This window comes from Pygocentrus nattereri, chromosome 1, assembly GCF_015220715.1.
Source record: "Pygocentrus nattereri isolate fPygNat1 chromosome 1, fPygNat1.pri, whole genome shotgun sequence".
Classification (NCBI taxonomy): domain Eukaryota; kingdom Metazoa; phylum Chordata; class Actinopteri; order Characiformes; family Serrasalmidae; genus Pygocentrus; species Pygocentrus nattereri.
The window spans coordinates 25,114,152-25,185,325 of NC_051211.1; the positions used below are offsets into that span (position 1 = coordinate 25,114,152).

At 41.8% G+C, this 71,174-nt stretch overlaps 1 protein-coding gene across 4 annotated transcripts; it reads right to left on the reverse strand.

Annotated features, from left to right (window-relative positions):
- Positions 1–7,626: 7,626 nt before the first annotated feature.
- LOC108433744 (POU domain, class 2, transcription factor 2) lies at positions 7,627–55,076 on the reverse strand. Of its 4 annotated transcripts, none has more exons than XM_037546659.1 (16): positions 53,870–55,076; positions 21,543–21,608; positions 20,836–20,870; positions 20,162–20,218; positions 18,659–18,772; positions 16,796–17,071; positions 16,042–16,147; positions 15,804–15,895; positions 15,131–15,331; positions 14,226–14,367; positions 13,958–14,106; positions 13,404–13,595; positions 12,442–12,490; positions 10,974–11,121; positions 9,980–10,053; positions 7,627–9,257 (listed from the first exon to the last, which is right to left on the reverse strand). In XM_037546659.1, the coding sequence occupies exons 1-16, from the start codon at positions 53,967–53,969 to the stop codon at positions 8,950–8,952; spliced, it is 2,109 nt and encodes a 702-aa protein (XP_037402556.1). In that variant the 5' UTR covers positions 53,970–55,076; the 3' UTR covers positions 7,627–8,949. The 4 variants fall into 4 exon arrangements, with proteins under 4 accessions (XP_037402556.1, XP_037402590.1, XP_017563991.1 ...); XM_037546693.1 differs by having other exon boundaries at positions 15,131–15,298; positions 21,543–21,611; XM_017708502.2 differs by having other exon boundaries at positions 10,974–11,076; positions 21,543–21,611.
- Positions 55,077–71,174: the final 16,098 nt, after the last annotated feature.

Genomic DNA, 71,174 nt, shown 5'->3' on the forward strand with positions numbered 1-71,174 from the left:
CAACACGAATACAGAACGGATTAATTATACCTAAATATCTGGAGGCGAAGGTAAAAAAGTTGACTTAATATAGTTATTCTAGTTATACTGTGGTAATTTATTAAAATGTATTTTAAATGGCTCAATTTACTTAAAAGAACAGAAAGTTGAACTCCACGCAAACAATAATTAACACCTCATTTCTCCACTGAGTATTAGAACTATATGATCTTTTATTAGAAAAGATTCTAAAACAGCTCCCCTTTTCTTCTCAGTGTACGTGACTGTCAGTTCTGGAGTATAGTTGCTTCAGTTGGTTCAGGCCAAGCTTTTCTGCCCTTATATTCCTGCATTGCTACTGACAGTGGTGTTCACAGACTTTTGATGCGATTTCCTTCAAAACCAGAGATCATGCCTTTGGCTTGTGGGTGTTCATGACAATCTAGGACTCATTACATCACAGAAAGCCACAGAGTAATTACTGTGTTTGTAATTATGCTGTACAACCAATAAGCACCTGTGTTTTTTCCACTCAACGTGGACATATCTGGTGTGTCATGCAGCTTCCAAAGACTTCCATAAATCACAGAGTTGAACTGCTCTGTGCATGTTTGAACACGCAGGGCATTAAGAGCATGTAGGGGGAACATCAGGTCATTTTGTATTAAAACAACAAAAAAAAATTTTCATATGAATTTCATATGAAGTGTTTTGTGTGACCAATTTTATCAACATAACCATTACAGGTTTTCACAGAGAGTCACTGTATAAGTATAATTTTAGTGAATGTGTGTCACGGTCCACACCGTGTGTATTCTACCACTTGCCATTTCCACTATGTAGTTCTGAGCAAGTGGTCACTTTGTTTATGTTTGTTATCCTAGTCATTGTTTTCACCGCACTTGCTAGGTTTTTGATCACAGACTCTGTGATCACTGTTGTGATCTTCATGAAACGGGTTTCTATGACAGCAGTTGTACACCAGCCTAAGATCGCCATGAACTCCACCTCTGGACCCTGGGGCAGTGGAAACATGTTCTCTGGAGTAATGAACCACATTTCAATATCTGGCAGTCTGATGGACAAATCTGGGTTTGGTGGGTACTACGAGAACTCTACCCACTGGAATGCACAGGCCAACGGTAAAGTATGGTGGTGGAGCGATAATGATATAAATAAGCGATAATGATACAACCCCAATTCTAATGAAGTTGGGACGTTGTGTAAAACATAAATAAAAACAGAATATGATGATTTGCAAATCCTTTTCAACCTATATTCAATTGAATACACTACAAAGACAAGATATTTAATGTTCAAAGGGATAAAGTTTATTGTTTTTTGCAAATATTCACTCATTTTGAATTTGATGCCTGCTTCCAAAGAAGTTGGGACAGGGGCGTGTTTACCACTGTGTTACATCATCTTTCCTTTTAGCAACACTCAATAAGCGTTTGGGAAGTGAGGACACTAATTGTTGAAGCTTTGTATGTGGAATTCTTTCCCATTCTTGCTTGATGTATAACTTCAGTTGCTCAACAGTCCGGGGTCTCCGTTGTCGTATTTTGCGCTTCATAATGCGCCACACATTTTCAATGGGAGACAGGTCTGGACTGCAGGCAGGCCAGTCTAGTACCCACACTCTTTTACTACGAAGCCACGCTGTTGTAACACGTGCAGAATGTGGCTTGGCGTTGTCTTGCTGAAATAAGCAAGGACGTCTCTGAAAAAGACGTTGCTTGGATGGCAGCATATGTTGCTCTAAAACCTGTATGTACCTTTCAGCATTAATGGTGCCTTCACAGATGTGCAAGTTACCCATGCCATGGGCACTAACACACCCCCACACCATCAGAGATGCTGGCTTTTGAACTTTGCGCTGAAAACAATCCGGACAGTCCTTTTCCTCTTTGGCCCGGAGGACACAACGTCCATGATTTCCAAAAACAGTTTGAAATGTGGACTCGTCAGATCACAGGACACTTTTGCACTTTGCGTCAGTCCGTCTCAGATGAGCTCGGGCCCAGAGAAGCCGGTGGTGTTTCTGGGTGTTATTGATATATGGCTTTCACTTTGCATGGCGGCCACGGGACGAAGGTCCTGTGAAGTGTAATGTTACTGGTACAGCATGCAAAAACATTTTTGATAATTATATGCTTTCAACTTTGGGGCAGCAGTTTGAGAAAGGCTTTCTCCTGTTTTAACATGACTGTGCACAAAGCAAGGTCAATGAAGACATGGTTTAATGCGTTTGCTGTGGATGAACTTAAGTGGCCTGCACAGAGCCCTGACCTCAACCCCACTGAACATCTTTGCAGAGAATTGGAATGTTGATTGTGAGCCTTCCTGTCCAACATCAGCGCCTGACCTCACAAATGCTCGTTTGACCTAATGGGTTCAAATTCCCACAGACACATTCCAGAATCTTGTGGAAAGCCTTCCTCGAAGAGTGAAAATTGTTATAGCTGCAAAGGGGGGTGCAGGAGGGGGGAACACCATATTAATGTCGGTGTTTTTGGAATGGTCCAACAAACCTATGTGTGTGATGTGTCCACATACTTTTGTCCATATAGTATATATTATAAACACATTGAGTCTTTACAAATGACATACATCAACACAGAGAACATCAGAGAACAAACGAATGAGACAAAAAATGACCTTAATAAATCTTGTGGTTGCTATAACAAAACTTCACCCATAAAAATACCCAGCTGCAATATTAGGGACATTTTTACCTAGCAATAATTTATACAAGCTGGAGCTGTGATGCACATCCCTGAAAGAGGCTGCAAGGATATTGCATGAATTGCAGTGTTGAAAGTTCTCTTGGATCATTTTATAAATTAAAAAATCATATTTTAGAAAGGAATGGACAGAAAAAGGTCTCCTGTCAGCAAACAAAGATTTTTGAGTAGACTGTGTTTTAAGGTCTTCCACACTGTTTAATCCATGTTCCACACCTCTCTGCTTTCATCTCTAGTTTAGGAAATATAGGTTGTTAGGGGTTCTTGTTAAGGACTTTGTTACTAATTAATAGTGTAGAGGATGGTTTTAGTGGCAAACCTTCTTGAAGGATCACGGCTGGACAACTGCAGGAGTTGTTTGTATCCTGATGTCACCAAGTCTCCAAAACTACATATCGACCTCCATGCCAAAAATCTATTTGGATTGCTTTCCAGAAGACTCTGCTTTCATCAAACCACAGTTGTGTACTCTCTGCGTTACCACCACTGGAACTTTGACTGTAAACAGGTTCTAAGATCAGACAAGACAAAAGATAATTCTGGCTCCAAACACCAGAGTTGCGTGCGGCATTAAAACAGTTAGAAGTCAAGCAGGCAAGAACCTCATCCCCACTGTGAACCGTGGTGGTGTATATGTGATGTGAGGCTGGGAATGGCCCTGAGAATCACAAAAGGATACATGGCAACATGAACTGCAAGAAACAACAGAAGAGATATTTCTCCTTTTAATGTGGCTTCTTTTGACAGGAGGTTAAAATGAGATGTGATGGGATGTGGTAGATATTCCTGAGGGACAATGGTTAAGCGCCACCAAATCCACACTAAAAAAAACGGTTAACTGAGGAAATTAGTATTAGGATTTTGTATGGATGTGCGGGCCAGCATTGTGAGAGAAAACTCACAAATATTATTATGTACAAAATGGTATGATTTGGTGACAGATACTACAGAGGAGCAACTGAGACTCAGGAGTCAGAAGCTAGCAACATTGTGACCTGCATTGTTACCAACATTGATTCTGCAATACACGTATGAGACCTGTGATTCATGCAGAATGTAAATTGAACCTTGTTGTATTGTTTCTTCCTTAATATTTATATTTAACTTTATATCCTGACAAGTATTTCTTTAGAAAACTGAAGTCTGGCTTCCACTTTGAAGAAACCGGTTTCAGGTTATGCACCAGCACTCATTCCCTCGAGCTTTTGTATATTCTTTGGTCTAGCTTTACACGCACAAGCACACAAGCACATATAGCTTTTAAGTAGACAGGTTTTCCCCAGACGAGCTGTTACAAAGGCGAAAGAGAAAGAGAAAACAAATCAGACTTGGACACTTCTTGGTCTAAAGTCGCACTTTAATCCTAACACATATTGGTTGGTTTGCCCACACCCTCCCCTCTCCATTCCCACCCCAAACAACAGGCACACAGAGAGCAATGAGTAAGGGACAGTTCAACAGTTTCTGAACAAAATCCAAAACGAGTTACAAACTCCATGGAGAGCTTCTGAGGTAAGAGCAGGAGAACACACAGACAAAGAGAGGGAAAAAGGATCCTAGCATATACAGAAATACAGAGTCAAAAAGTGACCATCATAAGAGTCGTTATCATCTACCAACGTCAGCATATTTCATGAGGACATTTTCTGAGATATGAGGAAAAAACGAAAGCTTCTGCATGTTTCATAAAAACGTGTCAAGAGAAAAAGTTACGGTGGAACTCTTTGGTTTTCACTGTTGAGGTTCTTCTTTTTTAATCATAAGTAAAATCTTCCTTTGCTGCCCTCATCAAATTACCTTTGGATTAAAGCTGTATTGTTAAAACAAACAAAAAAGTAAAGAAAAAGAAAGGCAAATAACTAAAATGGCATCTACTTTTTCACAAGGAAAAAGGGGGGAAAGGGTGTGCTGTTCTCTTTGTTGCAAATTTTCCATTCTGATATGCGGCATGTCACTTAAATTTGGCTTTCAACCACTGTAAGGTTAAGTCTATTCTAGGTTATTAACAGTATAACTATTGAATTAAATATTTCCATAGGCCTAAAGATCCCAAAGATATTCAACTAATACATGTAACTGTAACACTGGAACTGGGCCAAATAACAAATCTGGCAGCATAGTGCTTTTCTGAGGGATGTAAGAATCCAAAAATACAGAATGTGGCCTTATGACATCTCCAGCTGCACGTAAGTATGTCAGTGTCAGTTATATTTGACCTACATTATGAAAAAAGCTAATATAACAAACAAGGCAAATGAAGTCATTTTAGTTGCAGTGGCTGCTCCTGATCTGTTAGAGCTGCTAACGTCTGTATAAAAGGTCTGTATGTTTTCTGAGTGTCTGTGTGTCTATAACCTGTGGCAGTAGCCCTCAGGCATTAACTTTGGTATCACTCTAGGTTATCCTTTGAGGACACACATAGCTGCACAAAGGAACAAATACGCAAGTAAATGGAAAGAAACGGAACAGCCACCATTAACATATTAAAGCATTTCTTAAAATGTGTAGATTTCATTTGAGTCTGTGGGCCAGAAAGAATAGGAAGCTGTGTAATTGGGGGGAAGTTTGTGAACCCTTTTACTCACGCAAATGAAGCTAATCAAACCCTCTCCTGAGCAACATCTCCTCTGTTCACCTTTTTCAAAAAAGTTAAAGCTTTTGTATTCGTCTATTTGGCATTTCTAATCAAACATGAGGTATATGCAGTAAATCTCTCTTTCTCTCGTAGCTAACTCATCCCAAAAAAAAGAAAAAGAAAAAAGAGGACAGAGGAAAAAGGAATAAGTTAGATCCAGGGTATGGACGTTTGGACCACGCTTATCGCTAACCAATCACCACAGGCAACAGGCTAACTATAGGCTGAGCAAGTGAAGCTTCCTTGAGCCACTTTTCTCCTTTGGATAATTGTTCTTAACTTCTATTTTTCTTCTATGACCCTTTGGTTCAATTGGTTTATAAGCAGTGGACAAATCAGGCAACAGGCATCATCTTGCAACCCCCCCCAACAAAGAAACAGTTAATTTCTGTAGCTAATTTTGGTTTTAAAGAGATTGGAGATTAAGAAGAGATCATACTTTGCATTAATCTCAATTTGTTTCCCCCACATCTTTCCAGTTTGTTTACAAACATTAAAAAAGACCAAATCGATAAATTAAAAAACTGCATAAATACATAAATAAGCCAATAAATAAAGATGAGAGTTGCTAACATACAAATTATCAAACAAACCATCGCAAAAACACCCCCCCACTCCCATTAACAATAAATACAAATCTCTGAATGAAAAGGAAAATCCAAAGAGAGACAGTTTAAAGCTTTTGGTCTAAAGTCATCATTATCGTCATCAACATTTCATAAGGACTTTTTTTAATCACAGCCTTTTTTTACATTAGCAATAAGTAAGCAGTAGAACATAGATCTTTTTTTCCCTACAAAATCTATCGAAGCACTAACAGGTACATTCCCTCTAGAAGTGTATGACAACTGGTTTTACAGTTGATTTGAAACCCATTCCCTCCCCCCTCCCGCTAGTTTTCTCATTGGTTTCTATGCGTCCGTGTTCTTATACATCTTTGAGCAAGATCACGTCGTTAAACATTGTTTTTGGTGACACACTGGACAGAAGGTGTGTAGGCTAACTGGTTATTTTCAGTTTGGTTTACATGCTGGAGAATAGCTTCCTTGACACACACACACACACACACACACACACACACACTCTCACAAACTCGCCCACACACACACGCGCACACACACACACACACACACACACACACACACACACACACACACACACACACACACACACACACAGTCAGCTCACTTGCATTCTTACTATCTCTCCTTCTCTCTCTCTCTCTCTCTCTCTAGAGCACCAATACAGTTAATTAACTGTCTCCCTTCACCCATTGTGCATTGGTTTGGTTGCTATTTGGTTTGTTTGTGTGTCAAAAAAAGGTTTTGGTTTATCAGTTTTGGCTTATTTTTTCACAACATTCTTGATCAAAGAAAAACTTGGAAGCTACATTTTCACAGTATTATTTCAAACCACCTGATGAGAAACTCCCCCACGACAAGATCAAAACAATAAAACAGACAAAATATGAAAATAGGCAATACATTACCCCATCCCAAAAATAGAAACAATGAGACAAGGTCATACAGCATCAACGGACAGACCAAGAAAAGAAAGCAATAAAACAAAACAAAACAAAAAAAAATATATATATATATATTTATATATATATATATATATATATATATATATATATATATATATATTTCGAAGTTCAGTTCAGTGAGGTCAATAAATATTCCTCCGCCCAGGAAAAGAGAGTGAACGAATCGAGGCCATACATAATGGACAGGAGGAAAGAAGGAGAGGGCACGAAGCTCACCGGTCAGTCAACACTTTGAACTGTCGGACTGCCAATCATTACTTGGTCACAACAGACAGGCGCTGCCCCACCTCCATTCTCTAAAAAAGCATCCTCCTTGTCCACCTCCTATTCGTCCACTCCTCGTATTTGGTTTTTGGGTTCCTTTGTTTTGTCATTCAGTCCTTCATTGGTTTTGCTTATATTCATTTTTGGTTTGATCCTTGTGTTGGAAAAGGAAAACAAAAAAGAAATGGAAAAGGAAATCAACAACAGCGACGTTCTGCTTCCTGGTTTGGAGGCTCCCCATCCAGCTTGCACTCGTTGAGCTTCCCCTGCACATCCCATGTGTCCTCTTCAGCCGCTGCTCCACGTGCTGTCATTTTGTTTCCTCTTCTCCTCCTCCGTTTCGGCCCTTTTGATCTGATATCTTCCAAGGCGCAGGAGAGGGGTAGAGAGAGGATGGAGGGCAGGGGGTTGGGGGCTAGGCATGGGGGAACAGCATCGCTTTTCTAAAATGATAATTTCCTTTTCATTTCTTCACCTATTTGTGTGTCTGTTTTTTTTTTCTTTTTTTGACATGTCTGAGGTCTTGTCTGAACACTTGTTAGCCGATGCTAAAAGGTCAGACAAATGCTTTGGTATCCAAGATAATGAGGCTGAGTTATGGGTGTGTACATGATGACAGTATGAATAATAAAAAGGCAGATGATGATATGAAGATGGCAAAGATTTGGGGAGAATTTTTCCCGTGTTTCTGTAAAAGCGCATTATCTCTTAATACTCTTTTGTTTAAGCTACCATATTAAGAAGTAATGTCATTTGAACTTCACAGAGACATTTCAGAATCTCTCCAAACGCAACCTTTTTCATGCCATGGACGGATATGATGATGACAAACAGAAAGACAAAGCTGTCACTGGTTGTGACTGGTGACTGGTATCCAGAATAATTGTGATCTTAAATGCAATAAATCTAACAGACTGACAGCAGAGGTAGAATGAAAAAGATCCGAATGTAGAGAATTTTTAAGAAAAAGTCTTAAGAAAGCAAAAATGATGCTCAGCAAAGTACAAAATTAGAAAGTGAATCTGAAGAAGGATACAAAATAAGTGAAGTACTACAGAAAATGAAATGAAAAGAAACTTGAACAATGATGGATATTTTTGGTGCTGTTTTGTGGAGTTGATGATCTGATCCTGGACGGGTCAGGTTTAAAAAGTCTTTCAGGTAAAGCTTTTCTCTCCGATTTTTTGGTTTCGGTTTTTGGTATTTTGGTTTTGGCAATTTTGGCATGTTTGTCATTGTTTGTCTTTATGTGTCTTTTCTTTCCACTTTCATCGTTTTTGTTGTTTTTTTTTTTTTGGTTTAAACTCTTCCCTTCCATCCACTGACACATGTCAAATGTCCTTTCTTTCCTTTTTTTTCTTTGCCACCCGTTTTTTTTTCAAAACAGTCATTTTATTGGCTCTCATCCCTGCCCTCAGTTTCATCCATTCCAAGAAGTCTCTTTTTCGATTAGAAAGGAGTTCATGTACATTATCATTAATGGCCAAGAAGGAAACTCTGTGATGCCACCTCTCCAAATTAATACAGATCAATTTTTTTTTGGTTTAAACATCCCCCCGTTCTCCTGTTCTCTCCGCCTCCCCCGTTCTCTCACACTCATCCTTCCCTCTTTCAGTCTGTGTATTTTTGGCATTAAAAGACTCAGTGAGAGAGGGAGTGAAGGAGAGTAATGGAGGGAGTGAGAGATGGCTTTGGTTGAAAAGGCGAGGTTTTTTTCCACGGTCCAACTGCTCCACTATCTCCTCCCCCACAAGCGAGCCGACAGGTCACCGTGGGTGTCACTCGGCCATTGCCCCGCCCAGAGGCGGGGGCGAGGCTTCGCTGAAAGAGCAGAATGAAGCGGGACTTGAGCATGGAGAAGCAGAGCATGAATCTGGGCTCATACGGCTGGCACTAGGAGGAGGAGTCGCCCTGGCAGCGCTGATCAATCCCATGCTGGCACCTGCTGCCATGGGCAACAGGGTGGGGCGGTTAAGGAAGAGGGAAGGGCGCAGTCCGGCCCCCGGACCTCCAGCTCCGCCAAGGAACATCTGACCACTGCCCTCAAGAGCTGTAATGGGCATCTGGCCACCACTGGCAGCCAGGGCTGTTAGATGTGGAAAGGACAAGAAAGGAACAACAAATAAGCAAAAACCAAATAAATAGACCAATTAAACTTAGTGGGTGATTATGTCAACACAAGAAAATGGAAATGAGAGCATTCAACAGCATTGTAATGACATACAACAATGTGCTCAGATGACAGTGAAAAGCTTGTTCACTCACACACAAATACATGCATTCAGTGGGAACATGGTAGTGACAATGATCTGAGGGGATGTGAAACACAGTGAAATCCTGCTGTTCTCCAGCTTGTAATAAACTCTTAAAAATAAAGCTGCCAAAAGGGCCTCTTTCAAGAAATGCCACTAAAGAACCCTCTACCTAAAGATCGAGATTAAAACTGCAGTAAAATTAATACAGTGCAGCTATTTTAGTGTGGCAGCCCAGCATTGTCTAAACATTTTGTTCTTCCAGAGTAGAATAAATATTCAAATATCAGCTTCAAATATTGGTCAAATCTAAACATCTCTCCATTGCTGATACTGATATAACTGTAACATCATTGTGTCCCTGATATACAGAAATACATTGATAATTGTGTCTAAAAGCTGAAGTGGTTCTCTTGCTCCTCTACCTTTAACCAACACAGCACACTTGTTCTCTTTTAACAAGTTGTTCTTCTTGCTCTCTTTCACTTCTTAACTAAATATGTATGTTCTGTATTTCTTTCTCCCTGTCTTGCCTCCTGCTCCTTCAATCACAAACCTTGCATGGTAGCCAGGGGGTTGCTGCTGATGAGAGCCTGGTTCATGCCTGTGCTTACACCCATCATTGTGTTCCTGCAATGTGTATGGTTCCATTTATACACAACCACACACACCCACCGACCCACACAAACAAACATACATGTGCACACACATTCACACATGCGGGGAGAAGCAAGGATTTTTAAAGGCATCTCAAAAGTCTACAAAACAGTGAATACAAGTACAAGCCTGTGTGTAAAAGTGCATTTGTCTGCAAGAAAAAGACAGAAATCAAAAGAGCAAGAAAGCCGGTATGTGCATGTCTGCTGGCACATTCCAGAAAGATGAATTCTTTTCATCGCTCTGTCATCAATTCAGTGTTACTCAACGCTTCACAGGGTCTAAGCTGAATTAAGAGATCCACATTCCTTGATTGCCGGAGCACACTGCTAATAGACTGACAGATGTTTCTTCTGTACTTAGGGCAGAGTGAGCCTTGATAATGACTAGTGTATGCCTATGTGGCTGTGTTGCCTTGGAAGCAAAGTTTTATAAAATGCCTCCAGTAATAATAAAGTCAAACAAAAAAAATAATAAATGAACTGCTCCATGAGAAATAGATGTGGCATGGATGAACTCGGTGGAATTTAGGAGATGCCGACCCCTGACTGCTCAAGAATTAAACTGGCCTTTGGATATAATTAATGATTCATGTTGTCACATTTTTCTAACTAGTACAGTGACAATTCTGACTGGGTCCCATCATCTTGTGAACACTTTAGAGCTGACTTGCATGCTCTTTTTGATGAATATGTTTTCTTACACTTTTTAATTAACACCAAGCAGTTATCTACACTACTCAGCCGTGCTTGTCGGCTGAAGGACCTGTTTCAATTTGAATGGTAATTTGATTGTAAATTTAATCCAATGAAGCTGAGACCATGCCATTAATCTTCTGTGTGAAAAATGAACTAGACAGTGTGCAACAGAGTGAGAGACAGTAATGTGCTTACCCTGTGTTGAGACCAGGGTTGCTCAAATTGGGTGGGACAGGGCTTGCTGTGCTGAGAGGAGGCGGAGTCACTGAAGGTTGGGCAGAACTCATCGCTGCATGGCCTGTAGGGTTAGGAGGGCAAGCCACAGAGGAGGTGGGACTGACTGCTACAGAGAGATGAAACACAGAAGCAAAGATCGCAAAGATGCTAAGCAGGCCCAGCTGACCTTGATTTTGGATCAAGATGGCAAGAGGAAAAGATCTAAGTGACTTTGAAAAAGGGCTCATTATTGAGTCATGGAGGGCAAGAGCTTAATCATAAAGGCAACTCACATATACACTATTATCCCAAAAGTATTCACTCACCCCTCCAAATCATTGAATACAGGTGTTCCAATCACTTTCATGGCCACAGGTGTATAAAACCAAGCACACAGGCCTGCAGACTGCTTCTACAGACATTAGTGAAAGAATGGGTCGCTCTCAGGAGCTCAGTGAATTCCAGCGCTGTACCATGATAGGATTACACCTGTGCAACCGTCCAAGTCCAGACATGAAATGACAGAGCGGGGTCAGCAGATGCTGAGGGGCATAGTGCGCAGAGGTCGCCAACTTTCTGCAGAGTCAATCGCTACAGACCTCCAAACTTCATGTGGCCTTCAGATTAGCTCACAAACAGAGTAGAGAGCTTCATGGAATGGGTTTCAGCTACATCCAGGCCTTACATCACCAAGCGCAATGCAAAGTGTTGAATGCAGTGATGTAAAGCACCACCACTGGACTCTAGAGCAGTGGAGACGTGTTCTCTGGAGTGATGAATCACGCTTCTCCATCTGGCAATCCAATGGAGGAGTCTGGGTTTGGCAGTTGCCAGGAGAACGGTACTTGTCTCACTGCATTGTGCCAAGTGTAAAGTTTAGTGGAGGGGGGATTATGGTGTGGGGTTGTTTTTCAGGAGTTGGGCTCAGCCCCTTAGTTCCAGTGAAAGGAACTCTTAATGCTTCAGCAGACCAAGAGATTTTGGGCAATTTCATGCTCCCAACTATGTGGGAATAGTTTTGGATGGCCCCTTCTTGTTCCAACATGACTGCACACAAAGCAAGATCCATTAAGACATGGATGAGCGGTGTTATAGAACTTGACTGGCCTGCACAGAGTCCTGACCTCAACCCAATAGAAGACCTTTGGGCTGAATTAGAGCAGGCCTTCTCGTCCAACATCAGGGCCTGACCTCATGAATGCGCTTCTGGAAGAATGGTCAAAACCTCCCATAAACATAATCCTAAACCTTGCGGAAAGCCTTCCCAGAAGAGTCGAACCTGTTATAGCTGCAAAAGGTGGGCCGATATCATATTAAACCCTATGGATTAAGAATGGGATGCCACTCAAGTTCATATGCATGTGAAGGCAGACGAGCAAATACTTTTGGAAATATAGTGTATGAAAATAAAACCTGTCAGATAAAAAGCAGCAGGTTAGGCTCTTACCTGTAGCACTAAGGCTGGTGGCAGCCTGAGCTAGTCCCTGACTGGACATCTGGCGAGGGAGAAAGAGAGAGATGTGCAGCATGTTAGTCTTCATTATTCACAGCTAAGACATGCTATGTAATATATCAGTGGTTCTTAATCTTTATGGAGTCTCAAACATTTATTTTAACTGAAGAGTAACCAAAAGTTATTTTCTGGGTGTTATGCCACAGTGCTCTAATCCAAATATATGTTATTTAAAAATGTATATGCCATTTATTCTCAACTCAGCCTACCTTAGATAGAAGCTGAGAAGCTAGCTGGTTTTCAAACAGCTTGTACTGGCAAAAAAAGTTGATAGAAATCATGGTAAACTATTATAGCACTATTTGTGAGTGCATTTTATTAGAAAATCCTAGAAAAACCTAGAAAATCACAGAAGAAAATAACCCCATAAAGGGGAGCCTGTCCATATGATTAAACTTTGCAAAATGAACATTTATTTGTGGAAGACAAGGCTGTTTTAAGTATACCTGGTTTAGAACCACTGGTGTATTTGCATAGCAGCGTAATAAACCAGGTGCAAGCTGAGATGGTAAATTCAATAGGGAAAGTATCAATGAATGTCAATTATGAACTGAATTTTAATAACCAAATTGATCATCTGAAAAATTAAATGAATTTAATTGATCTGAAATGTAATTAAATGGTCACAGGCTTGATTCCCTGTCAAGGCAAGCACAATACACTACACCAACAAGAGTCTTTGTGCAAGCCACCTATAACATTATCCTGTAAGTTGCCTTGGATAAGAGGATCTGCCGAATGTGAATGAATAATTTGACCTTTTTACAACACACCTAGCACCAGAGAGACACATATTCCTCCAAAGATCTTGTCAAGCAAGGGGTTCAGGAAGGGAAGAATCAGAGGGTGCAAAGAAGTGAGGAAGAGGGTGGGAGAGGGGTGTGGGTGGGTCGTACCATCTGTGGGCTGTAGCAGGGGGGTTTGTGCGTCGCAGGGGGGGGCTGGCTGGGCAGGGGAGGGGTGGCGCTGGAGGGGTTGATGCGTTTCTCTTTCTGCCGGCGGTTGCAGAACCACACGCGGATCACCTCCTTCTCCATGTTGAGCTGCTCAGCCATCAGAAGGATCTCCTCTGAGGTAGGCTTCTGGTTCTGTATGGATTACCACACAAGTACCACATAGAATGTTCAGTTTAACTATACATAGTATGCAGATATGAATCTTGCTAGAACGTCTGGTTATACAATAAATAATGTACTGTAGTTAAAGTGTTTTTTTTTTTTCAAACTATAGAAAAGTGAAGAAATGTATATACTGAGTTTTATGAGCTTGCATTTCTCTTGGAAAATGATGTGATTGTTCTAAAAATCAAACCAACACATGATTTTTTCAATATACTTATGATTATAGTTAGCAGCCTCAAAATCATGCAGTATGTGTTTTTCTCTGTTTGACACAGACCCCGCAATGTTGTGTGGTGGCACTCTTAACAAATTCTGAGTGTGTGTCTCACCGTCATAAAGTTGCGCTCCAGGGCCACTCTGACATTTGTTTCAATGCTGGTGCGTTTCTTCCTGCGTCTTCCAGGCAACCCCTCAAAGCCCAGCATTGGAGAAGACAAGGAGCTGGGACTGGGCAGCATGTTATCTATCGCCATGGTTTCTGTGGATACACACGCATGTCAAAAGCCAATTTATTAATAAGCATTTAAAATGCACTTATGCTACCTTACATATTTGGTCTGTGCAGCTTACACCCACTACCTCTCAAACCACACTCACCTGCATCACTCAACCATTTCTCCAGCAGTGGTTTAAGCTTGCACATGTTCTTGAAGCTGAGGTTGAGTGCCTCAAAACGAGAGATGGTGGTTTGACTAAAGTCATTGCCATACAGCTTTCCCATAGCCATCCCCACATCACCCTGCAAGAGAAGTGTGAATAACACACACAAACACGATTTGTCATCAGTAAAATTAGTGTCAATCAATGCCACAGCATGGTCAGTCTCCTTGGTTAAAGCACACACACACAATGTTAATCAGTTAGCTTTTAATTACTTCAGTAATTTGTTTAATTAGTTTAAACTAACACACTGATAAAGAAAAGACAGTACAAACATTCTTGTACCTGCTAGATGGTTGTATATTAATTTACAACAAAGAAATAAGTAGGGATCTGAGGTATATTTATCTAAAAGTAAATACCAGTGTGACTATGTTCCATTATATTAATTTCATTACCATGCCATGATAAACTCAAAAACAACAATATATAAATTGTCCTGCCTTCAAGACAATTCAAACATGAATTACTTTAACGATTCTTATATGCCTGGCAAAAAGCAGGCACAATACACTTACATAACAATGAACATTCTTCTCCTTTTTTGCCTTAGTATTAATTATTTTTTGTTATAGCAAAATACCGTCATAGTGGGGATGTTGAGCTTTCAATCTTGAGTTCATGCCACACAAGGGGCAAAAAACAAGAACCTACTACAAAATGCATAGTAGTGGTGCACTCACAACCTCTGGTTTCAAATTACTAAGGTGTTTGTCTTGGGCACAGGGCTGTTTGTTTTTGGTCTAATGGTATGAACAAAACAGTGAAATGTAGTATACTGGCATATTTCACATTAGATGCCATTTTTTATTTTTTGTCTAGACACACACAAACACACACACCTGCGTGAAGCCCAGCTTAATCCTCCTTTGTTTGAAGGTGCGAGCGAACTGCTCCAGCTCCTCCAGGTCATTGGGCTCTTCGGCATGTGGGGTCACTGCAGCAACTGAGCTCATGGGCGAAGCTGCCGAGGGGGTTGAGCTAACGGCACTCTCAACGCTCTTCTCCCTCTGTAACGACCACAGCCTGTCGTCATGACGGCGCTACAGCACACATGGGAATAACAAACTGTGATCTTGAACACTCTTGTAGTTTGAGACCACAGTCCCATCTGCAATAACACATTTCTCTATCTAATCATCCACCCTTCCACCACACAGTAAGGTTACTAGATTATAGCATTAAGCAAATCTCCCAAATACAGCAGAAGGAAAAAAACACTGTTCACTTTTAATGTTGAATGTTAAATGTAAAGATAATTCCAAGCAATTTTGGAACATTTCTATTGGACAATTCATCATGAAAGGAAAAAAAATGGAGAATTCTTTTTTTTTGGATAGTGACACAATCCATGTACTCCTCTTACATGCTGTAAGTGATAGTTTAAAGCAAACTGAAACTCTAATTAGTTTAAATCTAATAACCCCTTTTCAGTCCACTTGGGTTAGCAAAAAACAGACCTAAAGAAAGGAACATAGTGGCTATTTCAGAGTGAAGCCTAAAGGAGTACTCTACCTGTGTCTGCATGCTCAGTCTGGGTGGGGTGGTCAGAAGGGCCCCTGGACTTTGCTGAGGTAGTGGAATCAGATTTGGCGTTGAAAGCAGACCTGAGTGAAAGGGAGAAAGACAGAATAAATACACACAAAAATGAAATGAATATGCAGGATATTTGAATGGCAGTCATTAAAAATGAAACTTGAAAATAAAAATAATACATTTGCATCGAGTCTTTATATGCATGTGCGTGACTCACCCTGCTGACTCTGTTGGGCCTGGGGTAAAAGGAACTGGGCGGGAGACTGCAGAGGGTGCCCTGGCATCAGAACCAACTGCTGCAGCTGTAATAATTGTTGAATGTCCTACAGGGAAGTTAAATATTAATTTTCATTATTTTTCACTTTAATTTCAGTCTTCCTTCCCTAAAAGGCACAAACATGTCGCATTTATCCTATCAAAATCTTCTTTTGATATTTTTTCTGTAATTTAAAACCAGTAGTCACCAATGGCACTGTATGAATCTGTTGAATGAGATAACAGAAGTGGGCTAACTGACTTCAGTTAAGAAAACATTTCTCCTTCTTGTTAAAAAGTTAAGATTTTCAAAAGATATATGAGATTACAAAATTGAAAACATCTGTTTGAAAGTTCTAGCTTTATTGCATTATTGATTGCTGCCCTGTAATTTTCTGATATTTGGCATTGCAACAGGGGAGACAGGAACCTGGGCATCCTTCCATTGCAAAATGCTGCCAATTGACTTCTTGGGGTTACCCTACCATGGATGCCTCCTAGAACTGCTGGGATCCAAACCTGAATCTAAGTTGTTAGGTGCACCTCTGCAAAGCTAAGCATAAGCTTCAAATGCTTCTATGCAATTAAAAGCACAATCACAGTGTCAGCATTTCTCGTTCCTGCTGCAACATTTGCAATGAAAAATCAATATAAAAAGCACATAGCACATTCTCCTATACAAAGAGGAACAATCCAAATTGAAGCATCAGTCATACCTGGGCAGTGAGCTGGATTGGCTGTGAGAGGGCAAGCGGGGGTGGGGCTTGAGTGGGACTTTGTTCAGGTTTGGTTTGCTGCTGGATCTGTGCTGGGGTCTGGCTGGCTTGCTGCTGCTGGGCCTGCTGCTGCTGATTAGCAGCAGCGGCTGCTTGGGCAGCATGGGCAGCATGGGCAGCGTGTGCAGCGCTGGACTGCTGGACAGCAGCAGCCAGGAGCTGTGCCTGGGCTTGCTGGAGCAAAAGCTGTTGCTGTGCTGGGAGGAGAGCTGCCAGCTGGAAGCAGGAGCAAGGAATGGAGAGAAAGACCCAAAAGAGGGGAGAACAAAGGAGACAACAGTGTCACAGAAGCAGCAGCAGCTGAAGCAGCATTAGTGAAAAGGCTTCATATATGTTAAAGTAGCCTCTGTGTGGAATTGCAGGGTTGTCGAAGGGTAAGTTTAAGTGTTAGAGCAGCATGAAACATTTTTAGAAAATGAGAGGGAAAAAGAGGGAAGGAATGTACAGCTCAATTCAAGTATGGTCTTAGCAAATTACTTAAGTTGTGTGTTATAAGATGTAACATGTTAAATACAGTGTGGCCAGACACTAAATGGACAACAACCTTTTTGGCTCTTTTCCTGCATAATGACAGTGGTAATGCAAGGATGTGTATTAATTTATTCACATATCACTGTCGGAACAAACCCTCATATCTCCAAACAGGAAAATGAAAAAAAAAATTCCTTAATATTCGATGTACATTAATGGAGAAATGATTTATTATTTAATTATTAAATTATAGCAACTTTGGAGCATTTCTGTTGGTCCATTCATCATGAAATTTTGACACAATGTAAAAGACATATAGGGATTGTAACCGTATATGCCTGTCTACCAATTTCAGGGCTGTAAGACAATTAGCTGCTAAGTTGTTTCTTGTCTATCGCTCTGGGGTTGTAATCAGTTCACGCACAACAGATGATGATTCTACATGTGGTGATTGCATCTGGAGACTATTGCTGTGTCTTCTCAACATGAAGGTCAAAGAAGTGCAGATGGCAGTAAAGTAGGCCATTATGAGGCTGAAGGAATCTATAACACTCACACACAGACACTGCAAAAAGATCAGCTGTGTCAAAATCAACTGATGGATGCATTGCTAAAAAGGAAGAACATACCGGTGGTCTTAACATAAGCAAATAACCTATCTGACCATGGAAAACCCCACTAGTGGATGAAAGAACTCTTTCAATCATGTAGAAAAATATGTATTCACAAACAGATGCAAAACTCTCTCCAGGATGTGGGCAGATATGCTACCAAAAATGAAAGAGTACACCAGCATGACCTCAGAGAGTTTACCACAATATGCAACCAAATACAAAACATCATAATTTCATTTTAAAACTGATTACATGAGATCCCCCTCAAATGGGAGAACTATGAAGCCCAAAACGTGAGAACTTCCTGAAGCACAAATCAGTCTAAATGACACAAATTCTGTCAATGACTAAGTAATTACACACTGTACTATATTACACATTTACAACAGTATCATCTCTGCCATTTCTCTTCACAAAAAAAGCATTGTTTAGTATTGAGCTAATAAGGTGTTACAAGTCATTTAATGAAAAGAAAATGTCAGAAGTAATATTTAATTGCTCATCAACCCCTTTTGAATTTGAGTTTAGGAGGTCTGATGTTCTACATTTTAAAAATGTTCATGTATTGGCCTTTGTATGGCCATTACCAGATATATATGTGTTAAATATTGGATCTCAGCATCAGCCCACAATTCCCATTTCGGTTCATCCCTACTACATAGCCACAGTGTTGCCATTATGTGTGTGTGTTTGAGTGTTTTTGTGTGCATATGCGTACCCCAGCAAGCTGACTACCAGCCAGCATGAGCTGCGTGTGTGGTAGGGTGGGCTGAGCAGGGGGAGGTGGTGGAGCATGAGAACTGGGCATCTCGGGTGGTTCTTCTGTTTTAACCTGTAACACACATAGAGGGTAATTAAAATGAGTCTTCTTTAAAATGAAACATATTCATTCTACATACAGGTGCATCAAAATGAAGTATGATTTAAAAAAAAAAGTGAAATAAAGAACAAAAGAACTGCACACACAATCTGCAAATTAATCTGGTGTGCGCCATGGGTGGACTCTAAAACAGGAGGTTATATGGTAAAAACATTTTATGATACGCATCACAATATTTTGACACAGACACAATGTATTAGCAGTGCCGCAAAAGAGCCAGCAAAAACTCTGGCTACAATGATTTGTATTTGACTCCTTAACGTCGCAGGTGTGTTACCTACTAAAGCTTATTATTCAGTAACTATAGGGACTTAAGTGCAAATGGGTTGGACTATTATTAGGTTATAGAAGTGTGTAATAAAACATTGGGCCCGTCAGTGGGCCCTGGCTTTTTTAGGGGTTAATGTTTGACATAGCACGCTAAACTTTAAATTAAACAGGACTAATTATGCTCATTTTGTAATAAAACATGTAATCGTTCTGTGTTAAGTATGGATGTTATCCACAATGTGCTCAGAAAAGCAAACAAAATGTATCATGATAACAATAAAATATCATCTTAGCGCCCCTTTTATGCTAAAATGTGACTGAAATATGACAAGATATATTGTCAAATTAACCAAAATTTAAATAAACCTTTCCAATTCAGCCACTTAGTTGTCTACAGTACGAAGTTCACAGTTCTTATTGACACATCACTCACAAATTCACTCATTCAATCACATACTCACGGATGTTTACAAAGAGGTAGCAGCAGGGCCTGTCCAAGCAGTTAATGCTATGCAAATAGGCACTCCAGCGGCTGTGACTGTACATCCACCAGCTTCAACCGTCTCACTCTCCTCTATGCTTTACCACTTCTTACTCTTTGCCTTACACTCACTTACTCATTCTCTCTCTCTCTCTCTCTCTCTCTCTCTCTCTCTCTCTCTCTCTCTCTCTCTCTCTCTCTCTCTCTCTCTCTCTCTGTCTCTCTCTCTCTCTCTCTCTCGCTCTCTGTCTCTCTCTCTCTCTCTCTCTCTCTCTCTCTCGCTCTCTCTCTCGCTCGCTCTCTGTCTCTCTCTCTCTCTCTCTCTCTCGCTCTCTGTCTCTCTCTCTCTCTCTCTCTCTCTCTCTATCTTGTCAGACATCTGGGTGGGGAACAGTCATGATGAGACAGTCATTCAGTCTTATTTGCATATTACTGACTCTTTAAACAGACTCACCTGAGGGTTCCCACACGTCAAAAGAAAAACATTCCCACACTGGCCAACGCACATGTTCCAAAACAAATTCACAAACCTCCACGCAAACGGCCCATCTACCTACCTACACCCCACACTAACACACTAACACACTCACCTTTATGTGGCTTGGGGTCAGAGAGAGGCAGAATGGACTCGTTTTCATCGGCTGGGTCTGAGTGGAAAGGAGGAAAAAAAAGACCAACACACAGCAGGCGTTAGATTTCGCATGATACCACAGACGTAACCGTGCCTAAATACGACCACAAAAACCTTCCAACTGCATCTGCGGAACACTGGTGGAACGCTTGCAAAATCAAATATTTCTGATAGATAAGTGGATATCATAGACTGTCAGTAGAAATCCCCAGACCTTCTGCCCCAATTCACTGCATTCCATTTACAATTATGATTTAACCGCTAAAAGAACAAGAACAAATCACAACATAAGTTGTGAAATCACCATAACATACAATTACGACAGAGTAAATTCTGATTTATTCTTCCTGTTTTGGTGAACAAAGAAATGTATATGCAAATATTTTGCTATCTATTTAATATTAATCTTGCCCATAAATCAGCATAATTATATGTAAATAAATTACAACCCAAACTGATTACTTTGTAAAATACATTACTGATAACTTAGTCATCTCATCTGCCCATGCATGCTTCTTTCAATAATATCACTTTGTTACTAAGACATGGCTTCTTATTTATTGACAGTACAAAGTCAGGATAAAATGAAAAATGAAACATGCGGTATCTAGGAGAGGGAAAAAAATGACACACCTGATCACTAGCCTCAGGACTGTTCCTCTCGGAGTCTGTAAGAGAGCACGCGCACAAACACACACACACACACACACACACACATGCACACACACACACGCACACACATGAGGTCAGAGCAGTGCCTCAGGCTTCGGCCCTCACATCAACAAAGAGTCAGCTGGTTAGCCAGAGGCATCACATTACTGGAATACCACAGAGCGTTTAACCTGGGTTGACTGAGTGTTTAGGTGTGTGTGTGTGTTTGGGTGTGTGTGAGAGTGAGTGAATGCATGTGCTGTGTGTGTGTGTGTGTGTGTGTGTGTGTGTGTGTGTGTGTGTACACACGTGCGTTGGCCTTTATTGTGGCAAAATCAGAGACTCCAGCTGACTAAAGTGTTCTGAGGATCTGATTCATGCTTAGTGGAAAATTTGAGAAATGTCACAAAACTGGATCCCATCAGCAATTCACAAACACACACACACACACACACACACACACACACACACACACACACACACACACACACACACCTACAAGTACACTGCATGAAGAAATTAATCACCATCAGTAAACGTGCACAGTATGCCTTACTTCTCCCCCACACATGCTCATGTTATAATGAATCACAGAATTCACACAAATTCACTGTCATACACGTTTTCAACGAAGCAAACACACACACACACACACACACACACACACACACTACACACACTAATTTTACCTGTGCTGTCTGCAGGAAAGTCAGCCCCAGTCTTCTCATCCTCAACTGCTTTAGACATCTTGATATCTACTGTGAAAAGAGCAAAAGCGAGAAAGAAAATATCTGATGTGAAATCTTTGGCCGTGTCATTGTACTGTTGCAGGAAATGGCAGCGAGGCTCAATGTCCACTCATCAAGCACGACTGCGCTACACAGTACCAGCATCATGCTGAGACCCTGCATGAGGAAGAGACACAGTAGCAAGGACAGTGGGCAGTATTTTTCCTTTCACACTTGGCTAGAAAAACAGTATGTAATCACGGTTTTAACAAAGCCGAGTATTTCCAGAATGCTTGTTTACATTGCTAACCTCAATGCTAAAGTAAAGATTTTAATGTTTGAAATTCTACATTAAATGTTCATATAATTTAAAGGACTGATTTTTTTTAAGTGTTAAAAAATAAAAACTGAAAAAAGTTACAAGGTTTTGACAATGCAAAATGGCTCGCTGGACTGCTCATGTTAAAATAAAAGAAACACACACCCACACCAGAACAAATCGGTGCCAAACAAACATGGAACAAATGTAATGCTGTGCTGATGAAAAGGGCAAACCAAATCGTCTCTGTACTATTAAGAGATGGTTACCAAATAGTAGCAGGAGAGAGGAGATTTGTTAATAGATGAACTTTCTCCTTAGCTGTGACAAATATATGAGATTTTAAAATAATCATAGAATTTGGGACACCCCCAGTGTCCTAAATGTTTCTTAATTGCCAGACACTGACCAGCTGCTGTTCATTTGAGGTGACTTAGTGAATTAGCTCACCCTTGTATTTCAGTTTAGTTAGGGACTGATTTAAAGAACTAGTAGACAGACAAAATGAGAAAGTAAAGGAAAGAGAACTCAAATTTCAAAATTCAGGAGTCATTAAAGGAACGTTAACATATGTTTTCACATAAATTTTCAGCTGACAGTAAGTGCTACAAATCAACACTGTAACAGGTAAAAAGCTGGCATTGTTCAATTTATAGTAGGAAAAAGCACTAAGCACTGAGTTTTGTTCCAAAAGCAACACACACACGCATCTGAGGGAGATTTATGTGAGGGGGGGGCACAAACAAAAAATAACTGAGCTTCTATATTATACAAATTATATATATATATATATATACATAGTTCTTCCCTGTGAAATGGAGAGGTTTAATGCACAAACAATTACAGATTACTTGTAATATAAGAGACTGTTCATTCTCTCCCCTCCAATTTCCCTTGTTCAACATCCTTCTGAGGCACCTGTATTTCCTACACCTTTTCTGATGGAGAGACATGCCTCATCCTGCATTTTATACACACACACACACACACACACACACACACACACACACACACACACACACACACGCACACACACACACACACACACACACACACACACACGCACACACACACCTCAAGCTACTGAGAGAAAATGAGAAAAGGGGTCTCATCTAGCAGAGAAGTGCACCTTGTTTTCCACAGAGGGACTCCAAGCCTCTTTTGTTCCATCAAAGCCTGAAATCTGCACTTACCTCAAATAACCCCAAATCAACTAGAGACCATTTTGCCATAAACAGGCTTAGATTAAATTTCCCTATATTTCACAGATATGGACTAGCACTGGAGCACATTACTGAAACAACTTGTGGATGTGTTACACCAATAAATCGTTTGATATGTCTAAGCAAAAAGGGATCTAGAATTTATAACGATGTCAAACCCACTTTAAAAGGTTATTTAAAGAATCATATACAACACATTTTCCGTTTCGGAGAAGAATATTGTAATCATGCAAACAACCGTGTAGGCATTCAAATGTTTCTGAGTTGTCATGGCTCTGTATTTATCCCTCGCCTTTACTAAAGAGCTGCTAAAGGCCTACATGATTTTTAATGCTTAGGTTGGACAAATAGAAATTAACTTTCTTTCTGGGTGGACAAAAACGCAGTCTGACTCTCCAGACGTAAAAAGGCATTCGAGTGGAAAGCAGCGGAAACGCCCTGAAATAGGTCGCTGAAGAAGTCACGGAATCTTCGTTATCACGACAGAAAGGGACAGACACGTGGATCTGGTCGCTGTTCTCGTAAAATGTAATGTAGATGTAATGTCACCACGTTCTGCCTACATCTCCTCCGCACACTCCTCCATCAGTGACCTCCGCGTAACGAGGCGAGCTGCTGTCTTTTCTCTTCACCCCGTGCGCGCGACTGACGCTCGGGCTCCGTTACTGTTACTGCCCCTGTCCAGCATCGTCGCGCTGCGCTCTCCTTCTCCAAAACGGAGGGAATGCGCTAAAGCAAACGCTAACCCTAACGCCTCTGCCCCTCTCAGCGGTTCACTGACTACTCCTTTAGTCACGCAGGCCGCCGAAGCTGAGCGGACAGATTCACTTTCCGACCGAGGTTTTTGTCGTAGGCTGACTGAAACTCGCAGCCTCCGCCACCCACCGACTTCACGTTACTAATTTCGTCTGGCTTACTCACTGATATTAAAAAAAGCAAGCTCGCAAAATTCAACCAGGCTTTCCAGCAGATTTCGGCTTTGTGTGTTTAAGCATTTCAAGACAGCAAAGACATTCACGGATGCGCGGAAAATCCCGTCGACGCCGAAAGGCCCCACATTTCATGAAGACAGAGGTAGTTAGGCCGCGTGAGGATGAATAGAAATGATCTGGGCGTAAAATGAGTGTTTTGGTCGATGCGATTGAGGCAATGAGCTGCTCTGAGTCTTAAGGCTTCTTTTAAAAACATGATATTTAAAACACCGTCTGTGAAAATGAACAGGGACGTTTCAGGCAGCGAAATACTGTTTTCATGATATCCACAGTGCAGGTTTATCCAAACGTGCAAACATGCCAAGGCGGATTTAATGACTAAAGACATGCAGGCTGAACGACAAACACATCACATCCATATAATACTCCTTTTATTTCTGGACACTCCTTAGACAGTCCTGCTCCGTGTATGGTGGATTTCAGAGAATGGGTTTTCTTTCTGTAGGTTAAAGATTAGACACCGATGAGATAGTGGAAGGTAATACGACCGTATGGCGAAGACGAATGAGTGTCACTTTCTTACCCACAAATATCTCTGCAGTGACTCACAGTAACGTTACGTACAAACTTCCTGCTTCTTGTGGTCTTCCACACACCAGCACATGTATGTGGGTTCGTGTGTGTGTGTGTGTGTGTGTGTGTGAGAGAGAGAGAGAGAGAGAGAACCGTTGATTCACCCCATACGTTTTGTCAGCCATATAGCAATCCAACGACTTGTTCATGCTTACTTTAATTTCTAAGACTCAAAACAAGAGGTTCTTTATTTGCAGGTTGACAAACGTTTTGGGTGAACCCTGCATGTGCTGCTGGTGGGGAAGAGAGACAGAGAGGTCAACCAGACTGCAACTTAACCTAAATTGTACGACTCACACACACGAAATGCATTAAAATATCCTATATAAAATATTCCTAAATATACATCATTAACTACACACTGCTTTAGGGAAGCATGACTAAGATTAAGCTGAGTTTAGTTAAATATTAGGGCTGGACCTAAACTTTGTTACAGGCGTCAAGGTCGTAAAACAGCTTAGCAGATCTCATCATGTTTTCCATCTACAATTGAATCATAACTAAATACAAATAAAATACTAAAATATTACTAAGCAAGATTAAAAACTACTAGCAAATAAAATGTCTAGAATAAATGCAAGTCAACATGAACACAGTAAACATGTTATTTTTTGCTTTCAAAAAAGCAGGTGATGTGATGTAAATGAGTTAGAAGAACAAAGGCTGGTTCTAGACTTTACCAGTCACAGCACAGATTTGGTTAAATCCAGCGCCTGATTTAACTTAACATAGGCTTGATTAGCCAAACCAGGTACTGGAAGATAACTACACTGGTAGTATATATCAGTGAGTGTAAAACGTGGCCAAAATAAGTCAAGTGAACATACTGACACACATATATTCACTACTTACTGAATTAATATTATTTGTATTTATTCTAATATTTTCTGAGCAAACAAATGCATGATGCCCATCCAGATAATCAGCAGTACATTTTTTTTCAGTGCCTATAACGTTTGCACCACATTGCGATAGATTTCCTAAAATAACTAAAATACACAGTCTTCTTAAAAAGAGATAACTATGACAGAAAAAATGCACTTAAAATGATTAAATAAACAAACGTTTCTTCTTAAAAAGTAAATCTTAATGAGTATAAGTATTGTGCATCCAGAAGAATACGCTCATATGGCCTGATTCCAAGGTCGATGTGTTAGCATGTCATAGCAGTGGAGGAAATTGGCAGCAGGAGTTTGCTCCACTCAGAGCAGAAGTTCCAAGAACTTCTCACATATGGAGTAAATGATGTCAACCCTATGTGCCTCTGAAAGCAGACATGCACAAATGCACTGACCACATTCAATCATTAATTCATAGCAGCTACACCACTGTATGAGCCCTAGAACACAAATTTTGTGGACAGATAGATGGATGGACACACACACACACACACAAACACACACACACACAGTAAACTATGTGGTGTCCCACATTCCTCTGGAGAGTTGGCCTTGACATTTCATTACTATTGCTCTTACTCCAGCTGGTTTTGATGTTCTCTCATTAGCAGAGTACGTTACCAACGGCAAAGCTAATTAACCCCTAAACCCTACCTCAGGAGAGATCATTAGAGAGAAAGGGAGAGAGGAGGGGAGAGAGAGAGAGAGAGAGAGAGAGAGAGAGAGGGCAACACACTCACCTGGAATCCAGACATTTTGCCATGGCCGCCATTTTATAAATAAACTGCAGTTCTTTGTCTTCTGCTTCAAAGTTGTGAATTTGTCAGCGTGGAGAGAAGGACTCACTCTTACAATCGTTCCAAACAATGTTGTACGGAGCAGTGGAGCAATGTCTTGCCATCCGTTGTTCTAATTAACCAAATGAATGCAAAATCCAACATGAATATTTGTTTGATGTAGTTCAGCTTTGAATGGTGAGAACTTTTTAGCCTAAATCAATAGACCTGAATACATAATCTGAATCTGTGTGAGGCCAGCAGGTCAGAAAGATGAGAGTGATTGATGATAAACAAGACACACACACATACACACACACACACAGTCACTCTCTCCTAACCTCCTCCCAGCCACCTCCTCCCTCCACACTCAAAAGCAGTTCTGTCCTTCGCTCCACCACCTCCACCTCACTCACACTGGCCGTGTGAGAAGAGAACAAGTGAGAAAAGAGAAAAGTCGAGACTAAGGGGGAGAAGGGGTCTTGCGGTCTGCTGGTATGGGGGCTAGAAATGTGGTTTAATGTGTTGAAGAGTGCGAAAAGGACAGACAGAGAGAACAACCTAGCCACCAAGAAAAAGAGACAGAGAGAGAGAGAGAGAGTCATCACTGGAAAGTGCTGGGGTGGCTGGAAAGTGCTCATCACTCGAATGAAAAACAAGTCTCTGTCACTCTCGTGCTTCCTTTACTTCACCCTCCTCCCTTTTCCACAGCTCTCGCATAGCGTGCCATTACAACTCATGAAAAGGAAACTGCAACAGCGTGCCCTGGCCACATGGTGGCAGCCTCACCATGCAAGACTGATAGAAAATCAATCAGTCAGTTCATGAATGAGGCCAAAAGTGCACTGCTAGTGTTGGCCAGAGTCTGTAACTAATTATGAGTTAATACTGATATTTATCTAAAAAGTGCAATAGAACCAACAGAAAAAAAGGAAAAAAAGACCACCGTGTATACACTCACAAACAAGCCCAGCCAACAGCTTAAGCCCTGCACCCACTCAACTTCATGATAGATCTGTCTTTGGGGTGCTTGCAAAGTGACAAAGACCTAGGATTTGTGTGTGTGTGTGTGACACTGGGTCACAGTCAGGAGTTTAGCAGATTTTGGGAGACCCTCCTCCCTTTTGTACCCTCATAACCTCCTCAGCAACGCCTGTCATGTCTGTGACAGACGGCGCGTGGGTGTGTATGAGTGTGTGTGTTAGGGACAAGAAAAGAGGGGTGCAGGGCGACGTGTGCTGGGATCAGAGGTCAGTCCAACGCTAGCCCACTGAAACCATCCTGCATCAACCCCCACCCCCCCAAAAAAACGGCCCAGCCCTCTGACCTCCGGAGAGGCCAGCCAAGGGATTCTTCGTCTACTCTTAAGCTGAAGGAGGGGGGGGATGCAGAAGGCAAGACAAGAGCGTCTTATGTTAAGTTACACTGCAGATATACATAGGGTGTAACTGGAAAAAAATATTCTATGTAGAATTTTTTCCCGATAGTTAAAGTGATGGATAACAGGTTCATGCTAAAGCTCTGGAATTTAAAAATTGTGCATATATCCATGAATAATTCTAAGATGTTTCTCTCTCTTTATATATATATTTTTTTCAAAAAGCATTAAACAACAATTTTTGCTTTTCATTACTTCATGATATAGATTGCTGGGAGTGGTTTTACATAAACAAGAACCATCAGTGCAGTGTTCTGATTAATGCCATCTTCATTAATGAAACAGAAATGTATTAAAAGTGTGTTATAAACCAGCTGCTATTCTTTTCAAGCCTCATCTTGTTACAAACGGATATACAGAATTGTGGAACAAAACTCTTTGTATATAAAAATCTCCTTGCTGTCACATACCTTCAAAGTGGTAACTTCACAGGAGGAAAAAGTTATTAGTGTTAGTGTCTAATGATAATATAGCAGGAGTTTATTCAAAGTTATTTTGGATTTTTGGATAGTCCATCTGTTGGCCCATTCGTTATAAAATGTTCACACAGTGTAAATGGCAGCTGCTATTTTCCCATGTTAAGAATAAAAATGAAAAAAGAGATTTTGCTATGTCAGTGATAATGTTTATTTTTAATGATCTGTATTAAGGTATTATTGATTTATAATGATGTATATATTTTTATGCATTCATTTTTACAAAAAAATATCTTTAGCTCTAAACACTGATTTAAAAATGAGGTTTTTGCGAATAAAAAAAAAAAAATCTGAACTCATGTATAAGTGGACCATCAACAGTGGTTAACACCCCCAAATAGGCTAAGATTTGCAACTGCCGCAAAGGTGTTTTAAACACGGTTCATAAGGTTCATGCGCATCTACTTCGACTGCGCTCTCCCTCTCTCTCTCTTCCCAAAGGTGAAGTTCACGCTTCGCTCCCCCTCTCTAAGAAGGGAGGTGAAGGCAGGCGGGTTGGGCTGTTAAATCTTATTGGCTGTTGACCTGATTTAAAGACAATGGAGCGGAACAATGGAGGAGTACAGGTTTAAAATTAGACCCCCCGAGTTCCTCCCTCTCTCTTTTGCTTCCTCTCTTGTTCCCTCCCTCTTACCAAATGTCCCAGCGAATGTGGCCGAGTCATGGTCAAGTTCAATATTCACCATCTTGTTCTGTCACAGAACATAGAGTAAATAACATTTATATAGTACACTTTTTCCCCCAGAAAAGTGGCTGACAGACTTCATTGCTGATTTCTTGAACATTTTGTGCAAATGACGCCAATTTTTGGAATTTGACACCTGAACAAAACTTTACAGGAAACACTGGTCTGTTTCTCTCTTTTTCATTATCTCTTTGCCTCCTTTTCTTTTTTCTCTTCTTTTCTTTTCTTTTTGGTTGTTTTTCACTCTTTCACCCCATCTCTCTTCATTCAACCCCCCCCCCCCCCCCCCTTCTCTCTCTCCCCTCACTGCAGCAGTGCTGGTCAGCAGCGGTCATGACATCACCGGACAGCACTGTTCGCTGATAGGGCACCAAGCCGCGTTGCTAAGCAACAGCAGTGAAAGAGGAGTGTGTGTGTGTATGTGTATGTGTGTGTGTATTATATATATATATATATATATATATATATATATATATATATATATATACACACACACACGTGTGTGTGTATGGGCATACATGTGATAGTCCAATCAACCTAAGGGCAGGTGTTTCCTATAATTAATAAGTTGTTTTGTGTACTTTGACCCACAAACAGTTTTCGTCCTTTCAACATGTGACTAAAAACACAGCAAAACAAAAATATATCAATTTAACAATGGGGGAGTGTATCAGTAAAGGACACAGTGCTTATTTTTGTATTTACTTGGTAAAATTGGGGAATAAACAAGTGAACAAGGCATACATATATGTATACTAATGGATGGGTTTGTATGTAATCGTAAAGGCCTAAAAATAGTTCTTCATTTATTTCATTGTTTTATATCATTCTTTTGCCTGTGTGGAAACTTCACTTAAGCTGTGTATGCGTATTTATCTGTTTTGCAGATGTGTGTACATTGATGCTTTAGTGTGTGTGTGTGTGTGTGTGTGTGTGTTCAGTGCCTTTAGCTGGTTACACGTGCACATGTTTGTACATGTATGTCTCTGGATGCGCTTGCTTCTCGAAGAGAGTATTTGTAAGTACATATTTGTGTGTTTATGTCTCAGTGGGCATTCTGTATTTGTACATAAGTGTATGGGTGTGTGTGTGTGTGTGTGTGAGTGAGAGAGAGAGAGAGAGAGAGAGAGAGAGAGAGAGTGCAAGCCCCACGTCTCAGGAGTGTATATTATATCCGATACAGTAGCTCTTTCTCGCACCACATATTTCTGGGCCGATCGATACTTCTGACTCCCTACAAGACAATAATCGCTCCCCCCAACACACATACACACACACACACACACACACACACACACACACCCCTCCACCCCCTCCCCACATGGCTACCATTATTACAACCCTCCCCAGGGACCAACACAAAACAGGCAGAGAGGGCAATGCTAGCTGCCTTCCTCCTTCCATCAATCCATTTGTCCAGCCACCATCTCTCCATCCTTCCTTCATAAGGCCCCAATAAGATTCAGAGGACAGAGAGAGAAGAGGGAAAAAAGAGATGAGAAGAGGTAAGGGTAAGGGATGAGGGGAACAAGAAGAACACAGGGTTAAAGTGTTCAAGAGAAAAGGGAAGAAGAATAAGAGAGAGAGAGAGAAAAGAGGGAACAAGGGAGAAGAGTGACGGTGCATTGTGATCTTATAATAAAAGGAGGGAACGACAGGGAGGGCAACAAAGACTTACACAGCTGCCTCCTAATAAAGGAGAAGGGGGGAGAGGGAGGAGGGAGTGGGCTGAGAGAGAGAAAGAGACCAAAGAGAGAGACAGCCTCTATCTAATACATAGTGAATAATTATGGCCACTACCTGCTAGCAGTTTGGCCCTTGTTCGTTGGCAAACAGGGAATCCTGAGCCGGCCGCACATCAAAGTACGGTGAGAACAAGTTCAATGGCCAAAGGCGTCGGGCGAAACCAATACGTCTCCAAATCCCATCAAGGGCCAGAGACAGTGTCTGTCCATGACAGTGTCTACTAAGCAACTAAGCGCTGTGATGTATGTGTTATGGGAGCTGCTAGATTGCTCGCTATATGGCTCTATCGATTGGACCAGACTTAAATTGGCTCTCAATTAAAGAGAACGCTTATTTGACCTCCCCCCATACCCCCCACCCCCCACCCCCAACACACACACACACACACACACACAGACACACACACACACACACACTTGTCTTTCTTTTCCTGTCCTTAAATATTCCCCTCTTCCAGCACCCCTTCTTCTCTCAGTCACTGGGACATCCATCTCTCATCTCTCTCTCTCTCTCTCTCTCTCTCTCTCTCTCTCTCTCTCACTAATACCTTTCCTCCCTCCCCCCATCCTCTAAGGCCATCACCTCAACCCCACTCCTGCTTCTCCTCATCCCCTTGTCTTCAACCCTCACATCCCTGGCTCTTGTCCACTATCTCTCCATCCAACTACTTCCACAGAAAAAAAATGCTGCAATGAAATATTAAGTTTATTTATTCAAACACTATCAATAATATACTTACATGCACGACACCTCGGCTCATGCCAAATTGTAAGGAGGCTGAGAGAGAGACAGAGAGGGAGGGAGAGAAAAGGCCAAGGAAAGAAAGAGAAAAGGTGGTAGTGAACGTTGTAAGATTTGGAGGGTAGAAAAGGTGGTGGTGGTGGGGGGGGAGGTTAGGAAATTGGTCTGGCTAGCGGAACAGCTTTTCACCCCTTTCTCGCCCCCCCCCACCCCTCTATCCCTCCCTCCCTCCCTCTTCCCCATTCTGCTTTGTATTCTGTGGAGATGACAGGGAGAAAGCTTTATTGCTCCGAGTTGGTATCGATCGGGGCCCCTCACACGGGCAACTCAGACCCATGCATGTTGGAGGCACTTTTGCAGCGCCGACTCTCCTTTCCTGTTATCCACACTGAGATTCAATTCTATCTTTTTTTCAAGTCAAGAGGCAACAAGCAAGTGCTGCGCTTTATTTACCTAACGGCCTTTACTTGTTTTCGAGCATGAATGAATTAAATACACACATAACAGCTCCTTCACTCAGAACCCTGTCCGTCTTCTCCCTTTTGTCCACCTTTCTCTCTTCAAATTTTGTCCCTCTCTTTCATTGCACTGTAGTCAATGAATATTCGGCAACTGGTGGAACATAAATTTGCAGAGAAGCATTAGTGTTTCCATTCAGTCACAATAAAAAAAGGGAGAGGTCAAATGTTCTTTTCCACTTCTTCCTCTGGTTTGTTAGCCAGGACAGGGGCTTTTGGTGGGCATTTTTATCAAAGGTTAGTGGAGGACCAGCTCGCGTATAACGGAGAGGATGAGCTCGATGCTGAATTTGGGGATAAGAAGGGGGGTCAGCTTGATAGTTTCCCTGAGGGAAACAGCAAGGGTGAGATGGAGGGAAGGACGGATAGATAGATGGAGGGATGAAATGCCCCCCTGCCCTCTGCTTGTGCCCCTGGGCGAGGTTTTTCACCCTTGCTCAACCATCCTGTCCTGCTCTAATTCTGTTGTTTAATAAAACCTCGCTCTGTGCCGCCATTCACTCAACATGGAGCTCAGGGCCGCTTGCACTCTGATGCTGACTGCAACTCTGCCAGTACAAAAAATTAAAAAAAAAAAAAGAAGAAAGAAAAGGCAGACACTTTTCTGTCTATTTTTACCTCTGTCCAACAGCTGCCCCTCTGACTGCCTCAGAGCCACTTATGTTCACTCACCAAATGACACATATAAACCCCCCTCTCTCCTTTATCCATCCATCCATCTATCCGTACATCGCTCACACTCGCTCTTCGTTGCTACATTGTCGGCTATAAGGTCGTCAAGCACAGTAATTTCACAGAGGACAGAAAAATGGAGGTGTGTATTTGTGTGTGCTGCACTGCTACTGTGTGCAATACTGAGGGCTGCAAGTTGTCTTTGAACACTTCACTGAGTAAATATGTAAAAGAAATGAACCAAACTTTATTCCTTTCAGAAAGCTTGAAAGTTAGAATAATTTATATTTTGTGTGGTGAAATCCTTGTGAAATACCATGAAAAAATCTGAAAATACAAATGTGAAAATAAAACTGTATATTATTTCTTCACTTTCAGAAAAGAAAAGTGACGTGTCAGTGTGTGTGTATATATATATATATATATATATATATATATATATATATATATATATATATAATTTAGTCTCAGAGAACAGGTGTAAACTCATGATAAATGTGTCCTATCAATTATTTATTTACACCAAGAAAGGGAGACCTCTATTAACTGCAAAGAAAGGCCTATACCCATTTGACAAATTTGAGAGCACAAATCTAATACAGACCTGACCGTTATAACAGTTCATACAAAAATAATGAATTTCACCCAAATTCTGTTATGGAACAGAGATTTATGCACCTACAATATAGCAAAGCCTTAATCAAGGCTGCAGCATAGCGCTAAGAGCACTGGAAACTGAAAAATGAATTAGGCCTTTTTCCACTCAAACGAGCAGAGTTTAGTTTGAAAACTCAAACTAAATGTCTGAGCTCATGCTATGTGGCTGCTTGACTGTACCTACATTCATTTTCATGTGATGCATAACACAGATGATGTAAAATTTGAATTTTTTTATTTTTTATAAATATAGCAAAATCTTTATTAGCACACCTGCCAGACATGCTATAACCTGCGTGGAAGAGTCATAGCTTTTCAAGTTTTAAATATCAAAAGGTCAAGGGATGCGTGAGTATGGGAGTATGTACCTGTTTGTGTTTGTGTGTGTGTGTGTGTATAAAACCACATAAGTGTTGTCTCTTGATTGCAAGGCTGTGGTCATGCTGGGTGCATGCCGCTGCCAGGATAGTGAGGTGTTTGCTGAGTGGCATATAGAGAGAGTGAGAGAAAAAGAGAGAGACAGACAGAGAGAGAGAGTGAGAGGGACTGAGAGGCTTTGGAGAGCTCCCGTCCCCCGGCCGACCGCCATTTCACACTGGTGACCAACACAAATTGGATCAGGCCGTGTTCTCATTGCACCAGCAAAAAAATAAGACACACAAAATGGCCGAATCTCCAGCACTGCGGTGCTGAGTGCCAAACCGCCGAGGAGGAGCATATACCAACCAGAAGCGGTCATCAAATAGTACATAAAAAAAGCTTAATTTCACATAACCCTACATTAAGTTGTTGAAAAGCATACTGTGGCCTTTGTAATGCCTGCCTAAGGAATGCTGTACGATGAAACTTTCTCTTTCACTAAATTTTCTAAATTAAGGCAAATTAACAAATCACTAATACAGATAACCAGCACTGTGTGAAGCTGTTTCTCTATGCAATTACATACTAAAAATGTACAATGGTGAAAGGATCCACTTATAGTTCACCTAAACATGTATTACATCTACAGTGTTAAATCCAGTACAAACTAAGTCTGATAATGCTAAATGTTCAGGTTTGCTATCAAGACATCTGGTCTTCCATTCGTCAGCAACTGTCACTCACTTGACATGGGTCACATGTTCATGGGCAATAGGATTCACAGCAAAAAAACAAATCATCCTTGCCTTCTCACTGACTTAACAATCAGGCCAGCATTTTGAGCTTTGCCATCATGTGAGAGCATGGCACTACTTCCTTATGGGATTCAACAAAGCCTGTGAAACCTGGCGCCACATTTCACACCTTTGCAAGGTCCGAGGTCATCATTGTATACTACTTCATCGATAGCTGAATAGGGTGCTGTGAAATGTATTAAGCCAATGAGGATGATGCTTAGGTATGTTAGCACTATAAATTGTATTATATCTGCCTAAGATCATTGTTATGTAACTGCCTATTATTTAAAAGAATGATTATGAAGGACGCTTCTTGAGATGTACTAAGTGTAAGATATGACTACATTAAGGGGCACAAGGCCATCACTTATTCAGAACTGAGTGACTATTTAATGGCCTAAAGCATTCAGTTGAAATCTTTATTTTTTAAATGCTTTAACACTAAACTGTGGTAAAAGGTACTATGCTGAATTCTGAAAAATGTACAGTGTTGGTTTCCATCACACAAAAAAAATTCTGAAATTCTGAATGTACTGTACAACACTTAAATATCAGTCTATGAACAGTTCATAAAGCTTTAATGAAGTGTCTTGAAGGTCCCCTCAGCATCTCATAAGGCCTCAGGTAAATTTTACCAGAAAGTCCACCTCAGTTATAACTGTTTAACTACTGAGGCACACAAACAGTGCAGCGTCACCACTTGAGCCGCACAGGGGCCGAGCGAGTGTGTTTGCCTATTTGTTTATGCGTGAGTGTGTGTGCAGTCTTGGCGCCACGTGTGCGCTGTGTTTACACTGGGAGAGAGGGGCATGCGGGCCGATATCTCACGGCAATCGATGAGGATGGGGGGGGGCAGAGGAGTTGGAGAGAGGAGGGGAAAAATCGGTAAGGAAAGCAGGTTATCTCCTGTCATTAATGGGGGGAATCCCAGGCGGGTGGGGTTTGTGTGCGTGTGTGGGTATGTGTGTGGTGGGGGAAGACCTGGATTCATTCAGAAAAAACACAGACTGTTTGGCATCGGGAGAAAGCAGACAATTATCTGTATTGATTAAAGCCAGCCAGCCAGCACACTGAAGACAGAAAACTATGACTAGATCAATAGAGAGAGAGAGAGAGAGAGAGAGAGAGAGAGAGAGAGAGAGAGAGAGAGAGAGAGGAGGAAGGGTGCTGAAAATAGGGCAGGTTGTGAGTTTGCAGAGGAAAAATAAGAGTGGAGCAACAGTTGGGTGAAAGGAAAGGGACAATGTGATAAGAGAGAAGTGGGGGAAAAGTTTTGGGCTGTTGAAAAGAAAGCATATAATGAAGTTCAGAAAAGACTGACAGCTAACACAAGTCATACTCTGTTCAGTGCAAATAAATCATGGTCACAATCCATCATGATTGGCCGCACTGTTCATGCAACAATACTGCTGAAGCTTTCAGTTTAGGCAGTAAAGTTCATACTGCTGAGGAGAGTGTACATAAAACAGGGGCAAGTGCATGCATGAAAAGAAACACCAGCTCTTAGTATAGGGATCATATTTCTGGAGGATGAGTTACAAAATCAGTAGAAATGACAGTGTGACACAAATCTAAATGCCAGTTATGCAAAGCACCGAAACTGCTGTCATGTTTGCTGAATTGTGATCTTTAATGTGAGAGTGGAGACAGAAGGTATGTTTCATCAAGCCTGAAAGTTTAGGCATGGGCAATTTTAAGTTATTTATCATTACAAATTAGGCCACAATAAGCTTTTCTGAGCCTATCGTGAATATTGTCAGTACTTAAGCCATTATGTAGACAGGTCCCATCAGCACCCCAAAGTTTTATTACAGATTTCTATATACTAAGAACAGCTCAACCAGTTTGCATTGAATTCTCTGTAGTTGCTAAATAATCATACTTAACATACAACTGAATGTTTCATTAGAGAGCATATTAATGTGCCACTACTTAGCAAACCTTTGACAAACTGAGAAAATACCCAGAAAATATAAAATAATAAAAGTAATGTAATGTTATATATTTGCAATATCATAGATGCCTACTTGAAATTTCAAAAATTTGGAAGGTCCGAATTTGAAAGGTGTGAGGCTCAGTTGTTAACATTATGACATCTGGCTGTTGTTGGACATCACAAAGAAAATACTGTAACAGCGTCTAAGTTCTGAGTTGGCATTTAAACCTCAATGAGACTGCGTCAGTATATACACTGTGAGTCAAAAGTCACAGGACACTGTTTTATTTTATTTCACCCTGTCCTGTGACTTTTGACTCACCCTATATATACCCTACATATACATATATACACACATAGTATTGTCAAATCATTCAATGTTGGTGTTCCAATCACTTTCAATCACTTCACAGGTGTATAAAACCAAGCACATAGTGTAGTGCAGACTGCTTCTACAAACATTTGTGAAAGAATGGGTCACTCTCAGGAGCTCAGTGAATTTCAGCATGGTACCGTGATAAGATGGCACCTGTGCAACAAGTTCAGTCATGAAATTTCCTCACTACTAAATATTCCACAGTCAACTATCAGTAGTATTGTAACAAAGTGGAAGTGAGTGTGAAAGAAAGCAACTCAGCCACAAAGTGGTAGGCCATGTAAAACAACAGAGTGGGGTCGGAGGATGCTGAGGCACATAGTGCGCAGAGGTTACTCGCTACAGACCTCCAAACTTCATGTGGTCTTCAGATTAGCTCAAGAACAGTGTAGAGAGCTTCATGGAATGAGTTTCCATGTCCGAGCAGCTGCATCCAAGCCTTACATCACCAAGCACAGAGCAAAGTATCAAATGCAGTGATGTAAAGCGCCACCACTGGATTCTAGAGCAGTGGAGACGTGTTCTCTGGAGTGATGAATCACGCTTCTCTGTCTGGCAATCAGATGGATGAGTCTGGGTATGGCAGTTGCCAGGAGAACAGTACTTGTCTGACTGCATTGTGCCAGGTGTAAAGTTTTGGTGGAGGGGGGATTATGGTGTGGGGTTGTATTTCTGGAGTTGGGCTCGGCCCCTTAGTTCCAGTGAAAGGAACTCTTAATGCTTCAACAGACCAAGAGATTTTGGACAATTTCATGCTTCCAACTTTGTGGGAACAGTTTGGGGATGGCCCCTTCCTGTTCCAACATGACTGTGCACCAGTGCACAAAGCAGGTCCATAAAGACATGTATGAGCAAGTTTGGCGTGGAAGAACTTGACTGGCCTGCACAGAGTCCTGACCTCAACATGATAGAACACCTTTGGGATGAATTAGAGTAGAGACTGTGAGCCAGGCCTATTCATCCAACATCAGTTCCTGACCTCAAAAATGGTCAAAAATTCTCATAAACACACTCCTAAGTGGAAAGTGTGGAAAGTCTTCCCAGAAGAGTTGAAGCTGTCATAGCTGCAAAGGGTGGGCATCATATTAAACCCTATGGATTAACAATGGGATGTCATTCAAGTTCATATGAATGTAAAGGCAGACAATCAAATACTTTTGGTAATACAGTGTGTGTGTGTATTGTATATATATATATATATATATATATATATATATATATATATACATATACGGGGTGAGTCAAAAGTCACAGGACAGGTTTTATTTTATTTTATTTTTTTTTATTATTGACTGTTATTATCTCTGTTGTTTTATGTGGCCTACCACTCTGTAGCTGAGTTGCTGTCGTTCCCAATCACTGTTTGTTATAATTTGTTATAATGCCACCGACAGTTGACTGTGGAATATTTAGTAGGGAGGAAATCTCACAACTGGACTTCTGCAGGTGGCATCCTATCATGGTACCACACTGGAATTCACTGAGCTCCTGAGAGTGACCCGTTCTTTCACTAATGTATGTAGAAGCAGTCTGCAGTAGACTATGTGCTTGGTTTTATACACCTGTGTGTGTATACATACAGGGTGAGTCAAAAGTCACAGGACAGGTTTTATTTTATTGTTTTTTTTATTTTGTTATCTTAATCTCTGGGGTCATCTCAAACAAATTGTGTATGCTGAGAAAATCTACAACAATGTGTGTGTGTGTGTGTATATATATATATATAAAAGAGAGAGAAAAAGAGGTAGTACACAGTACAGGTGTATGCTTATGCATGGTTGACATCACAAGTCCCCGCCTCCAGCCCGGGAGAATATGGGCGCCTTGGAAACGGTCGCTAAGGGAACAGACGGCTAAAGAGCGATGTGTGTATGTGTGTGTATGTATGTGTACGTATGTGTGTGTGTGTGTGTGTGTGTGTGTGTGTGAATATTATCGAGGATGTGAAGAAAGATTAGCAAAGATGGAGAAAAAGGAGTACTGAGAAAAGAAAGAGAGTTGTGTGTATGTCCACAATAGTGTGTGTATGTAGGGTTTCTGTGTTGTAAATTTGTAGATTACGAAAAAAAAACCCACCTTACTGCAATTAAACTTGAAAGACAACCCCACTGTGCTAGCTCCTGTAAAAGGCCACTTCAGAATCAACAAACAATCATGGACACACACACAATTACACACCAACCTGTTAGAGAGCCTGAAACCTTAGCAACATGGTAACACACAAATCTTGTCTGATTACTGTGTGTTTGTGTGCATGCTGTGTGTGTATGAGAGAGAGAGAGAGAGAGAGAGAGAGAGAGAGACAGAGAGAGAGAGAGAGACAGAGAGAGAGAGGGAGAGAGGGAGAGAAAGTGTGCACACAGGTCTTTCCTAGGCTGTGAAGCCTGGGAGAAATGGAGCTTAAATGGCTCTCACTGGCTCTCAAACTCCAGTTGGCTTTATTGATGCACTGGCCTACTGCCAACCAGGGCCCATTTCCACTTCAAAGGGTCCTCATTCTCACACACACACACACACACACACACACACACACACACACACACACACACACACACACACACACACACACACACGCACACGCACGCACACGCACACACACACACACACCCTCACCTGTGAGCATGCAATGCACTTCAACCTCTATCTGTAGTCCAGGCCTCAATCCATGAGCTGTGCCTCCATGTGTAATCATATATAGAAAAAAGTCTGATTCATTGTGCAATTCAGGCCTCGGCTCTCTTTTACTCTCTGACCGGCACACAGACATATAGGATACTTCGAGCGCAAAGAACACTTAAGGTTTACATGCCAGCTAGACAAGCTTTTACGCTTTTATTATTGCCCCTACTTTCACTAGTGTAATGCGCTGTGGCTACAGACTGCTCGAATTTCAACTCATCCCAAAGAACATGTGCTTAGACTACGCAGTAACTGACACACACGCACAAGCTTGCATACCACCACATGAAAAACTCATGCTTCATTGCTTTTAAATTAAGATACTGTTCTATGCTATTCTACGCTCTATGCTTCTGTATCCACAGCAAAAACATGTCAAAACAAACAAACAAACAAAAGGAGAAAACAATATCCAAATCTTCCAATCTGACATTAGTTTGATATGCCATTTTGTATCAGGGTATTGCAAAAATAACAACATTTACAAAGCTAGTGCTTCATGAACATTTTTTACAGTACAAGACGCTGAGATTCACAGCAAACTGAAGTCAAATAAAGCCTCAGAGACAATAACAAATATTTATTTTAAAAATAGGCTTGTAATGATTTCTAAAATACACCATGCAGGATTCAGTTCTGTTCAGTCCTTTGAAGTCACAGTTATGCAAAACATGGTGTAATCTGATTTATTCATATCTTGTTGCTTCCTAAAACAAGCAGAGACTTTCTGTTGAAAGTATGGATTCTAAATTTTCAATTATTACCACATTTGTGTTCATACACTAGTAGATATTTTACTACATTTTGAATTTGCTCTTGTGTTCTTGTTTTGCTCTTGTTTTGTTGAAATAAATACTTTTGTCTTTTTCTTTTTTAAATGTCAAAACAAAGGCTGGCACCAAATGCAGATCCAAAATGAATGTTAGGTAACTGATGATGTTTCTACATTTAAATAATGATGCAATGTAAATGGAAGGTTCAGCTAATTAGACTAGATAAAATTACTAATTAGATATCTTGTAAAAGTCATGAGAAGAAAAAGTAAAACCATGTAAGCACAGAGTACCAGAATAATCTTACTCCAGAAGTTCTATGAGCTTTTGGTAGTACTAAAGAGGAATTCCACTGATTTTTGTAAACTTCTGCATAATTCCATGGTTGAGATGTAATGAAGTAATTTAGGGTGGTTTGATGTAAAATGGTCTATTGTAAAGAAACTTACCAGCTCTGATTTCTCTACAGAGATGATGAAAGGGGAACTAGGGGTCACTATGTCTACAACTCATTTTATTTAGCATCCAAAATGATGGTTGAACCTGAATATGCCTTCGCTTCATATGTAATGTTGATAAAGTCACCTCTGGTAAAAATATTTCCTTTGCAGACTTTGAGCTATGCCATTTCACATTAAACTACTCTAAGAAAAAGAAAAAGTCATGGGTCAAATCTTACAAAGCCACAACGAATAAAATAGTTATAAACATGCACTTGAAAAATAGGCTGCAGTTTAGCATAAGCTATTGACTCATATGCAATTTCTCATAACATAAGCCTAAGTGTGTGCAATACAATTGAACTTCACCCAAAATGTACATATAAACAAATAATGCGAGCTCAGATTAAATTGAAATAAAATTGAGAGACCTATAGATATTATATGTAGATATATGCTAATAATCAGTAACATTTTGGCTCCACAGGTAGAGGTGGAAACACCACACTCAGTAGATGATGAAATTCACAAACATCAATACAGTCCACATATCTACACCTCAGCCTTTGCATTTCAATGCTGTCTCCTTAAATTATTTATGATGCTTTACTCACGTCAAAAAAGCACCGGCCTAGCCCCTTTCACACCTATCCCCATAGTAACCAATTGCCAGAGCCCTATAGGTGCACACAGACACCCCCTCCCTATGGAATATGTAGTACACACACACACACCCATGCCAGAGTGTGTGTTTATGTTTGATGTATATGTATGTACATGTATAATGGTCAGTTGTTGTGTGTCTGCTGGAAAGGTGAGAGTGTGGCTGATGTTCTAGTGAAAAGGGGTGTGCGAGTATATATCCTTGAGGTTTTTTTCACAGACTGAGTGTAAACATAAACCTGCATGCATGTATATGCTTTTCTGCACAGAACAAATGTGGTCATGTAGTCAAACAGTATCCATGAACATGACAAGGCACATTTGAGCCACAAACACATTTATTTATTGATGATATGGTTTTACGTTAAAAGTACATTGGCTTGTGTTTTGGGGTCGAGCAAGTGTGGGCATGCACGTTTGTGTGTGTTTTGTGTGCAGGATTACTGTGACCACATCCTCATGGTGGCTCTTTCAGACTGTCCAGCTTTTTCCAGCATCTCCTCCCTCGAGTGCGGCTGGACAATAGCCCCTGCTCCTGCAGCCCTGCTGAGGGGTCCTCTTTGCTGCTGCTTACACTTAATGAACAACCCCCCCCATCCTACCACCCCCCACTCTGCCTATTTTTACCTCCTCAATCTCTCTCTCTTTCTCTCCCCTTCAGTCCCTCTACCCCTCGATTGCCCCCCCACCCCGACCCGCAACCACTGTTGTCCACTGTTCACCTCATCCATAGTAGACAGTATTGATTTTCAGTGAGCAAAATAAAAAAGGCCATGAATTTTAATGCCTTCTGTCTGCCCACCCTTTTCCACCCCCTTCTCTTCCTGACCCATCCCTCTGCTTACTCTCTCTCTCTCTCTCTCTCTCTCTCTCTCTCTCTCTGTCTCTCTCTCTCTCACTCTATCTCTTCCCTCGTTCTTTCCTGGGGGAAGGATAAAGGAGAGGGGGATGGGGCCAGGGTGGTGGAGGAGGAGGAGGAGGAGGAGGAGGAGGAGGAGAGAGGGAACAGTGTAGGGGGTTTGGTGTGTGTTGGTCATTTCTCATTTCCGAGCCTTGGTCTATAACACACACATCCACTCACCCAAACACACACATACACACCCCCTTCTCTCTTAACTAGGCTGATCATTGTGAGACAGTGAGAATAACAGGGAGAGATGGACAGTGTTTGAGTTTTGAAATTTAGCCTTTTGGGGTGCGTTTTCATTTCACTGGCCAAACTGTGCATGAATGGCCATCTGTGAAAGCACACCACATCTCATTCACTTCGTATATCATTGCTGTCAAAACTTCCAAACTCTCAGTTTTTACCACATCAGAAAACAGAAGCTGTCCTTTACATTTTGTGAATATTTCACAATGAATGGACTAATAGAAATGGTCCAATATTACTTTAAAGCACCATATATTACATTTCCTTGTATTTTTATATTTCCATTTTTCTCCTTATAAGTCTATAATCGTTTGTTGTTTTAGGCACTGAAAATGTTCAGAATGTTTTTATATATGACCTTTTCCTAAACCTTTCTTTATGCCTAAGTACTAAATTTGTTGTTTTTATTACTGTGGCTTTAAGACCATATATATATATATATATATATATCCATGTCTATGAGCAGGGCTAAACTGCTGTGGGCTGACTAAGCAGATGTATGCAAACGTGTATGCAAAAAAATGTAACATAGAGCTGTTTTTTGTAGCTCTGTTTTCCATACAGGCCTTTCAAAATGAAATCAGTTTGCTTGAATTCAAATGAAACTTTTTTTCTTTCTCCTTTATCAATTCCAGGTCAGAGATCTGAAGTTTTGTTATGCATTACAGACTTAAGAGATAAACCGTTTTCTCTGTTGCTCTTTATAATGCCGCTTCTTTTTGATCCACTTGTGTTCAAGTGCACTTGTCATGTAGCTGACAATGAACACAAAAAAATCCCTTGGAACATGCTTCTAAGGAATATTTATTCATGGCCTCTTTATTTATAGCTGGAATCTGAATGCCTGCGCTCATTTCGTCATGTATACAGTAGGAATAATATAGGCACAACATAGACAGATTGCCCCTGCTTAGAGCACTCCATCGGCTTGACAAGTGTTTTAATAATTCTAGCAGTGAAAAATGACAGTGCTGATGCATCACTGCTGCTCTCCTCAGCAGGAGGACTGCAGATGGTCACCCATAGCTATAATTTCACTTCAGCATAAATAATCCAATATTCGTACTTGTTATGTGGCAAATTTGGTTAGATTAAAGCGGAACACTATGACTTCTCTTTAGGTAAAGGCATATGAGGTTTGAGATCTCAAAAGCACATTTTTTATGTGTTATTATCTGTATAGTGTTTTTCAAGGCCATCTGATATAAAAGCGGAGAGAGAGAAGCATGGAGAGAGGGAGAAATGGACAAAATTGCAGGAGCAAAAAGAGGGCTTTTAGGACAGAAAGCAAAGACTCTGTATGTGTGTACGTGTGTGTGCGTACACACATGTATGTTCGTGAAAAATTGAGAGAGATCTTAAAAACTCCATCTGCAGATGGCACAGACATAAAATAACGGATTTCTGTTGTTTTAAGGGCTGTATGGAAAACTATAATTGCACTACACTCCACAGCAGTTGTCATTTTTTAAGTGATTTTTTCGTAAGTAATTTTTAGAATAGTACAGTTATTCTTAGAATAGTAAGAATAAGCACAATAGCAATTCACTTTTAGGTTAATTAAATCTGTAAATTAAGAGGTTTTTTAAAAACTTTGTTAAAAACTGATAATAATAATTTTTAAAAATATTAGAACACATCGTTATTTTCTCATAGACGTCTCTGATAGTTACTCTCTAAATGGTACAACTAGTTTGTGGAAATGTAGTTTTTCAGTTTTCTACACATCTAAGAAGGTTTAAAAAGCTTGAATATTGCAGCACAGTTGAATGTATTCTCAAAGTGTGTCTATAATACATCAACATATTTGACGTAGTCACTCTCCAACTGGCTTAAATGCATTTCGTCCAGAGGGGACCTACTGATCCTGAATCAATGGTGGTCAATTCTCATCATGACCCTTTGCACTCTGTATTATGAAACATTGCAGAATCCCTCCTTTACAGTCTGGTATGTTCCTATTTTAGCTTTTATTTGTATTGAGGAATTTTTCAAGCATTAACGCCACAACATCACAACTCCAGCCTCGAGGTCACTTTAGTAATCATTCAATTATGTGGCCTAAAGACGAAGTGGATGTATCCTCGATTTGTGCTAGATAGATAGATAGAGAGGTAGATGGATGACACACAAACACACACATATATATTATATATTTATATATATAACACACACACACACACACACACACACACACATACATATATATATATATATATATATATACACACACATACATACATGCATACATTCATACATATACATATATATATATATATATATATATATATATATATATATATATATATATATATATATATATGTGTGTGTGTGTGTGTGTGTGTGTGTGTGTGTGTGTGTGTGTGTGTGTGTGTGTTCATAAAAACCATAGTAATCAGTCAACTTTCTTCAGCTGCATCCTTGAGAATTGCGCTTTAGTTTATTCTCTCTTTTTGTGCTTTCACAATTTGCTCTCTATTCTTCCTCCTCTCTGACTGGATGTGCTGAGGCACAAAAGAAATGCTGTATGTGAATAAAGACTTATGGACATGTTTACTTGCACTATGGGGTTCCTCCTTCAAAAGCCACAAATGACGACAAGTATGTAATTGAGGTGTTTCAGTCCATTCAATAAGCTGAATGTGTTGGTATTGCATTTGTGCTTTGTTGTTCCATGCTACATGAGGAGGTTTAAAAAATTGCTTTTATTTTATTTTACAGAATGTGACATACTATAGATAAGGTTTTCATCAAAGAATTCCTGTTTCTTTTTTTGAGAGCTGTACAGCTGAGGTGAATGTAGTACACAAAATAAGTTAAAATTGCATTCACTTTGTAACAGACATTACAATCAACCTTAGGTAATAGTATAGTGAAAAAAGCATTGAGTGTTTTTTTTTCCTTTAAGGCAAAAAAGGCCTGTTTCTGGGGAAAAATGAGAATATTCTCTCTGTGACATTACCGCAGGATAAAGAACTGAGCGTCTGAGACTTTCACTGTGAATTTGTACCAAGTACTAAGTAAAAATTCTTTCTCGCAATGTTCGCTCGGCACAGAGGATTCAAGATTAGCTTTAGAATATGGAACAGATGCTCATCCTGCATATGGAACAGGCAATATATAAATGCATTTATATACTATCAAAATACTATCAAAACCTTGCTCTGGGTTTTGACACTATAGTAATATCATCTCTGAGAAATGGATTCTAGAATGAATTCATATGCGAGTGATTAATGGGTGGGTCTCCAAACTGACCAATAAACAGATGTGTTTTTGCATGTTACGGTGCTGGTGAGGTCTTGTTTTAGCTGTGGCAGCCAGGCTAGGGCCTTGAACTTGAGACGGACATGGGTCAATACGAGACGGATGGAGGGGCAGATGAAAAAGTGGAGAGGGGTGATGGGCGTCTGCATATGAATGGAGGGGGCACAAGAGAGGGGAGGCAGAGTGGAGAGGCAAAGGTCAGGGGTCAACCTGTCGACCCCCACCACACAGACAAAAGGAGGTGAGAGGGGTTGGGCAACTGAATGAACAACTGGTGAACGCACTCCAATCAAAAGCACCTCTTTAACCACACACAATCTAACATCTCCTTCTAAAGATCTTTTTACCACTATGCTCAGATTCTTTTCAAGGCCTTTAAAAAGATACTATCAAATGCATACTTGGTCTTGACTTGCGCACAAAAGGCTTTTTCTGCTATTTGATCTTATTAATAGAAAACTCTAATAATCTTGCATAACCCACACATCCTGTGAAATGCTGAAGATATAAGTAGATAGGGTAGTGTAAGTAGATAAGCTAGGGTTAAACAACAGCCTCTGTTCATTGTCTCATTTAACTCTTCAACAGAGTGGAGAAACACATCCTGATGACAATACCCATAAGCCTTCACCTTTTTTTTTTCTTCTTTTTTTTTTACAAATGCAAATATTGCATACCACAATTAAACTTACTGCTTGCTGATTTTCCTTCCCAAAAAAACTGTCACTCATATAGAACCCCCTAAAGATTTTTTTAAAATATATTCATGTGAAATGTATATGTATGTGTGTGATGTCCTCCTCATTATATAAACGTATGTAGCCTTGCAGAGCAGGAGGAGGGCACGTCCACTTTCGCTACACAGTGTGAATGGCTATTTATCTTATCTGTGGTATTAGCTAGCTGGCCTGTCAGGTAAACTCCACCCAGCTCCAACCAGCCGCTTCCGCGTCTACCCCCTGGGTAATCAGCACGGCTTTCTTTAGAGAATTATGCAGCTGACCTCTCCGCATATTCACCATATTCATCCTGCATATGGAACAGAGGAAGAGGAACAAGAGTAGGAGGATGGGAGGCGGGGGGTGTCACCTGGCCTACTTATAGTTACACACACAGGAAAAAGAAAACACAGCCACTATTATAAACACACACACACACACACACACACACACACACACACACACACACACACACAAATAGACAAAAGTCCATTAGAGATCTTTCTCGTCTTTTCTTACTGACAAATATCATAAAATGATATGTTATACTAAGAGGGATGGTAGATGTCATGGCACTGATACACAAAATAGTGGAATAAAAGAGTCCAGTTAATGTATTAGGTTGAACAGTGGGCCGATAGCGTTCCCCTCACACACAAACACACACACACACAGGTTTGGATGAGAAGCTGGATGCTTTTAGCTGAGCGGCCTGCTGGGCAACTGATGTGTATCAGAGTGTGTGTGTGTGTGAGAGAACGAGAGACAGAGAGAGAGAGAGAGAGAGAGAGAGAGAGAGAGAGAGAGAGAGACAGACAGACAGACAGACAGACAGACAGAGAAACTGAATCCCCTAAAGAAACCATCAGAGGATGGTTTGTCAGGTTGTCGAGAACATTTGAGTGTGTGCATGTGTAGGTGTGTATTTGCCTGCGTGGATTTATTTGTGTGCTGGCTCAGGTGTGTTTTATATGCTTAGCATTCATTTGAGTGTATATAAATATCATATCCAATATGAAGACATTATAGAGAAGACTCCAAACCCTTCTTTATGAGAGTTGGAGGGAGGATGAGAAATGGTGTAGTACAACAGATTCATTTCATTTCATGGATAGAGGGAAAACACGGAAGAATGAAGAGAGAGGGGAGAAGGAAGAAGCAGGAGAGGAAAATGGAAAATTACCGTTGTCTTCCAGCTGGCAGTATGCTTGTATAAAATGACTTTGACATTGCACTCAGACTGTGCATGCCACATACCATAGCTTTAGATACACCTTCATGTTTTTGCCATCTGCTAAATGTTTTAAAAATATTTTCAATTTATTTTCATTAAAACATTCAAGTGCAGATTTCAATTTTTACCTGACATCATGAAGGTAACAGGACAGTATGTGTATTCATTTTTTTTAATATACACATGAATTATGTGTATTTTAAGATACATTCAATGGTCTGTATTCATCTCCATAAGTGTGGAGGAGCACATGCATGTATTCCGTGCGTGTATGTGTTTGGGGGAGGTTAAGGATGGGGTTACTTTGGAGAGATTGAAGTGCAAAAGCACTCAGATTTATTAAAAGCTGGCCCTCACGCCTCTGTCTCTCTCACTCTCTCTCTGCAGCATTGTTGCCTCACTCACTCGTTCAGTGTGCATACATTGTGGGGGATATTAAATTTCCCCATTGGACTCTGACAGTAACCCCAACACTACAAATGGTGGCCACTGGAAGGGCAGTATGTCCCTGAGGTCTCACACACACATGCTCATTATCATAAGGCTTATCCACTAAATTAAATTGGGTGCTTAAATCCCTCCCAAAATTTGTAGTGTTTCAGCGAAGGGCAGGATATGAAATGAAGGGCAGAATTCAATTAGGCTTTTGTTATGTTGTGCTGTGGTTGAACTATATGGCCCGTACAATGAAACCAGTATAGCATATTGTCGCACTCCAATGAAAATAAGTATCTCCAAAATAGTAACTTTACAGGAAAGGGCAAAAACACTCTTAACTTTCAATGTAAGTCAAGGTAAAAAGATTTTGTTTCAAGTGATTTTAGAGCATTTCTATTGGTCCATGCATCAAGAAATGTATTGCCATTGTAAAGTTCAAATGGTGTGTTGACATGATGTAGAAAACAAAAAAAACGACAAAAATGGAGATCCCAGCTTTTCTTTGGACAGCGATGATATATTCATATGAAACACACTATGAACGTTCAAAGTCTTATACTAATTTCAGCAGCTGTAAATTTCCCCAAGAAAGTTTGGGACAGTGCTGGTTTATCACTGTCCACGCTATGTGTGTGTTTGTATTTATTTCACCGTCTTCCATCCCTACAGTCTTCCCTTTATCTCCTTCCTCCATCTTCCTCCCTCTTCTCCTCTCAATATTGAGGCCCAGGAGGAACCACAGTCTGCTCCTACTCTACCACATATTCCCCCCTCAGCCAAGCCAGTGAGTGAAACGTTACGATTTTTCATCTGCCAATAAAGAAACGCGTGAATGCCGGCATTCTTTCTTTCTCAAGGCCCAAAGAGCAGGATTTCCTCCTGATAAGAGGAAAGGTCTCATAAAGAAAGAGAGGTAGAGATGGAGAGAGAGAGAGAGAGAGAGAGAGAGAGAGAGAGAGAGAGGGCATCATAATGTGAATGGGCCATACAATGAGTAAGTATATGTGTGTGCATGGTTTTATCAGTAAAGTGTGAAATTTAATTCTTCACCTTAATTAACAAGCAGAAAAAGCCTGACCCTGATGAGGAGGCTAATCAGCTACAAGCCCTGCAGCTTGCTTTTCACACACACTACTCTCTTACAGGAGAGAGAGAGAGAGAGAGAGAGAGAGAGAGAGAGAGAGAGAGAGAGAGAGAGAGGAGAAAACGAGGCAAACTGTCTCTAAAGAAAGTGAAGTTTGAAGCCACAAAGGCATACAGAAAGAAAGAAGAATTTTTAGCTCATACTTAATTTACATAAATTTAAATTGCAATTAACAAATGCATTTGTTTGTGTTCATTATGCGCAACAATTAAATTACAAGCCAAAAGGTACAGCTCCAATAGACAATCATTACTCACCGCTGCACTAAATGTGTTATAGCACCAGCCAGAAGTTTTGTGTTTTCTACTTTCTTTTATTCACATGTTTTTATCTCAACCCAACAGATGAAAACACACTCAAATCAAATCCTGTTTGTTGTGACGTATGATTGAACAACTGTGGAAAATAACTGCAGCCTGCTTTAATAACTGTGATCAGGTGATTGTGTTATAATTGTGAAAAGCCTTGCACAATGCAAATGTGATTGACAAAGAGAATAAGTGATTAGAGCAAACTACAGAAAAAAAGAAATAACGACACAAGAGAGGAAAAGGGTCGGAGTTAGTTGACCAGTGAGTGTATTAACATGGCTGCAGTATGTTATTTGGTTTATTAGTCTGGTAACAGGCCAAATCAGGAGACTGAGAGAGAGATAGAGAAGGAGAGAGAGATAGAAATTTCTTCACCCCTCTCTCTAGCACAATATGAAGATTGGATTCCATTTCTGACACTTGGCTGGTCGAACTGTTCAGTGTGTTAAAGGCTATCAGAATCAGACAACACACTATGCCCTTAGCTATCATTAGGCATATGTGCCCCCCCTCTCTTTCTCTTTCTCTCACTCTCTCTCTCTCTCTCTCTCTCACACACATACACACACACACACACACAAATGCACACTCTCTTTGCCCTGTCAGATATAAGAGTATAAGGGACCAAATGAGGTCCATTTCGTGGCTGATGGCCATGGCGGCATTTTCCACTGGAGAGGTGAGGCTTCCGTGGGAGAGAATGTGTTTACCTACATATTTTTATTGCTATCTGCTTAATGGCCTATGAATGTCTCCATGGATACATGAAAGGGAGAGAGGAATACAGGGATAGGGACGGGTCACATCGAAGAGCCAGGTGCTCAGCAGGGGGCTTATGTGTGTGTATACAGACAAGTGTGTGTGTGTGTGTGTGTGCGTGTGTGTGCATGTGTGTGTGTGTGTGAGAGGGGAAGAAGAAGTGCACAGTGCGCAGATGAACTATGAGAAGGTAGTGATAGAAGATGAGAGAAAGAAAAAAGAAAGAAAAATATTGCATTGGCTGAGCACCTGCATGATCAAGATTGACAAAAGAAGGAAGTAACTGATGCATGAGTGAGTGAGAGTATGTATGTAAGCGAAAAGCAGAGAGAGAGGGAGAGAGAGAGAGAGAGAGAGAGAGAGAGAGAGAGATTGTAGGTGTTGGGACAGGGATGAGAGAGGTAGCTTAATGCAATAAAGCATGTTGTATTGACATCTCTGTTGTGTCTATTGATTCCCCATTATGTCCCTAACAAACCCTGGTGGACATTTTGTCATTCGCAATCACGTTAGCACTGGGACTTGCCGACGCTACCGCTCAAATCCGATCTATACACGCGCGCGAGCGCACACACAGCGTGCATGTGGACGCCTAACTCAGTGTTGCTTAATCAATACCAGTTGGAGGTTAAAACACCTCATGCAGCATCTGACTGCAAATTTGTATTGATATGAACTTGGCACACAGGCACACACACACAGTCTTGTACACTTTAATTGACCACTAAGTACACTATTCACATTCCCACCCACTCATAGCATTAACCTCATGCAGCCCCACAGCAAAAAGGGGCAATATCCATCACCCCATGCCAAAGAAGGGCAGTAGCGTGAGGACTGCTGGACGTAATGGTGGAAGAGGTTTTTGTGGACACACAGTGATGTGCATCTGCGTATAGAGCGGAAAAGTGAAGATCATGGGTTGGGAGCAGAGGGTTGAAGCCTGGAAGATACATGTTTGAACCCTGAGTGAAGGGTCTTAACCCAAAGTCCATCAGTACAGTTCTATAACCAAGCATGCCTCAAGACGGCTTTCACCCACCACAGTCTACTTCAAACGCCTCCATGATGACTGAAAAACAGTATATACGCTGTCATTATATAGCAATTTTAAGAAGAGACCAAATGGTAATGCCACCAAAATCAAGACTATTTGACTGAATCACAAGAACTGATAGGGAGCACAATTTTACTATCCGACTTTAAAGGGGAATTTTATGAATAATTCAATAGCTGGGATGTAAATAAAGTCAGTTTTTTATATGAAATGATTTACTGTGGAGAAACTTTTCTTTAGTTACATTTTGCCTTTGGCCAAAACTTTATCAAAATTATCATAGGAGAATGTTTAAGGCATCAGGAAGCATATTCATAATCACTGTATGCAATGATATTCTGTGAGCTAACTTTGAGTGCTATTAAACTTCTCAGATGTCTAGTTCCTACCATCACCACTGAGAACAGTTCTGACTCAGTAAGTCTGACGTGGAGTATTTCAAATCAAACCACTTTGAATGACTTTGTTTACATCTTAACCATTTAATTATGCAGACATTTGAACCTCTTTGTTTAAACTAAGGAAAACATTTTTAAAATTTACCATTTCAAGCTGCAGAATACAAAGTAGTCTATATGCTGCTACACTGAGTATCTTGATGCAAAAATGAAATACAGAATTTACTGAGGCACCAAATTCTTCACAACCAAATCTGCAAAACAACAAAACAAATATATCAAAACAATACAAGAATTAGAGTAACAAGAAAATTAAACCATGAACAAGAACCATCTTCAGCAGTTCACTGAAATGTTCACCCTAAAAAACATTTCGAGCTTTTAGCCGAGTGCATTTGTAATGTGCTGGTCAACCTGAAACGTTGACAGTGCTGGACAGACTGACCAATGGCAAACTGCCCCCCAAAACTATTATTTCCTATTGGCTGATTTACCAGTCACTCTGGCTGGTTTGATGTCTTGCCATTTCACTGATGCCAAGTGTCCATTTTGAATTTCCGGAAGTTTCATGTGCCAAAAGCAGCTATTATTCTCTTTTACAACATATTCTTCCTTGGAGGACTGTTTCATCTTAAAAATAACACCAAATCCTATCAACACTAGTACATACATATATAATACAAAGGAAGAGTGAACGCCATGATCTGAGACATCAAAGAAAGTAAGACAACCTGAGGCGTGGGCAAACCCTGCACACAGACACACACACGTACATTTTCAAAGCACACAGGGAAACGCCATGGGAACCATGTTTAACAAAGATCTTTGAAAATCAGAGTCAAGAAGATCTAAAAGTCTCACTTTAGAAGTGTGCTATCTCATTGGTGTCATGTTTACTGCCAGCGAACCTTTTCTTATTGTAAATGCAACAAAATTTTATAGACCACAGATCTCGCCTGAAAACACTCCACACCTCCAGACTGAGCACCTAACTGACTTATCCAAACTGGCTTAGGAGGCCACTCGCCAATCCAATTTTAACACTACCTGCCCAGGGAGAAAGGACAACGCCATGTGGCCCACTCTGAGCTGTTTTGGAAGATGTGTGAACATCTGGACCTTGGCCCATTTAGACTATTGAAAGGGAGTCCATGTCTCTGCCCTTGAAGGGGAATGCAAATGCTTTGCTGTCTGCCCTTCTATCACCCCAGCAGAGGAGGGGGTCATGAGTGGGGGCATCTGCTTAGCTTATTTTAATTTCATTCTTTTTACTAGTATCATGGACAGAAGGAGACTTACGGTCACGGCTGAAATTGCGGCCCCTGTTCCCAATCTCAAAACAACACGACTAAAACTGCTCGTGTGAAAAATGCGCTGTTACTTTGCGCGTCAGTTATGTACCGTTACTAAGACAAATAACGAGGATAACACATGAGGCAAACTTGGGCTCGAAATGAGGCCACAGCAAACACTCTTGGGTAAACTTCAGAGCGCAAAGCACTGAAAAAAAATGATAAAATGTGGGAGGAAAAAAGAGAACCATGTTATTCTCTCCCGTCGCTAAATTCTCCCCCTCAGCGCCTCGTTTCTTCCCGCGGTCCCGCAATCGATCTCGGCGGGATCGATGGATTGCCATGAATATTCCCCTAACCGGCCGGGAGCAGAGACCGAGAGAGAGAGAGAGAGAGAGAGAGTAAGAGAGAGAGAGAGAGAGAGAGAGAGAGAGAGAGAGAGAGAGAGAGGAAGAAGAGGGGAGAGGAGAAGAGAGGAGAGGCAAGTAGAAGAGAGGAAAAGAGTAGACAGGAAGAAGAAGAAGAAGAAGAAGAAGACGAACGAGAGGCGAAAAGCAGAACGAGGAATAAAGACGGACAGCGAGAAAGAAGCCGAGAGCCAGCCAAACAAGCGCCATTAGCTGCTTATCAGCACTCAGCACTGCCTTTCAGTGCTATCGATGGGGAGAAGAGTGATAAAGAGGTGGAGAAACTGAACCGAGGAAGGATTTAGGAGGGTGTGTGCGTGTGTGGTGAAACAATGAATAAAAACAAACGCAAGTGTGTGGAGGCTCTTACCGGAGCTGGAGCGCAGAGGCAGTGGAGCCTTGAGGCGCCAGGCGCCGAAGTCGCGAGAGCTTCTCTGAAAAACCAACGGCACCGGCAAGGGAACAAACATGATCCGCTGTCGTCTGGCTTTTTGGGGGGTGGGTGGTTCTATAGGCGCTCGTCCTCGGTTGCTCTATTCTTCTTCTTCGTCTTCGATTTCGTCTAGTTTTCAGGTAGACTGGTGGAAACGCTCTCGTCAGGATGCAGAACTGGAGGAGGGAGCTAGTGTGTGGATGGATGCGCGCGAGCTGTGTGTGGAGGTCTATGCGAGCTTTCTGTGTTCGGTGTTGTGCCTTTCTGTCATTGTTACGGCTCCTTTGGTGCTGCTGTGTTTTTTTGTTTTGTTTTTTTTTTCTTTAATCTGATGCCCGGACTCGCACACGGATGGTCAGGAAGCAGCTCTTCAATAAATAAAGCAGCGCGTTGTTGTTTTTGGGTACAGGATCTGCTTCACTCTTCCTCCTGCGCTGCGTTTGAACTGTGGTCGCAGTAACCGGGCCGCGGCTCGTGCACTTTAACTTTACACACACGCCGTCTCTCGGAGTCACTTTCCCAGTCTTCCCAAATCTCATTCAGACTGAGGAAAAATACGCCGCTGTGGCCTTTTGCTTTGGTTTCGTGTCTAAAAGAAAATAAATCTCAGGCACACACTCGTCCCTCCATCCGCCTGAAAACTACCCGGCTCGCTCGCTACAAAAGCATCGGGATCGCAACCCGTTTCAGCAGAAACATTTGGCTCGTCTGATTTTTTTTTTTTTTGGTTTGGTTTGCGTATCGCACTCACAAACATACGAGGAGCATGTTCGGGTGTAAAAATCTATAATTTAATCCCTAACACATGAAATAAGTGTGTCAGTAAGGCAAGGCTCGCGCTGTGCTCCTCCTTCCTCCCCCCTTCACTCGCAGTCACAGGCCACTAATTAAAACGCAAGCAATCGATAGATAAATAAATAAAGCGGACCCCCCTCTCTCTCTCTCTCTCTCTCTCTCTCTCTCTCTCTCTAAGCACAGCGGTGAAACTGAAGGAAAAGAAGGAGCACGGTACCAGTCACGCGGATTTCGCTTCTTGCCTGTGTCCCGCCATCCGTGTGCGAGTGTGTGTGTGTGTATAGTGAGTGTGTCCGTGCTTGGGGAAGGCCTCGCGCTCTCCTCCCGCTCCGTCCGCCTCCCAGCACGACGAACGCGCTCTGCAACAGAGGGAGGAGGAGAAAGAGAGGAGCAGCGGCTCTGAACCCCCCATGCCCCCCTCCTCTCTCTATACCACCCCCCCCCACTCCCCTCCTCCCTCGACTCCCCCTTTTTTTGACTAATCTTATGGAAGGGGGGTGGGGGGCGGCGGCTCTCCCCCATATTGATCCCTTGATTACTCTTCATTATGGGGGGCTCTGATGATTGCGGTGAGCCGCTCTAATCGATGAGCTTTACACAATACGGACGCGATGTGGATTACAGCAGGTGATCGCGCGCTCACCTTAGCGCGCAGGTAGAAAAGACAGAGGGACAGACGGATGCAGAAATGCCAGTCAGGGCCGCAAGGGTTTTATATAAGAGACGGAAAGGGGGACACTGGGTCACCGCGGGGGAGGAACCGGGGGAAAGCGCTCGTGTAACTAAAACTCTCCTTTTCTCCTTCGCTTCCTTAACTTCTATTCCAAATGAACGCGTGTGAGTCCAGTGATCAGATGCCGCGTCTCCTTTCTCTCCCTCCCCTTGTCCCTGCCGTCCTCCCATACGCCGCGCGCTGTCACTTATAAAGCTACAATCTGCGCCGCGCACTTACACTCAAGATTATTGCCCACATAGATTTTTAAAATAGAAAAATCTATACGCTAAACATCGCGGTCAATACGGGGAAATCGAAAGCGCAGAGCCAGATCCACCCCCCACCTTCCACCCCTCCCTCCCTCCATCCCTCCCTCCCTCCCTCTCTCCCTCCCTGTCTCTCTCTACCTCTCTCTCTCTACCATCCCCGGCGTTTTTAATGAGATATCGATCAATTATGGACTCACGGATCATAAAAACGGGAAGCATTATTTAATGACGAGATATGACAGATTTATTCATGACTGGTAATGGCAGCCTTGTTAAAATATTATCACGCGCTCGTTTTTTGGAATTAGCGCTCGTTTCTCCTCCTTTCGGTGCGGGCCTGTAAAGGCGCAGTGACTGTGGAAGCCTCATTGTCCCCCAAGTCCCTCTTCCTCCTCCTTGACAGATGACATCCGCGTGTCCAGCGAGCAAGAGGGAGAGGAAAAGAAGAGGGAGAAGAGGGGAAAAGGGAGCGCGCGGTTGTCCTTCTCGAACCCCCCTGAGCGGAGAGGCCACTGCCCCCCCATCCAAACTCCTTCCAGACAAAAGCAATTATTTCTTGTAGAATATAGTGTGTTTTGCGCGTCTATCGCGCGGAGAGAGAAGGAAGGTGGATTGAAGACGGTGTTGAGCCCAATACCGTCCTGCGAACACACACACACACACTCACACACACACACACACACATACACACACACATACTACAAACTCACATCTCTGACATTTTCTAGCGCAGCGTACCTGCCCAGTGTTCACCTCGCAGGTTACAGCAGCTCAGACCAGAAAAACGTCCACAAAATCACACATACGACTCGAGATTTTATGGGAAAACAAACAAATAAACGTGGTGTGCACGTGTCCGTCTTGGTCTTAACAGAAATGACCGCGGCGCAGTAATTCAACAGCCGAGATCTGCGGTGTTTAAAGCTCTCCAACGACTAACACCAAGGTATTAACATATCATGAACCGATGAGCAACATGCCTGAGATAAAGGGGGAAATCTGGTCTCTTTGTGTGTGCGTTCGCGCGCGTGTGTATGTGGGTGTGTGTGTGTGTGTGAGAGACAGAGAGAGAGAGAGAGAGAGAGAGAGAGAGAGAGAGAGAAAGAAAGAGAGAGAGAGAAAGAGAGAAAGAGAGAGAGAGTTCATTGTTAAATGGCAATGTCATGTTGACAAACGAGTTGGTTGAATTAAATTCTCTCTCATCAATAACAAGGCGCCCCCAATCAATACCAGCTTACAATTATATCACCACCCGGCTCACTCTAACAAGCAGCTAATACTGCGGCCTGTACACACACACACACACACACACACACACACACACATACACACACACACTTCTGTCCTCGTTACATTCAGCTTCAGTACAATTACCTAATACAGAAACACAAAAGCGTCCACATACGCACGCGCTTCTCTCCTTGTTACACTCAGCTTGAACACGATCGCCAAATGTAAAACACACGCGCACACACACTCACACTCTCTCTCTCTCACACACACACACACACACACACACACACGCGGTCTGACTTTATCCTTTCTCTTATCGCCTATCCGTCAGCGCCTTTCTAAGTGAGAGAGAGCGAGAGAGGTTGGGAAAGAGAAGAGATTCAAACAGAGACACTTTAGTTCACTCTCACGCTCTCACACACAGGCTGTCTCTCTTTGTGAGCTTGGCCTAATGATCAGTGCTGACATATTGTCAATAGCCAGCTCAACCCCTGCCAATACCTCTAATACATATCCATTATGTGAGTCGTGGGCTTGACAACACCGACCAGCTGTTGTGGTCAGGTGAAGTAATTATTGCAGCGCTATTTGTGTTGTCCTCTCTTCATCACCAGCGCGCATCAGCCCGCAGCTCATCCACAGATATCTAAGCCACCAGTGCCACGGAATGCCGAGACCCAAAGGAGTCTACATCTGTGCGCGTGAGAGAGAGAAACTTATAAGTTATAAGTCAGCATCTGCGGGGAAAACACACCTACATCCCTTACACGCGTCGTGTCCAATCAAAATGTATGAAGTGAAATTTTAGGCCGAATTCTTACCTGCAGTCTTCTACAACTGCTTACAATTTTAGTTTAGTGTTAATGACGACGTATCATATTTAACTCAAAATGAAACGTGTTTATTTCTCACGACTTTGATCAACTTGACACAGTTCTCTAATTTATTCATACTGTATCACCGTCTTTCCCCTCAAACCAGCCAGACCCAGAGCCTAGTGTTTAGATTATACGCGCGTATGGCGGGAAACGTCAAGCATATTCATGCATTTCACTCACTGTCTAACACGATTATTAGGGTATTTATTTTAAAGCTGTCCAACGTCCATCATTCTGTCAAAAAGGCCGAAGTGCCTTAAAAGATCCTTGAGCTATTTTGATTAAACGCTATTGTTTATGGCAGGAAACTTTTACCATGCTTCCCCCCATTTCGCTCACACTAAAACACCAATGTTACGGCATTTAGCACAAATCCGCACCGCGTCCACTTTTCTCCGGAAAAGCCGCCAGACCGCGGCGCGGTGATCAGGTCTATCAGCAGCGTGCAGGCCGCCAGGCTGCGGGGAGCCGCTGGACTGTGATCCGCCGACACAGACGAATAGGATAAAGGGCCAGCATCGAGTCTCTGATCTTTACGGGTGTCTGTGTGTGACAGAGTTGCATGGTGGCAGAAAGAAAAAGCTAAGGCGTGTGTACATGCGTGTCTTCACATGTGCCAGTGTGTGTGTGCTTGTGGCCATGTATTCGGCTCTTTAGGAAGACCAAATGTTCCCAGGACGGACATTTGTACTTGTTTTAAATACACATGCATATATATATATATATATATATATATATATATATATATATATATATATATATATATATATATATATATATACACATACATATTTACAAAAGAACCTTCTGGTTGCTGAGCTTTAAAGAAAAGAATGGAAATGTGCCACAAACATAGGAACACAAATGTGGTTGTGTGTCTGAGAACTAGAGGAAGAGATCAAGGAATGCAGCATGGATTTGCTTTTGTGTGTGTCATGTGTGTTGAACGTGTGGTGTGTGAGAGGGCAGTGCTTCTCTGTTGGGTGTGTGTGGGTGGAAGTGTTTCTTGTGTGGATGGTATCATTGTTAAAAAAATCTCCCCACACTTGATTTCCTTTGTTGCTGTGTTTTAGCATGGCTTGTGTGGCCCAGTATTTAAGTCAAAAAGACATCATATCTACACCATGACCCATCCGAGGCCTTGTAACCCAGGAGCTACGCTCCTTTTTTTAATCAGAGCTTTTAAATACATCTCATTTTCGCATTCAATTTTCCAGTGTTGGTCAAGTGCAAACAGGTTTGTTCTAATACCTATAACAGATTCCTTCCGTCTCTATCTCTATCTCTCTCTCGCACTCTCTCGCTCTCTCTCCCCCTCTTCTCTCTCTCTCTCTCTCTCTCTCTCTCTCTCTCTCTCTCTCTCTCTCCCTGTGCACTGAGACCATGTGTGGGTAGATTTAGAACCGGGATCAATAAGAAATGTAGAAATCAATGCACTTAGCACCAGGAAATCAATGGGCTCTAATCGGGATGCCAATGGCACAAGTCAAAACAATTAAGAGAGAAGAAAAATGTTTAACAACCTCCTCTCTCTTGCTTACACAGCGAGGAAGAGAGAGAGGATGAGAGAGAGGGAGAGAAAGAGAGAGAGAGAACGAGGGAAAGTAAGAGATAGAGAAAGCAAGACGCAGCGAAGATGAGATTACAGTTGGGAATCGGGGAGCGGGAGAGGTAGGGGAGGAGGAAAGCTGACAAGCTGAACTGAGAAAGAGGGATTGGGAAGAAAGGAAGGGAAGGACGGAGAGACAATGAATGGGCAGTTGATGAACGTAGGGAGGCAGACGTCAAGGGAGGACAATGATACGTAATTGTCAGTGAGAGACAAAAGGTGAGAAAATGAGGGAGGGAAGGCTTGGCTTGAGGAAAAGGTTTTACACAAGCATTAAATGCTTTCTGGGCAGAAGTGTCACCATTATGGCGAACAGCCAACAAAAGAGTCCATCATTAGCTTCTCAGTGGTGACTAAGCAAATTAGGATGTCGAAGGTTAGTCTGTGTGTGTGTGTAGCAGTTGGCTCAATGGTTCCATCAGATGGTCAAACACAGAGCCACTCATCCATGGGTAAGTGTGTGAATCTGGCTGTCAATCAAACCAGGCCCAATTATCAATGCACAGTGACAAAAATACCACCCAACCAATCAGGCAGGGAGCGTCTGACAGATTAGGCGATTGGAACGAATACAAGTTCTCTTCACCTCTGAAAGCACGAGAAAGCGGAAACAGGTCGGGTCAGAGGCGGCCGTACAGGGTTGAACTGGGGTCGATCAATACCTGAACCCCCATCCCACCCGACCCCTACCTCTCTCCCAAAGGCAAGCAGAGAAAATCAATGGCGGAGGGTCTATAACTCCTGACTAGTGTGTGGATTAGTGAAGTGCCAACTAATCAGTGACTTACTGAATCTGACACCATGGCCATTAACCTATCGATATGACACTTGGCACCCTGGCTACACACACACACGCACACACACACACACACACACACACACACACACACAGGCTAACATATCTACACACACATTCTGTACTGAAACACAAATACTGGCACTGACACAGTGCAGGAATGAACGCTCTGTAATTACACAGCTAATGCTCTTCTGTTTTTTTTCCCTTATCATTGAAAGAAGCACTGCATTTGTAACATTTAGCAGAAAGTTCACTTTAATTTAACAGCATAAAAAAAAGTTCAGCATCATTATTAAAAAAACATTTTTGCTCTATGTATTATGCAAAGCCACAAGTGTATATTTCATTTATATTTTATTCTTGGTCGCCAATGTGACAGGTAGGAAACAACAAGTTGGACCAACTGATCAATTAGTAAATCAAATTGATAAAATGTAAACCATATAAAAAAAGAGGCAGCACACAAATGCATTAATGCAACTGCTGCATGTAGTAGTTGAATCATTTAGCTTGATCAATGTTTTCAATGTGTAGGAGGTCCAACGTTTCATACAAGGTCAAACAATATGAAACACTGCTCTAGATAGACAAAGCACTTTCGGTGGATAAGAGCGTCTACTAAATGCTATACATGTAAAATGTAAATGAAAGCAAACAACTGATAGACAGGATTATTAAGTGCAAATGCAAGCCAATGTGTTATCCCACTGGCCACATGTTTACATTTTCTGTGAATGTAATTTAAATGTGACAATCCAATACGTAGTTGTGGTTGTCTTTTTTTTTGTTTGCTGACTACCTTTTGTAGATCTCTGACACCATCTTTCTCAGGTGCCTGTTCCAAGTAAATGGTTGCGGTGGTGTGACCAGTTACACCCACATAAGAATGTATATAGGAAATCAAGTCAACATAATATAGTCGACTTTACACACAAAATTCTTTTAGATCATTACAAATTCAAAACAAAACTGGCTGGTGTGGAAAATTTAACCATTACATATACAAATACCGCATTCATTTAGAATTGCATTTGCATATGCAAATGTCATATTGATTAAATATCTATCAGTTACATTTACTTTACCAATAGTGTGGGGGAAGTGAAAAGGATAGAAGGTAAAGAAAGTGATACAAAATGATTTCAGAATGAAGTGAAAAGGACAGAAAGCAATAGTGAGGGGAGGGGGGGGGGCAAGGTGAGGAAAGAATGTGTATGGCACGAGAGGACAAGCACAGGGAGTGTGAGAGAGTGATAAGAGAGAGAGAGAGAGAGAGAGAGAGAGAGAAGGAAAGAGTGAGTGAGAGGGAGAGACTGGATATTGAGTATACAGCATTACAGCTACAAAAGGCAATAGGGGGTGGTGGTCTCGGATATTTGGGATTAGGAAACGTGGTAGAGTGGGGAGGGATTAAGTTAGGGAAAGGAGGAGGAAGGAGAGGAAAAGAAAGAGAGAGGGATGTTTCAGGGAGGAGAGGGGGCCGCACACAATGGAGTCAAAGGCACTTAGTCAGTAGAATGCCCATGTCCATCACTCTTTCTTCCACTCCCCTCCTAGGCCTCTTGTTCGCTTGTCCATTTCTCATTCCTTGTTTATTGGGAGGTGACAGTAAACCTAGCCACGGTGGCAGACACTCACTATTGCCACCCATAGATTATGGTCACTCATTACAACTTCACTGTCACTGTCAAACAACTTGTAGCATTTTTCAAGGGCAACTCGGTTCTAAGGGCAGATCTTAATAGGCAACTCTGAGAAATGTAGATTACACATAGATCTGTAGGTTTTTTTGTGTTCTTCAAATTACTATCCTGGGGAAATGCTTCATGTATGATCTGTAGGTGACAAATCACAAAATATATGTTGCTTAAATGCACTGTTTAAATTCAGTCTAACAGCTGGGAATAATGGTAAAGTACCAATAAGAAATCATTGTACCTGACAGGCTGCTATTTGGGGTTCTACCACCAATAGCCTTCAAGCGGCAATAATACTCTAACAGTGCTCTCAATAAAATGTGGCAATACAGATTTTCCATGCTCTCTGTTAATAAACTCAGCTCATCCTGGGTTCTTACCACCTCCATCTTGTCTGTTTGCTCAGGGCATGCCTCATTTTGGACTGCCGTTTATGGAAACCTACTCGTGTATAGTTTGTACATAAATCAGAGCTAAAATATCTCCAGAGTTCAAAATCATTGCAAAATGATTTCACTGGATCAAACAGAAATAAGGGAAAAACATTTGTGGAATTTGTATCGTTTACGAAAACAAAATGTTTTCATTTGAACTGAACTTGGCCGGGTTATCCAAAAGCATCTCTGAGGATGTGTGTATTTTGGAAAAAACTGTAAAATCCTTTCGTGTGCTTGTCTGGGCAACAGAGAAAAAGAAAGGAGAGAAGAAATAACACCTCTGGAAATCAAATGTTCAAATCAAAATGTTTTTTCATTATTCTTTAACATACATCCATTCATTTCGCTCATGTTGTAATACAAGAGATCCATTATGCACTAAATCACTACTATTAACACCAGAATGTGATCAGCCAATCTGCACAATTTTATGATTATCTTTGTTGCTGAACCTCCCTTAGACTGCCTCAAAGTGGACATGTGAATACTTTTGTCTTTGTGTGTGTGTGTGTGTGTGTGTGTGTGTGTGCGTGTGCATTTATGTGTGTTGGGGCAGCGGCATTAGGGACGTATGGGCTTCAGGGGGTTAGGGTCAGTGCTTGGGTGGGGTCATCAGTCAAGGTCAGGTGCTAATTCATGGGCGAAAGAAAGCAAGTAAGTGCAGAAAAAAGACAGAAAGGGTTGTAGAATTCTAAAAAAAAGAAACACTGAAACACTACAGAAATGCTAGCTCAGAAAATGTGGGGCACCAGGATGACCAGTTAGAATATCTCTCTCTCTCTCTCTCTCTCTCTCTCTCTCTCTCTCTCTCTCCTCCCCCCTACTTGTATGACCACAAGGGTCAGCCACCAACGAATGAGGTCATTCGTCTGGGATGAAACTGACCTTCGACCCCCTTGGCTTGATCGCTAGCCCGCATCCTAAGCACCTGGTTGGCCGAGCAGCACGGGCTCCGTCCGTCCTGCAAGTACCGTGCATATATGTCTGTGCAACTGAACGATCATATTCAATTTATCTATTCACCTCATAAACTTCTGACCAGCGATGGCTGTGTGGTGGACATCACCTCACCTCAGCTCAACAGAAATGAATAATTTATTTGAAGAATGTCAGACATTTTGTTAAGGCCCAAGTCCTGCTTAACGACCCTTCGATGGCCTCTAGCGCGCGCACACACACACACACACACACACACACACACACACACACAGACTCCCAGTGCAGACTGCACCTACATACTGACACTAATAACAAAAACAAAAAGATCAATGTTAGGATCAATGTTCAGCTGCTCCTCCTCTCATGATCTCCTTTTGATTATTCAATGATCAGTATTGGAAAATCAAAGCCATCGATTACACTATTGTCAAAGGAAAATAAGCCCAGAGTGAAAACTGCCCTGAATAACTTACTACACTTACTACTACAATAACTTACTAACATGCTACACTCAAAACAACACTGATGATCAAAAGTGTGTTATTCCACCAAAGGGCCAGAAATGCTTTATATCCGGAGTGATGTAAGTGATGCTGTTATACTGGTGTTCTTCTCCTGAAGCATTATTTATTTTTATTATCATATTTTACTCAAGGAAAGAAATTAAAAACTGTAACACAAACCACGTCAAATCAGACGCTCTATGAAGTTTATGGACAGTTCAAACACGTTTCCACACGTAGAAATGATGCATTTTTGTGCAAAAAAAATTATGCACACACACACACGATGCACTGATTAAGCGGACTAACACGAACGTGCAGACTAGACAAGACAGTTATGCTGGACACTTGTGAACAGTGAAATGGTGCTGTTTTCAGATCAGTCTTAGTGCTCATTAACGCTGGTATTTTTTGCTCTGAGTTACTAAACCCAGAGAAAAAGATCGGCTCCTGCTCTGCTGCTGTTTTTCGTCCTCTGCTCTTTGAGTGTTATAACAAACCGCTGCCTTTTATTTAGTTTACGGCTGTGTTTGAAATCTGAGACTGATGTTCATGATGACGTGAGTAATGAAAAACATCTATTAATGAGCAATGAAGAAACAACTGTTACGCAAACATCTGGCTGTCAGCGCTGATTTCTATCTGATTTCAATAGTTTAAAAAACCTCACCGGGGCAAATGAAAACTGTTCACTCCCGCTTTCTGTTACAAAGCAAAACAGCAGAGTTACACGAACCCGATCACCACAGCGTTTTCCAAACTAAATAGGAATAAATAGGAATCAACAACAAAAGTCTACAAATCTTCGCTGACTTCTGAAAGAGCGACCACTTCTGCGCGTCTTTGTAACCGGCCACAAAATGCAGAACTTTCGGTTATTAAAATCAAGCTTCTATCATTATCATTATTTTTCAAACACATTTCTTTTATTTTCTGGGTATTATTATTTTTATTATTATTACTATTATTTTTATTATTATTATTAAATCTTACAGGGGTTCAGAGGCTTATTTTTGGAATAAAGGCGACACGGGTGGTTTGCATAAGCAGGTTTAGGAAAATTAAACTCCGGATTATTACCACAAATACTGCGCTCTGGTTGCGCTAAATAATCGCCAGGAAATCTCTTTACTGCTCAGAAATAATGCGGAAATAAGTTTCTTCAGAAACGCCTCTTTTTTAAATATTCAAATGAATATTAACGTAAGGAAAATTAAAACCAGAAAGCGCGCCAATATTACTACTTTCTGCTGATCAGTAACTCGCTAAATATATTCCGAAATATTCATCTATTTATTTGCATAATTTGCATAAATACGTTTGCGTTGATTTTTCCACGGACATGCGTGTTTTCATCCGATTCACCGCGAAATGTTAACGTCAGTAAAGCTCCAATTTAAAGCTCCAGTTTTTACACAAAATAAGTGACGTTTTAAGACATGAATACATGAATATTCTTCTTTAATAAATGCAAGTGTAAGTTCGTGGTTCTGTCCGCGCAGCTTCATTCTCAGTGAACACGGAGCTGTGAAAATGAAAGGCGAGCGCGTTTGCATATGCAGATCTGAACCGCCGCGGTTACGCATACCGATCTGAGGAGATGGAAGTGTAAAATAACGCCATAACCGTCATTTTAAAGCGGCTTCATTCTTCGAGCGCGAATGTACTGATTTTGGAGACCCTCAAGAAGAGCCTTCTGCACAGCAAGGGCTGTATGAGTGCATATTTGGGAATATATTTCTATATTTGAGAACGCAATAAACGTTCTTTATCGTTAAAGGACGGCGCGCAGCTTCACCATCCCTTCATCTCCTTTTCTGCTACCAGATGTTTCTCACACTGTGCCAGTTATTCGCCACGTATTCTCCAAAATGACCCTGCAGCTGTCCAGCTTCCATAAAGACCCATCTCATTTGTCCGCTGATCAACAGTGATCAACTTCCAGAGAAGTTTTTTTTTTTTTTTTGGCAGATTCCTCGACGGAAATAACGCGCACACGCCAAGCCAGGCTTTAGTGAGGACACGGCATCCAGATGTGTAGAACGTGTGATTCGGCGTGATCAGCAGCTGGCTGGGAGAAGCTCATCGGCGCTGTCTCTCCTGCAGTGCCCGCATTTAAACTCGGATTCTCAGATTTGTTCGGCGTCCGGGTTTGACACTTACTCGAAACCGAAGAACGCCTTCATCCCACTGCTGCTCTCCTCACACTAAAGCACGCGCAGGAATTCGGGAAGGTTACTCAAGTCTGTTTTTATTCAACATTATTTCTTAGTAGATGTTAGTCTTTTTATTCAAGAACCTATAAAAGAGCCCAAGGGAGCCATTCGTTTGTATTTATATATGTGTATAAAGTTCAAGGGTGTTAATGTGAATAAAGGGCAGTTATGAATTTGACCTATTCTAATCTTACACATTTAACGTGGAGGCATTGATCCCATTCACGTTTACATATTTCTTATACATATATACGTTTTCCTCCACAACTTTTATCGTTTGCTTTCGGATTTATGTTGTTACACTAGAAACTCCACGTGAAATTACACAACAAACGCGAGGCGTTTTTAATTAAACAAAGATAAGAAAAAAATATATATATATATATTTTTTTTTATCCTAAAGCCGAGGTCTCTCTGCTGCTCGTGAGGACATGAAGGAGGTAAAGGAGCTCAGTGGAGGAGCTGAGAGGAGATCACTTCCAACTCCTCTTCGTCCTGGCGGCGCTCTGCTCTTGTAAAGCAGCAGCTCCCTCCTCTTAATTGATTTCTCATAATTAACTCAGTGTGTCCATCGATTTTGTTCTGGACGGCGCGGCGGCCCTGATGCCCCCCAACACAGCGGCCTTATTATTCTGCAGTTAGCGCCCACTAACACTCAGCACATTCAATAACAATTAAGGCCCAACAACACTAAATAATCCTGTTTCGCTCTGACACAGAGGAGCAATCCTCCGCACAGGGGAGGACACTGTGCACAGGGCTGTATATAATCTGGATCAATATGGAAAGTAAGTTAAAGCTGTATGACAGGGCAAAAAAACACCCTCTGTCACACACATTTTTTTTATTTTCACAGGCTTAGACAAAGATTTTTGTGTTCTCCCTGCACAAGGCAAAACACAGGTGTGCCGCAGTGGAACAGGCTCGCGTGGAACAAACTGCAGACAGTGATTCGCAGAGACAGAGAGAGGAAAATGAAATATAAAAATCCAGGGCTATGAATGACACAGGAAGAAGTTATTTAACCATATGCAACTTGCTGTGTATTAAAAGGGTTGGATCCAAAACTGTAACACGCTAAAATGGGTTTGACTGCACTGTAACGCAGCTGTGGACGTCTGAGTGTTGAACGTGGACGTTTCCAGGAAAATAAACAAGAGGGAAAAATGAAGTGTAACAGATGAAAGCAAGAAAATGATTAAAGAATGGAATTAGAGTGAGAGACGGGGGAGCGGCAGACGCAGGATGAGGAGAGTATGGGTGGTACATAGAGAGAGAGAGAGAGAGAGAGAGAGAGAGAGAGAGGACGGATGTTGAGGCCCCTTTGCTGTAGAATCAAGCCTCTCATGAATTAAACGCTTTAAGGCTTTCAATAGGAGGCACGTGCAGGAGGGCCTCTGAGAATAAAACAGCTCACCCCATCTGGCCCTTTCAGAGAGAGAGAGAGAGAGAGAGAGAGAGAGAGAGAGAGAGAGATTATAGAAAAGTTAGCCTTAAAGCACGATACAGTGGCGTGAGTGGGGAGCGCAGGGAGACAGTTTAATTGTTTGTACTGAAATATAACGGATGACTCTGAAATTCTGATCGTTTCCTGAAGCGGAGACCGGCAACTCGAACGCGGACACACACGCGCGCGCGCGCGCGGTCAAAACCACCCACCTTTAATCCGTGAGCGACCTTCAGACACTTTTTCCTATTCCTCTGGCTCACCATCTCTCTCTCTCTCTCTCTCTCTCCCCTCATCTTGGCTGTTTCCATGACGACCGGGTAGCCGCTGAGGAGGTAGAGGGGCACGTGCGGAAGGGGGGTAAAGAGTTGAGGAGGGGAGATTGCTGGTGATTGCCACTGGCACATTAGAAATCCTATAATATAAACATTAGGAAGAGAGATCGCATGCTGGAGACGGCTGGGGGTTCCTGTAACCGTGAGCTTCTTCACCCAACGCCTCTCGGCCTGCTGGAGACCGCCAACCCGTCCAGCTCACATCGTTTGTCGCCGCGCGGACCTGCTGAGTTAGATCAAAAACTCTGACCTGAACGTGAAACGTGAACATCACAGAAAAGCTAAAGCGCAGTGAAGATAAAGACGCTAAAACCACAAAGATTTCACAGACACCTTCATTATTTACACGGCCAGTCAATGGGCACTTGTTGGAACAGGAAAGCTAGCCAGCTACTCCGACTAACTTCGCCAACGATTTCTTTGCCATATTTCCGATGTTAGCCTGTAAGTCGCCAGTCTACAGTGAGGGTAAAGTACTGCCAACGGCCAAAAGTCAACTTCCACAGCTCAAGGTGAGAGAACGACTGCGCCGTTAATGCACTGCACACTTTAGCCTGCAGCCTTTCTTACCAAGGAGGCTTTCATCTCGCCATTAAATGATTTCGCCGGCTGCCGTTTTGTGTGTAAAGACGAAAGCAGAAAGATAAAGGATTTTTTAAAATGGTTGTGTTGGTTTTCAGCTGCACCTGAACGCCTCACTGTTTCTTTCGGGAATTGTTTTCTGCTAGATCCGTTTAACGGCGGGATTCAGGCGAGCTCACGTGTCACGTGACCATTTCCTAATTACTGCCTGTGCTAAGAGGCCGAGCAGGCCCGGTCCCGGCTGCTAGAACACGCCAGAGCTCTTCCCCTAAATGATTTCTGCTCCGTGGGAATACATTAGCTGAGCCCATGTCTCGTCGTTTGTTGTAACTGTAAACAGTCTAAACTCTTACACGTGGCGAATGGAGCCGTTTCCCTCTAACGAGCTTCCACGGTTTCATTTCCGTCACCGAAAACGTCGCCGTTTTATCAGCAAGTCTGAATCTACTGGCTACGACGAACGTGTCGTGTCAAAAGCAGCCGGGTCGTGATCTTTCCGTGTCGTGTTTAACTCCACAGACCTGTAATCTAATACGACAGAATTCTTGTAAAAACGCGAACTTCTTGTTCCGCGCCGCCTGGTGACCTCACCGCTGTTGTAATGGAGTTTTGACACCATCTACTGGCCGCAGGGGTGTCCTGCACGTCTCAGACCCTCGTTCAGAACCGCTGCTCCACACTGCTCGCTTCACTTTGCGCACTTCTTAGCGCAGAAGCGCTCGGTTGTTTCATTTGAGACCAGCTCGCGCGAAGAGGCAGCGCAGTGTGAGCAGCCTGTTTTCCTCCTGCGCTCTCACTCTGCCTCGTCTTTTCACGCGGCAGTTATTGATCGCGCTTCTGCGCGTGCCAGCTTTTTGACTGTAATTCAACACTAACAATTGTGTGAATTAAAGACGGAAGAAATCCGAAGATCACATATTCTCCTTGAAAAAAGGGCGCGTATATAATCGCTATGTTAGCGCGGTGGCGTGTGCTTTCTGGAGGATGTTATATTGGTATTGATTTTAGATTAATTCAGACACGCAAATGATCGAAACAGCGTTAGATTGTAAAATGAGAAACGATGAGCTCTTATGAAGAGACACTTGAGCATGAGGTGTAGTCTAAACCTTTCTCTCTCTCTCTCTCTCTCTCTCTCTCTGCCTGTTTCTTTTCATTTGAATAGTTCTTTTTTCCATTTGTATTCTTTTTGTTTCTTTCTTTTTCCTTTCTTTCTGTTATTACCTATTATTGCCTTTCTTTCTCTTTCTGTTTGTCTGCTTATCTTTTTCTTTCTTTCTTTCTTTCTTTCTTTCTTTCTTTCTTTCTTTCTTTCTTTCTTTCTTTCTTTCTTTCTTTCTTTCTTTCTTTCTTTCGTCTAAATCTCGAATGTAAGCTGCCTTTGGCTTCGCTTGCTGCCACTCACACATAAAGCCGCGCTGATGATTGGCTGCTGCTGTTTACTAACTGCACACTGGAGATGCTACCAGGCAGGTTACCATAGGAACCTGTGCGTTCGGCCACAGACCTGAAACTACATGCAGCTACGAGCACCTGTATCTCAAAAGACTAATGGAGCCGCCTGAATTCCCCGCACACCTTTTAATACCTCTTCATGAGCGGCCTCCTCAGGTATTCCGATTTATATTTCCAGTGGCCAAGTGCACATATTTGCCACGTTCGGACACCTTGATGCCTTTTAACCGCTGATTCCACACTTTGGTGTAGAAAGTGAGGCCAACTTTTTATAGTGAGTCTAGTCTGAGCGTCAAAGCCTGCTACAGAATCAGATGCTAAAATAAAAGAGACCTTTACTGTCCGATTCGGTAGAACACAAGATTCCTTCCCTTTGCTTTGACACCACGCGCACACCCCCCAACCCCACATCCACAATTACTCATCGCCCAAACATCACCGGCCATCCAGATGACCCCTCCCCCCGTCAAGTGACCTTGGCGACCTAGGCGCCATGGCAACCCTGTGACCCATCCGGCAGTTGCCTGGGAGACGACCTTGGAGCCTGTCTGACCACAGCCCCCCTTTTCCCTCTCTGCTGAGAGAAGGCAAGCGATCGATATTCTATCACACAGAACAGTGAAGCGAGAGGCGGAGAGAGAGAGAGGGAGAGAGAGAGAGAAATGGGGGTGCAGAGAGATTATAGGCGGGGGAGGACAGCTGACAAAGAGAGCGGAGTGTGTGTGTGTGCGTGTGTGTGTGTGTGTGCGCACGCATCATAATGAGGGGACATATTTCTGTTGTTATGGAGAGGTGGCTTCGAGGCATGTTGGTAATTTTGTTTAGTAGGTGTGTGTATGCGTGTGTGAGTGTGTGCGTGTGTGTGTGTGTCCACGTGTGTTGCTGCTCTGTTCATCATCAAAATGAAAAGCAGGCCGCGTCTAACTAGGGAATTCATCAAAGCTTTTTCAGGGCCGGCTGTCTTTTCCTTTTTCCATACTGCTTACAGTGTTCACTTCAAAACCTCCTGTTAGACGTGAGGGTGATTTATCTACTCCCCTAAAAACAGAATCTTACTGAAGATCATTCTGTTTTAAATAATGAAATAAATCAAGCCATCTGTTTCTACTGTTGCTGCTGTTTGCTAGTAATTAACAGTCTATTTAAATGAACTTACTTTGAGCGTGTTTTGAACCTGTGGTTGGACACAAATGCAATAGCTGTAATCCTGTAGTCCTATGTTGCAGCTTTTTTCCTTTCTGGTGTCAAGCTGCACTAACACACATCTCCAGATGTTTCTCCCAAATGTACATAATGTGGGATATTAAGTTATTTTCATGAAGCCTATACCTTA

Excerpts from the sequence above, each read along its gene's own strand:
- LOC108433744 (XM_017708501.2), bottom strand. The coding sequence starts at position 53,969 with ATGTTTGTTCCCTTGCCGGTGCCGTTGGTTTTTCAGAGAAGCTCTCGC. Across the intron at positions 15,332-15,803 it reads GACTGAGCATGCAGACACAG|CGCCGTCATGACGACAGGCT; the intron begins GTAGAGTACTCC and ends TGTGTGCTGTAG. Across the intron at positions 10,054-10,973 it reads AACCCTGGTCTCAACACAGG|GAACACAATGATGGGTGTAA; the intron begins GTAAGCACATTA and ends TACACATTGCAG.